Source organism: Oreochromis aureus, linkage group 22, assembly GCF_013358895.1.
Source record: "Oreochromis aureus strain Israel breed Guangdong linkage group 22, ZZ_aureus, whole genome shotgun sequence".
Lineage (NCBI taxonomy): Eukaryota > Metazoa > Chordata > Actinopteri > Cichliformes > Cichlidae > Oreochromis > Oreochromis aureus.
This window is the reverse complement of record NC_052962.1, coordinates 10772124-10842900: the sequence shown is the minus strand read 5'-3', so window position 1 is coordinate 10842900 and position 70777 is coordinate 10772124. Positions and strand designations below refer to the sequence as shown.

Below are 70777 nucleotides of genomic sequence, written 5' to 3'. Positions count from 1 at the left end.
CATGCCCCATACTGTGAGCTTCAAACTGTGATCTTATATATTTATAAATCATCCATTTCTGGTCACACATCTCTAATTTGTGTATTTATCTTATAAAAGATGGAATTAGCCGCTGGATTATGACCCACACGATAGTTAATTCGAGTCTTGAAGCATCAAGATAAATCTTCAAGCCTACTAGCAACTTGTCAATCACACGATAATGTTGTGCTCCACCTCCACTGGAAGTCAGGTGTCAGCGATAGGACTGACGCCAGTCTGGCTGTGTTCTAGTACTGGTAGTTGGAAAATCAAAGAAAAACATGATTTGTTTGGGTACTCAGCAAAGTATAGTCATTATTCATGCAACCCTGGTAATACAAAAACGTCACTACTGCGTGTTCCTGCATACATGCTGGCCAGTGTTCTTGTGTGTGGCTTTTTTAGCACGTTACAAATACACACCAGTGATACTACAGATTACAAATTCTATAGTTTTGCTGCTTATTGTGCACACTGTCTGCAACATGGATTGTGAAATCAGAGGTTATTGGGGCCTCTTGAACTTTCTGAGTTGGAAATCTGATTTAAGGGGACATTACCATGGGAAAATTCGGACTGGAAAGTCGGGATTTCTGAATTCATCTGTGTTTACTCTTGTGGAGTTTTATTTGGAAAGACTTAAAACTAGCAAATAAGACCATAAATCCATCAGAAATGTATTTAATGAGGTCATAGAGCAAGGGAGCTGAACTGGCATTTTACCATAGACTTCTATTCAACTGGACCGCTGTTTGTAAGCCGAGGAGTCGCCCCCTGCTTGCCATCAGAAAGAATGCAGATCCAGGTTTGAAACCAGGAAGTGACGACTTACTTTTACATACAGATTTTATAAAAGGCAGAGAATAACACTGTGGAGTTTTTAGTTGAAACATACTGTAAATATAATTTTACTACTAGTTTATTCCACTGTAGGACATTTTGCTCCAAATAAAATGGTGACATGTGGATTTTGAATCATACTACCGATATGTACAGGTTTAAAGTACTAATTTAAGACGCACATACAGAGAAATTTGGACTTTCTCCTGTTTTGGTAGATGTTCGGCCAAAGTTACTAACCATCAAACATCAGTAATGACAGCATACAGTCATGGCATCAGGTTCACCAATAATGGTGTTTGAAAAGTGTGAAATCCTCATGATTGTTCATCACTATATCATAGAAATATGTTTAAAAAACATTTTAAACATATCAAACAACATAACAAGTAAAAACATAAGTAAAAATTGAAGTTGGAGAAGTGCATGAAAAGTAAACTTTGTCCCACTGCCAAAGATCCTCAGAGTATAAAATACTGCAGTGCAATCACTGATATTACACTCGGTGTGTGTACATTTGTTTTTGCTGTAATGCTACTCCCCCACACTTGTAGACCGATGACTTTTGTAGATCATTTTCCTTTAATTTTCTGTCACTCTTGCAAATGTAGGACTCTGTGAACAGCAAATCTGAGGTCAAACAGTATCTACGAATGCCAAACAAGTTAATAATTCAAACATTTTTGCATCACTGTTGCCACCTCTCCTTTGTTGAACTGTTAGCAAACACACAGAAAAAAAAAGCTTTGTGATGTTTGGAGGCTTCTTCATTTTCCCCGCTGCAAATTACCCAAGAGGAAATGGCCAGTGCGAGTGGATTGTGGGGACTTTATTCGTCTGTTTCCTGCGGTAAGTTATTCCTTTGTCTGGGCCGAGCTAATAGCAGGGAATGGGATTCAAATAGAGTCAAGCTGCCTCCTGAGATCCCTCAATCCACCGTCGCCATAAAAAGAGGTCTGAGGCCAGTCTAAATATTTGGTAGTCTTAGCAGGTTCATGTTAAAAGACACACACACACGCACATGCACGGCGCACACAAACGCACAGGGTGAATGCACAAGCAGGCCGAGGCTGTGAAGTTGAATGGCATAGCTCAAAGCCTTCCTCCCCCTATCCCTCCCTCTTTCTCTCTCGCTCTCTCTCTCTCTCTCTCTCTCTCTCTAAACCGCCAAACCATTCTCCCCCTTTCTCCAGCTCAGAGGAATTCATTAACTGCCTCTCCACAGAGACACTATGGAAATCAGGCAGCTACAAAGGCAGAGAGGGAGAGAGAGAGAGAGAGAAAGAGGGAGAGAAGGGAGGGAGGGGTGGTGGTGGTGGTGATGGTGGTGAATGGGGCTATATTATCCTATTAGATGGTGGATATGTCTCGTTTCCCTCCCCTGTCATGAGAAAAACATTAATTTTAAGTGAGGAAGGGAGGGAGAGAGCGGCAAAGATTGAGAGAGAGAGAGAGAGGAAGAGAGAGGGGGGCGGGGGGGCGGAGGGGTGGATGGTGAGGGTCTTTAACATTGCTCTTTTATCGAGCTGAAATGGAGAGTCCCCTGGCTCCATTTACCTTGGCAATGAGGATAGAGGCGCTCTCCATGAATGCCATTTAAAATGCCATGGAGATTAAGCATCCTCTCTCCCTCTCCCTCTCCCGCTCTCTGTTTCTCACACACACATATGCAGCAGCAGCAGCAGTGGCGGCGGCGGGGCTCGTCATAATATGTGTTTAGGAAAAACAGCTTTGAGATTCATGAGTAAAGCTCTCTAGGTGCCAGCGCTGAGGAGGGAAGAGAGCGGAGAAAGAGAGAGAGAGGACCATCACTTAGCCAGAGTGGGCTTTAAGCACTGTAATTAAATCATTAGACCCCTCTTCCCTCCCCCTCTCCCTCCCCTTCCTCTCTCTCCTCTCTCTCCTCTCTCTCTCTCGGCTCAGCCAAGCTCATCAGGAGCTCAGAGTGTGAAATGATGAATCTGTATTTATAGGGATGGAGTAATTACAGCGCTAACCTCTGAGGGGACCCAGGAGGGCCACAGGGCCACAGAGCAGGGTGCAGGGTGCTCAACCTCATTAGCACTGCCCAAGTGTGCGTGTGTGTGATAGAGTGTGTGACACAGTGTGTGAAAGGAGGTGTGTGTGTTCAAAGAAGCACAGTTGCTGTGTGTTTTGATAGTTAAGCCTGTCAATGAGGACACATCAGCCTGCCTCCTCCCATACGTGAGGGTCCATTTTTATACTTTCTCCCACATAAATATGGTCCCCCCACCACCACCACCACTTTTCATCTCATACCTCAAATAGCAGCTTTAACATTTCTGCGACATCTGCAACTGATACCAAGGGCCTAGCAGAGTACAGTAGTCTATTCTTCTCAGCAAACATCTGTCATTTTCCACTCCACAGCTCCCGTGCGCTCCGTATCTCTGCCATCTCCTATCATCTTCGATCTCTGTCATTACCTCCACTCTCCTTTATCTCCACAGCTCTGAAAAAATATGCTCCACTGACTTCCGTCGATAATCACGGGCATTCCTCGTGGATCTGGCCGACCATATCAATGCCTCCTGGCCCATCTGCTGGACCAGGAATGTCCCGGCATACCCCACGAGTCAGCAATCAAAGCACCGAGAAATGACACCAAAATACGGAGAGATTATTATTATTATTATTATTATTATTATTATTATTATATTATTATTATTGTAGTAGTAGTAATTAATGAATTCATTGTGCAGGACACACATACACTGCGCACACATGCGCGCGCACACACACAGGTTACCTTTTCGGTAGACACAGTGAAGACTGTCGAAATTAAATCACACACATCAATACACACGCACACACACGCAGACGACCTGGGCTAACCAATGCACTAATCGCCTGCCCCGGGCATAGGAGGAGCTTGGTGCTTAAGTAGGCTGCCAATCAGTCACTCAGCTCCACATCCAGAAGCTCCTGCGGCCAGACGTACGCATCAACTCCGCACTCGAAAGTGCCAAACTGCTCCTGAGACACAACTCGGTGGAAGTGAAGGCTGACAGTTTCTTCTTTTTTTAAGTGGGGGTTATCCTGTTTTTTTTTTTTTTTTTTTTAAACAGTCCCGCTTTTTCTCTTCTTTTTGGGGGATTCCTTCTTTCTTTTCTTTTTTTCCTGCATCATCTTTCTTTTTTTCGCACTTGTGACTTTGGGAGAGATTTACTGCACGCGTACTCCGGACATGTCTTTCCCTCAGCTGGGGTATCCCCAGTTCCTCAGTGCCTCCCATGAGGTGTACGGAGGCGATCGGCCGGGCTCTGCCCGGGAAGGAACCACCGAGGGCGGCGTGAGCTCATCAGCGACCGCCGCGGCTGTCGGCTCCATGCTGGGGATGTACGGAAGCCCATGGGCAGCTCATAACTACAGTGCCTTTCTGCCGTACAGCGGAGCCACAGACCTCGCCCTCATTTCCCAGATGGTGAGAGATGATACACTTCAGGTGTTCATAAGAAAATAGTCAGGCTGAGCTTTTCACTGTAATGCGTAAATACAACATGAACCATTTAAATGCGCGGGTCTTTCGTTTTGTTTTTGTTAGTTTTTAAAGAGAATTTGTGTGAATTTTATTGAGAAAAATTAATAATTAATATTTAATTATCTATGTGTTAGAGTTATAAATACTTGGGTGAATTGCAGAGCACTGAATAGCCACATAACACAAATTAACGATCTCTGGGAGCGTGACACTAAACTTCAACTTTAATTTGAGGTCATGGTTTTTGAAAGCTTGAATATAATATTGTTTTGTTTTTTTGTTTTTTCTATAAATGTGGACCTGTCTACTGTGGCAGGCGGCACGTTTTAGCATAAAGGCATTTATCAATATTGAATTAAATAAAAATCAAAACAAAATAATATTGTAGGCCTAGATCATAGAAATTTGCAAGCGACCTAAAAAACACTAGGGATATTTGTTGTGATCTGTGTCTAATTACTGATTTTTTCAAATCTGTATGTTTTTGTTGTTGTTGTTGTTGTTGTTTTGTTTTCTCACGCAAAAAGTTTTTGCTCCAAATTTCTATTTGGATTTTGCTGTTTACATATTTTCTGAACTTGAGGCGCAAATATCTTTGGAGTTGCTCAACAAGTTGCCCCCATTTTTTTTCTCCCAACAACATTCCAGGGCTCACAGTATGAGCTGAAGGACAGCCCGGGGTCCCACCCAGCTTCTCTACCTGTTCACACCGCCCAAGGCTTCTACCCCTACGGCCAGTACCCGTACGGGGACCCGTCAAGGGCCAAAACGGCCACAAGGGAGACCACCAGCACCCTGAAGGCCTGGCTGCAGGAACACCAGAAGAACCCTTACCCCACCAAAGGAGAGAAGATCATGCTTGCTATCATTACGAGAATGACACTCACACAGGTGGGCAACGTGGGATGTTTTCAGAGCTCAATTTGTATAAAATGTTTCAGTTCAGTGGTCTTTCTGGCACCTTAACAGCACACTTTGGTGGGCATCAGCCTCCAGGCCCACTTAAAATAAATCACTAATCATTATTTTAAAGGTTTTATTCTTCATTTTAATGTCCTTCAATAGCACTGCTATTTGTTATGAGAACTCAGTTGGCCCACATGTGACTGTTTTTAATAACACCGCATTACACCTGCAGAGAAAAAAACCCTCAGTTCAGTTTTTTTTTTAATCTGAGCTCGGGAATAATAAATGAAATCAAATGTCTTTTTTAAATGTTTTATAATTCCCCATCTACAGATTTCAAACCGCAGCATCTGAATAATAATGCTTAAAAACGCACTTTTCTTTTACAGGTGTCGACGTGGTTCGCGAACGCCCGCAGACGCCTGAAGAAGGAGAACAAGGTCACCTGGGGCCGCAGCGCCGAGGACCGGGACGGCCGCATCTTCAGCAGCGACAACGAGGACGAGCACGAGCACGGCAAGAACGGCAGCGACGACGAAGATGAAGAGGAGGAGATAGATTTGGAAACCGTCGATATCGAGAGACCCGAGGAGCAGCGCGAAGGGGAGCGTGGCTCGGCGAGGGGGGAGGCCGAGGCGGGCCTGTCCGCCGCCGAGCAGGCCTCAGAGTCGAAGAGCTCGGAGAGCAGCAGGACGCTTTCTGCGGAGGCCCTGAGAGGAGCCGAGGCGGGTGTTTCTCTCGGTAAATCGCCCAGTGTCAAGCTTCCCGCGGAACATTCGCCCGGCAGGCAGGAGTGCCAGAGACCAGCACAGAGCAAACCTAAAATCTGGTCTCTGGCTGAGACCGCCACGGCGCCCGACAGCTCTAACAAATCTTCCCCCGCGGCCCATGCGCACCACGCGGCTTTGGCCTCCACCGGACACCCTGCCTTACTCCCGGGTCACGGAATATACACGTGCCAGATTGGCAAGCTGCACAACTGGGCCAACGCAGCTTTTCTGAATGCCAACTCTCTTTTGAACATGAGGTCGCTCCTGGCAGGGGCGCCGGCCGGACACCTGCCCGTCCACGGCGCAGTGCCGGCTGCGCGTCGTGACGCACGACCGGCAGCGGTCGGCACGGGAACGTCGGGTACAGAAGACGACAGCGATGTAGAGTCATCAGGGAGCTTCAGTCCAAAAAGAGATGGTATGGGCCTGATTTCAACGCCTATCATCATTATTATTATTATTATTATTATTATTATTATTATTATTATTATCATTATTATTATTATTATTATTATTATTATTAAGTGAAGTATTTATAGGACTTGTTCAGTTGAATTACTCAAATGGCGACAACAGCAGCTCTCCTTCCTGCAGGGCAGTTTCACTTTACTTTCAAAGGTAATTTCACGAACACCTTGTCACTCACTGTTTTCTTTCCTTCCGCAGATGAAGAGAGCGACCACAGGCCCGATTCCCTGAAGTCCCCCTTTCAGATGATCACTGACAGGTGATTTCAAATCAATTTTGGCATTATAACACCATCAGCCTCGATTTCTTTTCCACGTGCCCCACGTTAAATGAACCTTACAGCAAGAGGTAAACACTGTTACACCTGACTGGTTCGGGAGGCAGAACTCGGCACATAAATCATACGATTGAGTCCCCACTTTAACGCCTCGTCAGGCAGGAGTCTGATATATTCTGCACCTCTCCCTCCCTCCCAGCCCTCCCAGCCTGCCCCCCCTTCATCCTCCAACAATGAGCTATCGCCACCTATGTCATTTAAATAATCTGCCGCTATTTATTCACGCCCCCCCCCCTTCACCCCCCCCTCTGAATGAAGCTAATGTATGTCAAAGAAAGCCCTGATGGCAACATCATGAATGAAGCAGAGCGTGAAAAGACATAAAACAATTTACCTATAGTGGGGTTTTTAATTTGCATAAATACAGCTTAACACCGTTTGAAGGAAACAAACTCGAAGTGTTAAAAAAGTTGCTTCGTTAGTTTAAACGAAGGATTCTTTTTAAGAGTAAAATTGCCAAATTTGTTTCAGATAATATAATTATAATGTCTAGACTTTATTCACCTCTGAGCAATAGTTTCCTCTTCTTCTCTTTCCTCAGACCTCACCACGGGACAGCAGCACAGCGAGTTCTGACAACAACAATATGAGAAGAGAAAGAAAAAGAGAGGAATAATTTTATTTAATGGAGAACAGTTTAACGAAGGATATTTTTTTGGACTGGGTGGCCTGTTGTAGTATTACTGTTTAGCTTCCACATGAAAAAGAGATGTTTGCGTTTTTTGTTTGTTTGTTTGTTTTTTTAGTCTCTGAATCACTTGTATTTCTCTTTTATGTCCTCTTATGTCCCCCCTCTGTTCCTCTGTTGTGAATGGAAACCTTGGAAAAAAATTGTAAATACAGGATATGAATTTGTCTTTAAAGAATATATTTTTTGGGAACTAAATAAATGTCATTATAGCGCTTTATTACTGAAGAAAATCCCACCACCTGTATTTAATAAGAGAGGACCGATTTCCTGCCAAAGAAATCGAAGAAAAAAGGGCAAAATGCAGATTAAGAAGCACTGTAAACTTACTCAACTAAGCACCCATTATTATTAGTATTATTAGTATTTTTTTAGTGCCTGAATTTAGGATTTTTATAACATAAATTTACAATAAGTAGCCAGTACAATACAGAGAGTGCAATTAATGTATGCAGAGAAATTCCCCTTTAGTAGGTTTTCCTTCAAGAGCTCAAGTGAATTACAGAGTATGTGGTATGTTAAGGGTAATTATATATCTATATTAATATACATATAATACAAATATTGCAGTGAATCTCCAGCTGACCTCGTCGTCCCTGTGTCTAGTTTGTTTCACACGAACCGTGCAGTGTCAGCTCCTTTATTTTTTAAACTACCAGGAAAGTCAGTTTTATTGAAACCTGCACTCTCGCCAACAAAGCTCGAAGACTTATGCCCGCGCCTTGGAAGCCACTGCAAACGCTGCGGAAATTGAAAATTGAAGATTTCCAGGACCTTGTGAACCTGCGCCTGTGCTTTCAGCCCAGGCCTCCTCCCTTTAATGTTGGATTATACCCCTCGGTGCCACCACTGCCGCCTCTGAAATATGGATCAGACGGAGAGGAAAGGCCAGCAAGCCAGTATGGGGGCAGCAGCTCACGGGGGAGGCGAGAGAAGGGGTTGGGGCGGTGGTGGTGGGCTTGTGTGTCACTTTGTGGCATCCTTGACGTTCACAGGCCCAAAGACAGGGGGGTGCATAGAGAGAAAAAGAGAGAGAGAGAGAAGATGGTGGGGGGTCTGAGAGCTGCTAACGGCGACTGTTTTCAAAGCTGTGGTCCGATGCTTGGTTTAGCGGCACAGTTTGGGGCCTCTCAAGGGGCCCAGACAGCTCCAGGTTTATGTGCAGATAAAATTTAGATTGACGTGTTTGTTGAAGTCTTTGCTACAAGTCTTTGAAAGTCTGATATTTAAAATTATTAACACTTACTAGTTAGATGGAAGAAGGGACGTGGACTTAGCGAGGGGCTATTAAAATGTGGCCTGTAAAGTGTATGATGAAGTTTAAGCAGTGAAGTACTGCTGAAGTCTATAGAAGTACAAATTTGGGAGTAAATTTGGTTTTAAAAAATTACATATATGGAAAGGTGGAAAAATCTATATGTGGCAATATGTTAGATAGCTGCTTTCTGCCATCCAGCTGAACATCAACAGTTGATAACAGGACAGCAGCTTGTGCATTAACTTTGATTTCTTTGTTAAACTGTTTTGTGGAATGGAAATGAATCTAAATGGGGTCCAGATTGGGCATCGAGCAAAAATACAGTTAGATGGTAATCTGAATGTAAATCGTGCTCTGGAAGGAGAGGAAAATAAAATCAGAGCCACCAGGTTTGTGAATCTGGAGATTGGCTCAATGCTGCCACCTGACTCTCGGAGAAAGTAGAGCACGGCTGCCCCCACGGTGGTGTCTGCACCACCTCTCAGGTACGATACGCAAACCTTTGCTGCAGGATCGGGTTTTGAAAGCCGAGCAGCTGCTGGAACTGTTGTTTGCAAAGAGCTGACATCCTGACATCCATCCAATCGGAGGCGAAAAGCACAAATTTGCAAATCTGGTCATTTTTTATTTTATTTTGATAAACTGGAAAGGTTTCATCTGAGACATAAAATACATGAAGATACACTTTTTTCTTTTTTTAATTGACTCTTCACTGGACTTAGACACAAAGCAGTGAGGAGTAACCCTAATCCAGGCATCACATACTACTTATTATGAACTCTAGTTTAAAGACCACAAGTACTATAGTTTTTTCATCTTTAGGACCACAATCTGAATAAAGACCAAAAATGCCCATCACCATGGTATATATATGTTTTTCTAAGTCAGACTGTCTAAAAAAACAAGTAAAATACTTTATGATCACATTATAAATTTAAAATCTTATATTTGATCTATTGTGCTCAAACATCACAGTTTGTCTCGTCTAACTTTTATTAGATTATCCTAAAAATTTGATCCACGTTTAAAAAACAATATAGGCACAAGTGATCAAAATCTGAAATTTTACATTAGCCCTTTTTTTTATAATAATTTTTTTACAATTATCATTATATTAATGGTCGAGTTTAGTTCAGTTATTCTGTTGTCTCCGCTGAGAAGCTTTCTCTGGCTGGCTCCCGAGAAATCATCCCCACAAAGAACAACATGAAACAGCACACATAATCCTCCAATAAGAATCACTCAAATTTATATGTATATAAAAAACACACAAAAAACTAAACCTTTCATTTTTAAACTGAAGCAAATTTATGGCCCATAAACGGTCTTAAAGGAGTATGTTAGCCGTTAGCTGACTCAAAATCTCCCTTAAAAAACATCTTTTCTGATTTTGCTTTCCTGTGGACAAAATATAAAGTGCTTATTATCTCAAAGAGATGCTGGCAGGCAAATTTTGCCACTCCTGGAGAAAGCCAGGCCATTTTTTTGAAACCTGTTTTTTAAGGTAAGCTACCAGGCCGCCGAGTGTGGTTTCATAACGATGTTGGAACCTTGCCGTAAATCTGACGTGCGTACGAGGTGTGGGGAAAAAAAGAGGAGCGTCGTGACTGGTGACGCTTTCTCAAAAGTCTGCACGGCGCTCGTCTGTCCCTCTGCTTTCCCACCCACGTACCCAGAGTGTCAGCAAACGAGGGACGGAAAGAGCAAATTTAAGTCTAAAGAAGGCAAATGAGGGAGGGAGAGATGATGCAGCGAGGGTTGTCATTGATGTGAGAGCGGCGTGGAAGGGAGCCAGACACTTGAGGCCATTTTCATTTCCTCTGCCAGCTCTGACAGACTGCCATCAGCACCGCTGAGGAGAATATCAGCCGCTCTTCTCGCTCGCACACCCCTTCACTCTTTCGAACAATATGTTATTCTTTCAGAGTTGGAAATCAGTGAGCTTAGCATGATGGGGCTGAAAATGACATCAAATGGCCTTTTTATATCTGTTACACGGCGTGTCCAAAACATGTTGCGTTATGAAAGGAGTGGAAAAAGCAGTGCAGATCCAAAATATGATTAGGTTTTTCTTTTCTTTTTTTCTTTTTTTTTGTTGTGCCAAAGCAAACTCCATCAGAGTTTAGGGTCCAAATTGTCCTGAAACTTTTCGACTGGTAGAATCCAACAGTTTATAAAAAGAAACACAACACAACACAAGACTCTGTGTGCGGAGTTTTTAGAGTCATATCAACTCCTCAAACTCTCAGTGTGAGCAGAGTCTTTATTGGTGCTTTGGTATTCTGATATAGGCTCTTTGGTGAGTTCTAATCCCCATTAATAAGGCAGATTATGGAAGGGATTTGGCTTTGATTTGCGTGTCCCACTGCTCTTTTCTGTCAGCATCTCACTCTCTCTATATATATCCTCGCGTTTCCTTTCTCTCTGCTCCTCTGTCGTCTTGATGGGATGTTCAGGGATTGAACAATGATCGCCTCCATGTGTCATCCCCCCTCGTAGCCCCCCCGTCATCACTCTTTTGCCATCCTCCTGTGATTATGCCCACATGTATGAGGGCTCCCGGTCGCCTGAATAGATTTGTTAAAGGCCCCCAGTGGATGAGAGAGGTCCAAGCCTCGAAGCCTGGCCCTCGTGTGCAGGTCTATCCCCTTTTCGAGGCACTCGGCATGGGGGTGAAATCCCCACCGGTTGCCCCTTCCTCCTACAGCGGTTACCCCTCTGCTCCTCCGCCACGCAGAGATAATCGGGCTTATGTAAAGACGACGTGCTCTTTTGACAGTCATCAGCTCATCAGTGATCCAATCGAGCCCAAATCCGCCATTGTTCACCCCTCAAAGTGTCTCAAATCCGCTTGTGCAGGAGAGAGGGCCTGCACTCTTTATCCTGCCAATCACTCCTGACATTCCTGCCACAGTTGCCATGGCCTAGGGTCAGAGGTCGTGAAAACAGAGAGCATGAGCTGACTTGCGGAGAATGGCGAAGCGCCGAAGGAGGGACTCTCTGCTCAACGGCCCCATTGGTCATCCAACGCAGGGGGTAAATGTAGACAAGTTAGGACTCTATAGCCCCGCTGAGAGGGCCAGCCGGACAGAAAGGGACATGAGCAGGGGAGGAGAAAGAAAGGGGGGATGATGAGGCAGAGAAAAAGGCCATGGGAAGAAAAAGAGGGCAAGAGAGGTGTGTGGGGGAGAAATGAGAGTTAGGGAGGGTCAGTGTTTGATTGCCAAATAGGCTTTACAGAGCTTGACCTCAAGGGGCTTGGAGAAGAAAAGGACTGACACGCGGTTAAAGTCCCTGGAGAAGTAATAATTAACATGGTAGTTAATATTTGTGGAATTTTTAATGGACTTTCTGCATGTAAAACTCTTTAACACTGGAGCTCAAGACCAAGCTACAGAAAAAACAAAACAAAACGATGTGTGTGTGTGTGTGTGTCTGGATGCTAACTGCTGAGCTGTAATTTGAAATGGAAATGTACCTCCCAATGCAATGAAGCTAATGCATGTCATCGCAGGATAAGCGGGGCACTGGGTTAAATCTGTTGTAATGTTGTCAAAAGAATAATTTTCTGTACCCAGTGTATACGTAAGTGAGCAAATGTTTAGCCTAGACAAGATATCATAGGGAATTTAGACCATTCACTGTTCCTCCGCAGGGATTAGTGGAATTAAGCATTCGCACAAAAGCAAAGTATCAAAACTCATGGGTAATTCAACAAGCTCCACAATACTGAGTTTACAGAGTGCTGCTGCTTAGCCTGCTTTATTGTCGCGTTGCAGCTGCGAGTACCGTACAGACAAACAGCAAACGTCGCCACTGCCTTTAAAAAGCAGACAAATTTAATATACAGGGGGAAAATACACACAACAAATGCTATGAAAGAGTGGGAGTGATAAGTCTTTTCTCTTGTTGTCTGCCCATTCACAGCAATAATCTGAGAGAGGAAGCAGATTAGGAGCGAAGGGGAGGTTTGCGGTAGGGTGTTCGCATCGATGGCTCTTTTCAGCCATTTTGAAACAATGTTTATCCACGGGTTTGTTATAGCGTCAAAACTTAGCTTAGTTTACTGCTGGGAGAGTCCTAAAGGCGGGCTGAGGACTCACTGCGTCTTTGTTCAGCATCCATTGAGGCACGCTGGTGTGTTAGAGAGGGGCGGAGAACCTGCCCGAAATATCAGATCTTGGGGATTTCTGTAATTTGTGCCACCGTTTTCAGAATATCTGGGAAAATGTTGTGGGGACTCCGCGAATGCTTGTTGAGGGTCTATGTGGATATCGCGAACACCATTAACCCATGATTTGACTTTTTGTAGTGAAAAATTACTTTTGTAGCATGGAAACAGCTGGAAAGCTATACTAATCAGTTTTTGTTTATTAAGCCATGAAAGCCTTGTGTACTTGATAAGAGACAGTAAGAAAGTAAAAATTCCAATACAAACAACTTCTGTCTATCACATTCTAGACACAGCATCAATTTAAATGGGTCTAATACTAAACTACAGAAAAAAGGCATCTTTATGAGCTGTAATTACCCAGATAATTGCTTAAAAGGGACCTATTAGTATGGTGGCCCAGACAGATCAAATGCACTCCGACTTAAGAACACACGAGCAAAAATAGAAAAATGCTGGAAAAATACACAAAACACAACTGAAGTTGAATAAAACAGAAGTGTTTTTGGAAATACATCAATGTGACGGAACAGCTGAAGTGACAGAGGCCAAAAGAATCAAAGGTTTGTACTGAGACATGCTCTCTATCACGTTATTGTATCTCTGAAATCACTTTTGTTATGTTTTGTGAGGTTTGGGTATTTTTTTTATTATTTGAGTTGAGTTGAGCATTGAGTACCCCACAGACCAGTTGTACCGCATACTTTTAACCCTGCCTCTAGCTGACAATATGCTCTCTGCAGGTAAATGGGCACTCTGTAGCTACCAATGAACTGACAAGCTGCTACCACAGCTGAACCATAATTTCCTCTTTAGCTGGATTTTGCTAAATGTAACTGATAAGAGCAGTGGTGCACTCACCTGTGTGTGAAATAATTGAAACCTGGAACCCCTCAGTATGGTGGACATTGATTTTTGCTTTCCATGTCAACCAACCTTGAGCTTTTGCCATACTAGTCTACTGTGGCACATTTGCAGACAATGCTAATATGGTTAGCATTTTTATACAATTTTTATACAGTCATTCTTATTCATTTTTCCTAATGGAGCTCTTGGCTTCAAAGAAAAACAAAAACTCATGAAAGCTACTAACAGACTAATTTGTAAAATATTCACCTGGCAAACATTAGCATTAGAGGTGTTATTACCCTGGTAATTACACATGAAAAACCAATGATTTAATATAATCGACTGTGACTTACATCCCTTTCAATAACTACAACACTACACTGCAGCCTCAGCTTATCAACACACTTTATGGCTAATTAAGGTTAGCTGACTAATGCTAGCAGCATTTCACTTTCTGTGAAACAGCTAACCCTCCAAGAAAAGCTACTTTCTGGTTGCTCCCTTGCCACAACCCTAACTGACCTTAAACATAACACAAGAAACATAGCAGGTGCAGTTGGTGCTCGATTTTAGCTTCGTGATATTTTGTGTACAAACTGAATGCAATATATATCAGTCATATTAGGTCATACTGCTTTTAGACAAGTTACCTGTTATACAGTAAAATAAAATGACTGAAGATATTTCCCCCCAAAATTTTCAATACAGCTCGTGACATTAGCAATGTTAGCATTGTTAGCATTGTCACTGTGAACATGTTAGCATGTTTTGCCTCAAACTGCAGCACTGCCAAGCAAACACATAGAAAAGCTTTCCATTACCTCTAAATTGGAGGTATCTATTTTTAAACAACATATTTTTAAAAAATAGCTTAAAAAATACATTTAAATTCATAATAAAACGATATCACGGTATCTGGTAAGATAGAGAAAGACAGGGTGAAGCCCCCCTCCCCCCCTGCTGTCTTTACTTTGTGAATAATGATAGATGGCTCATGGGTCACATATCTTCGCAGATTAATTACACTTGAGATGCATGCACGTGCATGTACATACACTGTATCGTTCTACCACACACACACACAAACAGTTGCAGAGTAATGTGAGTCCTCATTCATTTGCCCAAGTCGTTTAGGGTAATAGAGCTTAATGGAGTGCATTAACCCTGTCCAGCTTGCATTTCCCCTCCTCAGATGTGTGTGTGTGTTCACGCACATGCACAGGGAAAGGGGAAACCTGCCAACTGTTTATCTGCAAGAGACACACACACACACACACTGGGGGAGTACAGATCTGGTTTCCCACTGTCACAGATGCTTACCCGCCTCTCCATTAGAGATGTGATTGGAGTGGACATAGAAAACCAGCAGCCTTGTTCCCATAGGGGCAATCTGAGGAAATTATTGCCCAGCTCCTCTCCGGGGAGTGTCAGCGCTCCAGAAAGAAGCACTTAATCGACTGCTATCACATGCGACTTCTCTGTTGGCTGCATTGCATAGGTTTTTGAGGCATTTGGTGTGGATTTATACTAGTGAAATGCGTTTGATGACACGTGATCAGTCATGGCACACAGTAAGGCTCTCACGGGAGCTGCTGAGCTCTCTAGATGTGGAATGCAGAGATCAGACAGTTAGCAGCATTTCATGGGAAATAGATGATCAGTGGAAATGAAGATTGATGCCATAGTTAATATCTTTTGTCTACCTAAACCCATATTTCTGTTTGATGTGTGGATTAAAACTTAAGATAGTGTCATTTCTGAAGAAGACTTTTTTTTTTTAAATTAATCTTTGCTGTATTAATTGTTTGGCCTCCTGCACTTTGATAGCATGATATGCTTATTGGGCAGAAAAACCCCAAACAAACTGGTGTAAGCTCAGCTAGGGTAGACGCTGCTGGTGGTCAAATTTCTTGGGAGGTCCGTCCATGGATGTAACATGAAATCTGCAACCACACCCAAGTGGACGGCATGCAGACAAGCAGATCTACTGTGTCATCTTTAGTCACTCACACAGTTGTGGCTGACCTCCTCACCCTGGTCAATAACAACTGCAAACCGAGCCTGCTGCACCCTCAGGCTTACACCACCACACACAAGCAAATACACACACACAGGCACCACCAGCTTTGTCATAAGGGTGTAATTCTCTAGACTGCCAGAGGATGGCAGCTGAGGTCTAAGCTGTGGAACTGCAGCAGCCGACACACCAGGGAAAATGTGAAATAGTGAATCTGTTATCATGGTATTCCCCCTCATCTGTGATTCTAAGGTGGGCACATCGGTGCAGACTGATTACTTTGTGATGTTCTGATTCATTCTGAAATTTAGCCTTGGTTATCTTGTTTACCATTGAAATAATAACCAATATCCCAGGTTCTGTGTAGCAGCTCAAAAATACTTCTAATATTTTAATTATTCAAGTTTATCCCACTTTGGTTTGAACCAACCTAAAACACAGCTATGTAAAAAAAAAAAAAAACACACACACATGAAATATCTTTCCTTCAAAAGAAAGAAAGAAAACCGAAATATTTAAACTGAAATATTTGATTTTCGCACAATTTTGATACAGACTCTGAGATCTGTGGTAATACCAAATAATGAGAGAGTAAAGCCTGTCTTTAGAAAATACAAAGCTTTAATTCAGATAATAATGCGGGTCACATAGGTTGAGTAATTGTTTTGAGACCAGTAGAGGGATATAAATGAAGACAAACCAAGGCAGTCCATGAGAGATAATGGACAAATAAATACAGGATCAATGGGCAAGTTAAGGCAGGTTAAAGTGTTTGTTAAAGGCTCTATCGGTCCCTGTGGACTGAGGCTTGTGGAGTTGAATAATGTATGTCCGCTCCCGACGTAATGAAGTGGAAGTGATAGGGAGGAATACGGCTGGCCTCCCAGGGCTCAACGCAAACTGTACACACTCTTAAGAGCTTCCTGTAGCCTAAACCTGTCTCGCTCTCTGCCTGTGTCTGTCCGTGTCTACCTCTTAGACTCTCTCGCTCACACACACACACACACACACACACACACACACACACACACACACACACACACGCTGCACATTGGCTAAGAGGGTTAGCTTGTCTCTGTTCCTCTGTCTTACATCATTGATGAGGAAGGCCAGGGCATTTATAGTATCCCACTCAGAGTTCAGCAGCTCCAGATCTTCCATGAGGCTCTTATTAGACAGGAGCAGAGAAGCAGCACGCAGAGATAGCATGGCTGCTACTCAGTGGTCAGACAGGTTACTTGGTGTTGGCAGCCTTGTTTGTGGATCAGGTCGAGCCTGGCTTGCACTTGTACTTGGTTGGTGCCATCGTGCTTAACAAGAGGCAGCCTCTGTAGACCGTGTCTTGTGGTGGAAAAGAAAGGGCTATTTTCTTTCCTCATGATCCATTTATTGCTTATCCTCTTCTGTCCTCTTCTTCCTCCCTGAACATCCCTGCTTTTTTCTCAAAGAGCAGTAGCATGGACGTGAGGTGGAAACGTTACCTCATGGTACCCTCATTGTCATTTGCCTTGCTGGTTTAACACTGTGAGACAAAGAAGTCTAACATAAAAATGTATTTTATTTTCATTATGTTTTACTTGACTTTACAGTTTCTCAAGTCTTCATTTTTTAAAAGTGGTTCAGATAAAACATTCCATATTTGTAGTTACTTTTACTCAATGATTTTTTTTCCTTTAGCACTTGCCATTGTTAGCTAATTGTAAATAAGCCAAGAAGGAGTGCAGCAAGGTGAAGAAAAAAAAAAGACAGGCAGTGCAAAATCATTAAAAAGGTATGTTTAAGTCATTATCTCTGCTTGCCTTTCTGTAAAAGTCACTGTACGGCACTGGTGTAAAGAAACATTAAATTTTTCTGTCAAACTTGTGAAAAAGGTGTTAAAGAAACAGCCTAACATTCAATGACTTGTTTTTTTTCCTATAATGTTAGCCTATTAACTAAAAACAATTAAACTGGTGAGCTTAGCCTAACAAAAACACTAGAAACTATAAAATGGGGAAACAACTAACCTTGATCTGTCCAGAGACCAGTGGTAAAAATGTGCCTACAAGTAAGTCTCAAACTAACTACTTAGGATGTTTATGTGGCAAATTGTTTATGTGGTCACTTTTACTATTTGCTCACGCAAGCATGACTGACATGTAGATGTACACTATAAAGACTCATATATACCATTTTCATGTAACTTGGAGCTGATTAAAACAATTCGATTGGTTGCTAAAATTATTGTGCATTAACTGTTGATAACACAAAAAGGTAATTACCATTTAAACTGTGAGTGCTGACAGAGGTAGCAGGATTACCTGTGAAGCGTACAGGGCAATATTCTCTCTTCAGATTCTGCCAAATATGGCAAAACTGATCAAACAGCACTTCACAGTCCAAACAGATACCGTGAAAGCAACCCGAGTGTTTCTGAAGGCAAGTCAGCCACCTGATACCAAACTTACAGAGCAGCTTTTCAGTTATTAAATACAAAACGGAAGGCAGAGAGATCCACAAACAACAAATAGTCCACCAGAGCATCTCATGGGAGGAAACACAGCATGTTGTGACGACCATGAGTTCTAGCGTTTAGGCATTCATTGGCTGCAAAGGACCATATATTAAAAATATGGAAAATCAGTAGATTTATACTTAAAATGATTAAAGTCTGCATTTCTGTCACATCTTTGATTTTTGGTAAAAATTTTCAATTATAAAAAGTGTGTGTGGCAGGTGGCAACTGGCACATTTTTGCATGTAATGTCTACACCATGTAACTTTGTTATTGTCATTTCATCGAAGTAAAAGAAACACAAAACTGGTTGGGATCAGTAATTTGTTTGTGATGCAGAAATTCACATGAACAAAGAGAAAATATATATATATTAAAATAATATTTTGAGATAAACACAGAAAATTAATGATGAAAATTGGTGAGACATTTACATGCATTTTCATGACCCTGCAGACAAATTATTTTAGTTTTCACTGTGGTGTAAAAAAAATGGATTAGAGGGATTCTGATTTCATTCTGGGACCTCCAGCACCAACCACTAAGAGCTAAAACCAAGTCGAAGGCTCAAAAAGCATCTACATGTTAAACAGCGATTAAAATTGCATAGATTTCATACTTTAAGGTGGAAAATGTTCAAATGGGACGCGCTGTGATTGAAAGAAGTTGTGATTGTAGTTGTTTGGCCCTCCACTGCAAACACTTTGTGCGGTACTTAGCCCTCCTCCTCTCACATTAACATGCTTCTATCATTAACCCCCACGCCCCACCTACTGCATAATAGCTAGAGCTGGATGCAGGAGGGAGGAAATAAGAATGTTTCTTTTCTTTTTTTTTCCTGCGGAGCATCTTGAATGAATGATTGATGTGAGGGGAACGAGATCAGAAAGACATAATCACGGTCTAACGAACGCAGAGCCTTAAGAAATATATACCGCAGGAATGCTATGAATTTATAAACAGACCATATATTAATATATAAGTAGCTGGTTGAAATAACAGAATCTGTTGTGTCTATCTATGTGCAGTTCATGCTTTATAATCATTATTTGTGGAATACTCTGGTACAAAGCTTTGAAAGTTTAATTCAGGCTCTGCACAGTCTCTTCATTCAAATAAACGTACAAGTTTTTTCCCCGTGTACCATCTCAAACAAACATTAAACACACCCGTGTTCATTGTCAGCGGATAAACAAATTGCCATTTTCCTTGAGTGACGTATGTTTTGTGTGAAGACGTGCAACGCCAGAGCAGGGAGATAACTTCATTTCCGAGCTTTGAGCACAGATGAGGGCGAGACAGTTAGTCCGTGTTCAGTATATGAGCACCTTTCATGGGACAAATGGAATGTCAATCAAGAGCCGGTACACAGATGCTTTCTCCCTTGTGGGGACCGAGATGCTTTCTGGTGATGCAGCTCTGTTGTTCCAGCCTTACTCTGGGTGCACTGGGAATATTTTGTCCTTTTACCCCTCCACATCCCCTCGCTCCATTTCAGATCCCCTGACTATTAACCATTTCTTTAGCTCTCCAAGTTTGCCTCCTCGGGTTTTTCCTCTTCTTCACATCCATTTCTTCATGTTGGATTTTTGCACGGAAAGTTTTTGTTTTTTTAAAACCTCTCCTGTCTCCCAGTGTAAGAGACTGTGGGAAAAGAAACAAAACAGGTGAAAAACTCGAGATCTGCACTAAGGATCTTGACTCCCAGAAAATATGTTCATATACAACCAACACGCACAACAAATATGTTTTGAACGGAATCCAATTTATCTTCTTCTTAGATTTAGGCTGACATTTCTTGCAATCTGTATCTGAATCTGTGACCCTCTTGATGCGACATTTCTCATGGTGATTTGTTAAGATTTAATTTTCAGAATGGTTAGAACAGATCTTCAAAGTAACTCCAAGCAAACCATAAAGCTGCACGTGTACATCCACAAGGAAGTAAAACTGAGACATAAGTTTGTATGAAAGGCTGCTCCTGTTATTGTTGCTATGACCTCTAGACCCAGTTTAAGTAAGGTGAGATATTGAGTAATTTTTTTAGAGAATGTCAATCTCCTAGCTTGAAAATGTCACTATAAATTTTCAGTCTGGCTAAAAGCATTGAATGTGGTTAGAATTAAAAGTCTGTATTTAAAAAGTGGACAGAAGTTCTGGGTCTGAAAACCAGTACAGAGGCGCTTTTGTGCTGTATTCTTTCTTATGGCCAGAAGGGGGCGACACCTGTCACCACAAAATTAATCTATGTAAAACTGACACCTAGCTATCTTACTATGTAGCCTTCATAAACACTTTCCTGACCAGTTTGTGAACTTTAAAGTTGAGTGTTCCGATATGTCAGCAAATATATTTATATTTTGTTGCCTCAGCTTAAGTTGAAGAATTAAAGTGGTCATGCCAAATATTGACTTGTATATACTGAAGCTGTACAAACTCCGTTTTTGCTTTACATACTGTATTTCCATGTATGTTTGCACATTTTTCAATAAATCGCTGATGATGATGACAGTGATGATCCTATATAATCACCATTATATTTTTCTTTTCTTTCAGACACACGAAACAAACTTAATGAACCCTAATATTTGTTATGTGCAGTTATCCATTTACTCACTTACCCCGACTCGGTTCAGGTCAGCTGGTTGTTGTGATTAAGGCGTTCCAAATATGTGTTGCTAACAGGGAAGTTGAAGGGGTCATCTGGTGGCCAGAATATTCAACATCATCACTCCTAACACGGCTGAAGGGTGTTTCTTCCATCTCTTCTTTACGTTTTTAATTTTAATTTATCGGCTGATACAAATGCAGATACCAGTCGATTGGCAAATGTCCAATAATATCTGCTTGCCTATAAATTAGTCAGGCTCTACAATTTTTAAAATAAAACTGTATTTATCAGTTACATAAGAAGATGTTATATGTGAGATTTCTGTAAAGTTCTAAAGTTGCAGAGATGGTTATACTGGTTGCATTTATTAAAGATAGATTCAACATCCAATGTCTGTCCCATACCACTGCATGATCATTTGCAATATTTTATTTTACAGAAACAAAAGAAGAAAACAAAAAACAAAATCACCACTCTTTCTGCCCCTTCTCCTATCTTAAAAATTTGCATACAGTCCCTAATATCTGTCCTTCTTCTTTTCTTTCTTATACATCACAAAAGTTCTATTCTGCCATTCTGCCACAAATGTGTACCCAAATATTTTGGTACAATAAGCCTCTCTGTTATCCTCACAGCCCTTTCACACCTGCCCTTTTCCTCCTCCCCTATGAATGAAAAGTGGGTTGAGAGAAAGAGAGAGGAAGGGGAAAAAACCGTTTCCACTTCGTTGGGGCAGCTTAAGAGTTTGTTATTAAAAACATGACAAGCCATTCAGCCACTAAAGGTGCTTACTCAAGGGAATGCATGGAATGTTTATTCTTTGATTAATTTGCTTGGAGGAGACCTGAAATTCCCCCACTCATGAATATGTGGGTGACAGCGAGATTTCTCCGTGGTGACAAGTTATCTAAACAACAGGGCAAAACGATTATGCTAATATCAGGTTGTAGTCATCAATCATCCCGTGTCAATGTGGTGTCAACGCATCACGTTCCCGATCCCACCCCCTCTGGCCATGCTGTGCTGTGTGCCAGTGTAAATGCGTGCGTGGACGTGTGCAGCTGTGCGCCTGTGTTTATTGAGAGAGGAGAATTGATCACAACTCTCTTTACGCCTGGGGACTCTCGGGAGCATCGCTGCGCAGAGCTGTTCTCTTGGATAAGAGGCGAAAGGAAACTGGGAGGGAATTAATTAGGAGTGAGTTTCTTCATCTTGATATGAACACCGAGCTACAACACACACACACACACACACACACACACACACACACACTCGCGTGGAGTCCGGGCTGACGTCAGACAGACGCGCCTTAAAAGCCAAAGAGCGCATCACGGAGAGATGCGTGGTTTGATCACACACACAAACTGGCGTTGGATTGTAAGAGAGCAGGGACACTTTAAAGAGCAGGAGCAGACTGGTGGATGAGGTGGAACTGCGGGTGAAGCCGAGAAGTTACTTTGAAAGTCCGTCAGCGCTTGTGCGTAAAATGAAAGCGCTGCGTAAATGTCCCCCTGTCCACTTTTGGACGAGATGGTAGATGAAATTCCAATTTTAAAAAAAGAAAATAACTGGAAAGTTGACCGGAAAGTATCTCTGAACTAGTGTCAGGGCAAAATAATTTAAAATATTTTTTTTTTTAAATCTGCGTTTGGCACGGATGCTGCTGGAAGTCGCTCCACGTCTGCACTCCACTTATTTCCTCTTTGGTCACATTTGAACCATGGCTTATTCTCAGCTGGGATACTCCTACTCCACCACGCCACAGGTACGGGTAGTATATTGTTTTGTCTTTGATGTTATTGATGAAGACCTGCGCTAAATTAGGAGGATAAATCGATTTTAACTTGTCAAAAAAAGTCCACCAACAAGTCCACACATGACTGGAGTAAATGTGACAAAATCGGCGTGTCGGTGCTTTGTTTTATTCCAGCTTTTGTTTTGCTTTTGAGAAAAAAACTGAGATTAAACATTTGCTCCTTTGTGAAAGTAAGGAGACATTTAAGCGCCAGTATACGTAACATAGTTTCTATACACACCAGATTCCCTTTCCTTTATGGATATTAATGAGTTCGTTTCATACATTTTTCCTTAGTTTCTGATGACTTCAGGCTCCCTGGCCGGTTGCTTGGAGCCGGGAACCCCCCCGTCCCACCCGGTGCTGCGCTCACCGGGCCACCAGCTCACCCCAGGAGCAGGCATCGGAGTCTACAGCGGCCCTTATCCAAAGAGCCAGAGCTATTACAACACCTGCGCTACGGACGCCACTCTCTATTCCAGAGTGAGTGTCGCACTTCACTTCTAACTCTTTATTTCTCGGCATTCCTTTCAAAGTGTTCACTTCCGGATTTTTTTTTTCTTATTAGTCTTGCCCTTAAGGTAAAAACGTGTAAAGATGGTCTCCTGTGCAGGAACATTCCTGAAAACACATAAATAAATAAAAGTGTGTTTAACCTTGATTAGGCATTCATTTCTTCAATATTTTCAGGGGCCACTAGATCACAAAGAAGGAGCTGCATCTGTGCATGTGGGGACATCTCAGACTCCTGCCTATTATCCTTATGAATACACATTTGGACAATATCCTTATGACAGATATGGGTAAGTAAACAAGAATGCTTTCACTGCTCTTAAATTAAAACATATTTTTAACATGATAACTGTAAAATATCAGTGTCAGCGTTATCATTTACTTCAGAATGATGGGGAAAAACCTGTCTGTAGCATGTTTATGGAGTCAGTGTTATACTATAATAATATTTATTATATTTATAGTATTTTATTGTAATTTACTCAAATTTAATTGGAATTTATAATACCACGTTTTACAAATATCACATTTTCTTTCCCTCTGTTCTTCACTTACTTTTGGTATGAGCTAACTGTTTATTTGATTATCATCATCTGGCTCAGTTATTCCTGCTCAGATGGCGCTTCGCGTCGTAAAAATGCCACCCGAGAGACCACCAGCACCCTGAAGGCTTGGCTGCAGGAGCACCAGAAGAACCCCTACCCCACTAAGGGGGAGAAAATAATGCTTGCCATCATCACCAGAATGACGCTTACGCAAGTGGGTTCTTGTAAAATATTTGATGTTTATTGGGAAACTTTGGTTGTGTCACATGATGTGTCTGATTCTCACCTTTTCCTCATTCCATACAAATAGTACATTTTCCCATATTTTGACCTTCCTTCTCCTCCTTTTATTACTTTAAGTTCGCTTCTGATTTCTCCTTCCTTCCCTCAGGTGTCTACGTGGTTTGCAAATGCACGGAGGAGATTGAAAAAGGAGAACAAGGTGACGTGGTCACCACGGGCTTGTAAAAGCTCAGATGACCGAGGCTGTGAAGACGACAGTGATGAAGTTGAGAAGCCACTTAAAAGTGACAAGGAGCTTCCTGGTACGCAAGTCCTAAATCAGTCTGCCAGCAAAGTTTGCTTTGTTTCATGGTTTCCCGAGCTTTGACTGTTATGCACAGACTCTTTACTGTCGGTGTCATTTGTTTTTCTCAGAGCAACAGTGCGCAGACCTACAGAGTGATCTTGAGGACTTCGACCTGCTGGAGTCCGATGCTTCTGACTGTGATCCGAAGCCACAGTTTCTACCTGAGGACAATGAAGCGAACCCAAACACAGAGCTGCCCCACGTGCATCTCGCACACAACCCAGATACACTGCACAGAAAAGAGAGACTGTCCCCTGACTGCCCCAAACTCACACCGGTCCAACACCAAAGCAGCTCCTTCTATCTTAATGCAGACCTTCGAAGCACAGACGCCAAACCCAAAATCTGGTCCATCGCTCACACTGCTGTGTCTTTGGATGCCAGCTTGCAGTCCGAGTACCCGCCGTGTATGCTGTCATCAACCGGTACTTCCTCGTCACCCGGGTATCCGACCAACATGGCACTCACCAAGACAGAAAGGCAACAGGAATCTCCGGTCGCCACACTCAGAGAATGGGTGGATGGCGTTTTCCACGGCCCTCCTTTCCAACAGCCCAAGCCGGCTGAGGTATGGAAAGGCCTAAACGAAGCTACGATAGAGAGCAGAACACCCGGACAGTCCTTTGAAATTGGGCGGTCTGCTTCAGCTTTGTAGTCCATCGACAAGCCATCGTTGGGAGAGACTGACTTAAACTCGACTTAAAGTGAAAGTCGATATTTTGACTGTGTGACTTGATCAGCTGACCGTTCACTAAAAGCCACGCCCGTTTGCCTGTTGAGGTTTCCGTTTTGTTTTAAGGCAGGACCGCCAGTTCTAGTTCAACAATTGTTTTTGCGGGCTTGAAGACAGTGGGTAAAGATTTCATGCTTAGAGTAAAATGTCAGCATCTTTACCAGCTCACAATCCAGACTGAGCCATGCTAACAAGCTTAAGTGAAAGCAGTGTCATGCCCCGTTGCACTGTTTTTCCTCGTATAGGAAATGGTTTAAAAAAGACACCACACTCTTTATATGCAGAGAATTCCTTTTACTAAAGACCCATGAACACTGCTTCAGGAAATCCGGCAGCCCGGCAGACGCGCTCTGCATAGTCACAGTTGCTAAGCTATGATTGGAAAATTGTTTTTTCTATTGAAGGACTTTAGTGAACGGTCAGTTATCGGTGTATGATCCTAATGTGGCAATTTGATATCCCCAATGCTCTCTTACAAGTTACAAACTGTTGCAAACTCCATCAATGATCAACTGTCACTGCACACTTCCCTGCTCCAAGGCTGTATGATGCACACACATGAAAAAATACAGTGTTGTACACTTGCACTATAGCCTGCACATGCACTGAGTCACAGAAATAAAAGGCGTGTTCCTTAGCATGGCAAAGTTCTCCGACTGTGCCCTTACATTAGCTGCCCGCTGTCTGGAATCAATAGTAGCATCATGTTAGCTGATATAAATCCAGTTCAGGGGAAAAGGAATATACCTCGGCAGTTTTGGATGCGCGTGCGTGTGTGTGTGTGTGTGTGTGTGTGTGTGTGTGTGTGCCACAGACAGGGTATTTGTGTGTGTTTTGAAGGAAAGAAAGGGGGAATGTGAGTGGTATTCAGCCGTGACTAATGGAAACACACAGAGGAGGGTGCTGCTAAATTGTTAAATCGATGCCACTTCCACCTCGGCTCCAGATATAGCTGCAATCAGCGATGCGTCCCTTTTCATTAGGCGGCTTTTGACTTTGTCAACCTGGGACTGCAAGAAAATCCACCACAAGCAAAATGCTTCATAAAAGCTCTTAAGTAATTTTAACTAAGTGTCACGTCTTTATCCCCTCTGGTGATTTCTTTTTCATGCAGGCAATAAATAGAAAAGATTGCTATAATAAACAGAAATCAGGCAGTTATCATTAGCCTAAATAACTTTTTTTTTTTTTTAAGAAAAAATGCGTTTTCATCAACTTTAATTATTAAAGGCACCTCCACAAATTTCACAAATAAAGCACAAGAAACAGTGAAGAGCTGTTGTCTTTTTCCTTCACCCCCCCAACAATCTTTCTGCTCATCCTGTTTTCGATTTAGGAGCAGTGATAAAGTATTTATCAGAACAGAGGAGGGATCTGCCTGGGCTTTGTATGGAATTAACCATTTCAGATTAAATAATTCAGGATGAATTCAACCGAGAATTTCATTCTGTTTCTGCTTCATAAATAAGTAAGATCTAAGATGATAAATAATGACATCTGACTTTTTATTTCTGGAAAGTTTTCTTTCTCCCGCTTGCCAGCGGTTGGGATCTTATTTTGGTAGGCTGCAGATATATCTTTCATATTTTCGCTCAAATTTTTACATTTTTCAATCCAAATTTAATGAACTAGAACAGGTACAATTTTGTTTCTGGCTTAAAAAAATCTTGAGGCAGATTTGACTTCAAAAGAAGAAGTGCTAGTGTTGTGAAGGACGCGGAATGGCAGCCAGATAAGAGGTTGGCTTTGTGCTAAGTGGGGAAAGAGATATAAGGGTATACTTGCACTCTCCCTTAGCTGTTTGAGACAAACCTTCTTCCTCTGGTAGAGAGAACGGGGAGTATGGGGAGAGGAGTATGCATTTTATCAAGTTGTGTTAACGTGACTTAGGTTTGGTTAGGAAAAGGTCCAGCTTGTTATTTTTAATACAGTATTTGTGCCTGTGTTTTTAATATATAATTTCATTAATAATTGCATACTTATTGTGAAATTCAAACAAGCAATAACACATTTATTGTCAACTAAGGGTCAGCAGAAAGAAGCTGTGACCACAGTACATTTAAAACAAGGCTAAAGGTTGGTTACTTACACATTCAACCACTGTGCAACATTAGCATTCACTGGAAGTTCACAGCCACCAAAAACTGAGCACATTACTCATTTCCTATTGTGGTCTAAAATAACTGCTAAGAAAATGATTCATCTATTTTGCTGATAAACACTACACTGTACTCACTAGCTGGTTGCAAGTTTGCCTCACTACAATTTGCTCATTTTTTTTTCTTTTTTGTTACTCAAAGTAGAACCAAAATAGTAGGCTAGAGCTATAATCTTAAAAACCAAAATCAAAGAGCTGGAAAACATTTCAAATAGTCGAGCTCTTGGAAAGTGAACAATCTGTTGGTTATAATTCTCTGTTGATTACATTAGCATAGCCCGAGTACAAAAAAAAAAAAAAGAAGTGAAGCCATCACACTTTGGTTTCTGGACTGCCTTTTTAAAGCCTTTGGTAATTTTGGTGTTACAATCCAGTTTCTTTCATTTTCTAATTTTTCTTTTAATTTAAATACATTTTAAACCACATTTGGATGACAGAGTAGCACTGGAGTGCTAATAGCTAACGCTTGGTTAGCAAGGTACTACAGTAATTCAGTGCTAGCATATTGGATGGCAGTCTGATGTTGGCTAGCAGGAAACAGCTTTCAAACTGAATGAGGAGCTGGAGAGACTGAACAACAAACATAGTGTGTCTTACGATGACTAAATGCTGAAGAAAAAACAACTGTCACTCAGATGCAGTTACAACTGATAAGATATAACTTTAAGCATAAAACAGGTTAGAGCAGGGGTGTCATACTCCAGTCCTCAAGGGCCAACATCGTGTTTGTTTTTGAGATATCCCTGCCTTACCTGCTGCTGATTACCTGCATCAGGTGTGCTTTGCCAATAAGAAGCTACAAGGGCAGGTTAGTTGGAAAACAAGCAGTACAGTGGCCCTCGACACCTGTGGGTTAGAGGACTGAACTGTGTAAATTCATCCCCCATACAATGGCTAGAAAGAACAAATTAGCTATTAGAAAAAGAATTAGCTATAGAGAACAAAGTGTTTTTTGTACATGTAAGCAAAGTTTTAATGTGTATCTGAACATTTTAAAAAAGGAGTCTATGAGGACTGACTACAGACACCATGAAACACTGATGTATCTTCCAAGTTAGGAAAACGAAGCCAATGCAGAAGTGTCTTAAATCTGCATTCTCTCTGATAGCGATGGTCCTACAGAATCTATGGGACAAAACCTTCAGCCAGAAAGTAAACACTTTCCTGCTGAGTTCATGGGCTCACTCCTTTTTGGTCAGATTTAATAAAAATAAAAAAAAAATTACCATTCTGCAAATGGTAAATGGACTGGTACTTACCACCATATAGCACTCACCACTTATAGCACCTTTCTACTCAGCTGAACACTCAGGCTTTCTAGGGCAACTCTCATTCACCCAGTGACAAACATATTCATACGGTGCTTTTATCTATTCCAAAGCACTTTCTAACATTTACTCCCGAAAAATGCATCGGGATCCAAACTAGACTATTCAGGGATTCAGCCAACAACCTTCTGATTAGCGGAAATTATAATTTACAAGTTCCAAGTAAAAATTTTCATCTGGAACGTTCAATGATATGGGATTTCCAGTTTGGAAAGTCGGAGCAGCCTCACCAACCTAAAGTTTACATTCCTAGATGGAGGCAGTGAATGCAAACAGTAGTAAAACTGTTGAACCTTTATTCTGTTGCGGATCTGTGACTTGTGGCACAGGCAGAGCATTGACTTGGCTCTATCCATGGATGTGCTGCAGCAGTCTTTTTAATCCCTCCCAAAACAAGTATTATTGTCTTTTGGTAGTGATGCTTGAATTGTTCTACCTTGGTAAGAAGTAAAAAAGGTTTTTGTGCCCGCTCTGACGTTACCATTGGAGCACACTGACTCAGGAATGATGTCACTCCTGAGTCACCTGAAGAACAATCAGACAACATCTTACTCGTACTATGTTAAAAAAAAAAAAAAAAAAAGGAGGATTATCTGCGATATGAAACTGAAATTTCATTGGCTAACAACTTGTCAATGAGGGAGTGGCTTCACGGTCAGAAAAAGAGAAAAAAGATAAAACACTCAATTTGAGGTTCCAAAAGGAAAGCAAGGTAGCTACATCAGCAAGGTAGCTACATCAGCAAGGTAGCTACATCGATCTTTTACACTGTCTATTGGACTAATTTAAATTTTTAACCCAGTCTTAAGTGGCTTTTCAAGGAACTGCAGTTATTTTTTACACTTCTATGTTAGCTTCATTTAAATAAAAAAGAAAAACAATTCACTCATAGGCCGAGCTAAAGCTAACTAAAGGTTATAAATAAATGCAAAGTTGACATTTAAAAAAATCTCAGCTTGCTTTTAACCAGTGTTCATTTTGTTGAACAATAATTTTAAGTTACAGTTGTCATCAACAACCTATTCTTCTGATAAAAGAAAAGGTTAGTTTGATTATAACTAAATAAAAATTAAGGCACAAGGACAAAAACTATGATGAAGTGTGTTGAAACTTGCAAAAGCGATTAAAAATTAAATGAAGATAATCTGGAGAGATGAGATCCAATGAGAACCAATGAAGTTGTGTAGAAAGGTGGGACTAGTTTGTAAGTGATCCAGTCAGAAATAGGTTTAGACACACACATCTGATCTGCCCCAACTAAACGGTATAACTTTTTTGCGAAACGGTACAACCAGCTCCCTGTTTTGTAAACCGTGTGGAGCAACTCTCACCAGTAAAACCAGATAAATCTTTTACACTTTATATTTTAGTCAAACAAATTAACTCTAGATTTAATCTGCTACAATTTTATGGTAACAAAAAGAATTTAGACATCTAAATTATTACAAAAATGAAATGACATTTTAGTCAGAAGAATGACTGAAGATGAAGACTTCTTTTAACGGTTAAAGTATCAAATCAGACCAAAAGTTCTTTCAAATAAATGCTTTTGGGGAGGATATTGTGTGTAAACCTAACACTGAGTGAAATCACAGTCAAAAATGTTAAAACTAGAAATGCAGCATGAATCTTTTCGTCATGACATTTCTCTTGTATCCCTTTTTTAACAGTCTGTTTTTTTCACGTTTCCCTTTTAACTGCTCCAGCTATGTCGTGTCTCCTCTTACCTCCTTCCCCAACTTATTCCCCCGTCCTCCATATTCCCTCCTCCATCTTCTCCCTCCCTCTGTCCCTCCACTTGTCTCACCTCTCCTCTGTCTGCTGTCGACACAGTCGAACGACTCAACAGCCAGTCTGACACGCAGGCCTGCTCCCTGGGCCATATAATGTGATTAAGACTCAGTGTGTTGCTGCACAGGTCGGGGAATGTTAGACTCACTGTTTACCTGTCTGTCTCACAGCACCGGGAGCTTCTGGGCTCTTTGTGTCTCGAGGGATAGTTGACACAGAGACATGTGCGAAGGGCTTTATTAGTGACCTTGGAAAGTAAGCTGCAAATGTTTTGCATTAACATGTATTGTTTGTTCATATTCTATTTCTTCTTCCCTTCACAATCGGACCCTTTTTTCACAATCACTTTTATTTTTAAAATTTCAGGTGGAATGTCTGCACAGGAAGTATTGACAACTTTAAATTACTCCTCTCTGCACCTCTTGTCTGACACCTATTTCCTTTCAACACTATGTCTCTGTTGCACACTCAAACACACACACGCAGGCATAGATATACACACACTTCTAAGTCGCTTGTGTCTTGTCACACACACTTTGGTTTTCCGGGGCTATCAAAGTGCTGAGTGCAAACTCTCTCCTCCAAAAACTGTCACATGTCGCCAGAGGTGTCTCGCTCCCTGCGGTAACCCTCTGAGCTCCTGGCACAAGAACAAGTCATTATTTCCATGGTAAAGGTCAGACGCTCTGTCACCTGACTCTAAAGTGGAGCTGAGTGGAGTCGCCCCGAGACAATGACCAAAGGTCAGTTTTCTGTTTTGACTCTCATACAGTAGGTGTAGATTTGAGGAGGACAGGCTGCTCCCAGATCTGCCTCTGAGCCCCTTTTGGTCACACTGGCTTCCAGACATGGATGCTCAGATAATTGGCTGCAGGGAGCTCCTTAATGAGCCGCGGGGTCTGTAATGTGACACATCTTCAAGGAGAAATATTTTAATAGGGCAATTACAGCGATGAGGAGGATGTTTTGTGTGGAGTGAGTGATTGTTGTGGAAGGACGCCGTGCTAAGGAATTCTGTGGCATTTAACTCCATTATCTACTGTGAGGCTCGGTGGTGGGGACATTTTCAGTGTGATTACAGTCTCATTTGAGCTTATCTTTGTCTGCATGGTCTGACCCGACACTGTAGGTCATAATATGCTTAAGGGTTATATTTCCAATTACGATCTAATATTATGGAGAAGGAAAATAGGTAAGTGGATGTAGCGTTCAATCCCGTGCTGATTTGACAGTTGGAAACTGCACCCATGAATGAGCCAGTCTGCAAATTGGTTAAATCCACCTTTGCAATCTGGAGTTCCTTGATATATATATATATATATATATATATATATATATGATGCTGAAGAATATTACATTATGCTGGAGCAGCGCATTTAAAGGCACTGAATAATGAAGCAGTGCAGTCAAACCCAGGACTAAAACACTGTGCAATTCACACGCTCAGTTTCATCTGAAGATTTTGCCCCCAGCAATGCCTCCAACCCATCCAACCACCGCCTCTGAACCACTCAGACTTACCAACCGCAAGACCAACCAGTCAGCTCTCTGACACTGACCCGGCTCGCCTGCCTCATTTTAACAGTGCACCTCTCTCCCCTTCAATCATCCACTGTGGTCTTGACTATAGATGAGGTTAACTACAGCGTAAGCCTCACTTCCAGGAGTCACCAGGGCCAATTATATCAGCCTGACAACTCTTCCCAACCTGAGCTCCATGGTGTGGAAAATGCAGTTCCACTGCCTGCATCACTGGGGACAGAACAGGCTAGTGCTGTCTGGAGCCCGAGCCAAGCGCAGGCCAATTTGGCATGCAGAGGTCTATGGAGAATAAGCCTGATGAAATATATATATGATCTTCTTCAAACATGTATTGTTCCGCGCTGCTGTGTCCTATCAGGCTGCCCCTCCACCCCCACCCCAACAGTATCCTGGCAGAGCAAGACCTTACAGCGCGGATCGTCGGGAGCCGATGGAGGAATGTTAAGGTCCTTTTAGTGCTCTTCATTGTAAACAACTGACAAAAGTCCTCTATTTATCATCTCTTTCATGTACTAAAGAAACAATCCTAACTTTGAAGCAGGTAACACTTTGGTGCAACTTACACTACTTGTATTTTCATTGATTTTAATTAGAAGTTTGCATCACCTTTCAATGCATTATATTAGAAAAAAAAATTATTTTGCTGTGTCCAAAGAAGAAAATGTAAAACTTGTCTTATTTCCTGAAAGAAAGCCCTTCAGTCTTTGTCTCCAGCCTCAGAATAAACACCCATGCAGGACTCTGCTGACCTCTGGCTGTCACAGGGTGGAACTGCATCCTATTAACCAAACGTACAGCAGCATCGGTGAATCTACAGTAAGAGCAGCAACTTATTCAGAGCTTCGCCTTCAAATCTACAAGAGAAATAATTAGAAACTGTCTGTACACATTTGACTGTCTACAAAACTTTGTGTAGTGCAGTCTTTGTCTTTATTCCAGGATGCTTAATTACAAAGAATGAACTCTCAGACAAGATATAATTTATTGACCAATATGGTGATTTACACAGAGAAGCAAAGAGGAAAAGTTTCAGTGATGATGCTTCTGCTTGAACTGCAGTCCACAGTAGCCACAAGTTCCCACTTTTGTGTCTTTATCCTGAAGACAAAAAACAAGAGCGTTTACAGTTTGGGAACATTACATTAAATGATCTTAGATCAAAACAACACTCTAAATAAAATATTACAGATTATATGTGCAGAGTCGGGCTATAGTCTCGCCAACTGTTCTACTCCAACCTACATTGTGCTTAATGAAATCATACAGAATTTGCTGAGTTTATCCATTTTAACAATGATGCCACACTGTTGGTAAAAAGTCGGGACATTGAGGAACATAAAAATGATTTATAAAGCAAAAAAAAACAAAAGAAATGATCTTCATATTATTCAAATCCTATTTAACACACTGTACACATTCAGGAAGTGAAGAGCGCAGCTGTTCTAGTTTTGAAATCCTTGCCTCTTTGTGTGACCCCTGCAACAGACTGGCAACCTGTTCAGGGCGTACCCACCGCTCTACCTGTAGCAGCTGGGATAGGATTCAGCCCCCCCCCAACCAGGAAATGGGTAAGTGGAAGAAAGACTCAGAAAGCCATGCTGTTAGAATACATGTACACTTTGTCCTGTTTAAAAGTCTGGATAGCATCGGTAGCTTATTTTTGTTTCCAGAGACGGAGCCATCTTCACTATTAGTTTATGGCCTCGTCCTGTGCCTACAGAAATGGCCAATCAGATAAAAGTCATTGTGAGATAATGGTTTTTGGTTTTTTTAGAATTACGCAACTTTTTAGTCTTTTGTTTGGTCTGTTCCAACTTTGTTCCAAAAAAAAAAAACAAAAGAAAGGGAAAAAAAAAAAAAACCCATAAAAAATGAAATTGATCAATTTCAATTTATTTTCAGATAAAATAATATTTTTCCCCGAGTTTGGATACCATCATCAATCAAATATTACACCAAATATGAAACTGAATTTCATTTACATTTTATACAGCGTCCCAACATTTTGGGAAACGGGGTTTGACAGTCTTTTGGACTCATCACTCGGCCTCAGTGCTAAATAAACTTCATCGTTCCATCTGTCTATTTTCTTTTTCTTATCCACTTCAGGGTTGTGGTTGGGCTGGAGGCTGTCCTAGCTGTCCGAGGGTGACAGGCGGCACAGAGGCATCAAGCAAACTCTACACAGAAAGGAGGATTCAGAACTAGGAGCTTCTTGCTGTGAGGCGATGGTGCCAACCATCATGCTGCCAACTTTATCAGTGCAACAGCACCTTTGTGTTTTCTGAGAACCCTCACTGCACAAAGCTGCTAGGTTTAGGAGATTCATGCTATCCGATGCCTATCCCAGTGATATGAATACCAAGACCTTGAAATAATTTTATCTTAATGGTGTCTGCAGGGTCTTACCAAGTTGATGTAGACTTTGGGGTGTCCCAGCGCTCCTCCGCCCCCATCGCAAGATACCACTCTGGCTTCGATGTCAGACACTGGCTCCTCTGCCACCAGGTTGATGGCAAAGTTCTTATTCACCTTTAAGCAACAATACAAAGCAATTGTGTAAGTACTTTCCAAAATTCGACGAGGAAGTTGCTAGGTGTGGTATGGGGACTCTGCACTGATGTGCATGTTTTTTTGTTGTTGTTGTTTTGTTTTTTTAAAGTATTTTCCAGGTGCTACTTAAAACAGCTTTTCCAAACCTCCTAGTTTTATTTTGGATGCTTACATTAATTTACTTTGCACACAGAAACACAATTATTTCGCAAAAAACAAAAACTGCCAGTCACAATTATTAACCCTCCATGATCTTCTGGCATTGACCTTTGTCTTCAGTGGGATTCAAATCAGGGCTTTGTGCAGGCCAGTCAATAACGTTCACTTTGGTCTTTTGGAGGCAGTTCTTCACCAGGAGCAACATATGTTCTGACTCGTTGTCATGTTGGAAGACAAAGCGACGACCCACATCTGACCTAAGGACGTGCTTCCAGTATGCATTAATCTTTCTCCAAGTTGTCTTTAGCATACTTCAGTCTGATTTAAAGGTGTATCTTCTGAAAAACTGAAGTTTTTTCTTGGTCTGCAACCTCGCAGTCCATTCAGGATTCTAGTGCTCATCTTCTTTGAGACTACAATTCTCAGTTCTTGATTTTGCTAAGTCATTCACACAGTTTTGGTCTTGGATCTGAAAGTCCTAGGCCCTAAACCCAGTTAGCAGGGGTTACACTAAGCTTAGCCAATAAATACACACATTAACAAATTGTCAAGAGCTTATTTCTTACCTCTTTCTGTTTGCCAACAAATCTGGCTCTCCTGTAATCATGCTCATCAAACACCTAGGAGAAAAACAAAAATTACACACAGCAGTTTACAGGCACCCTTTTATTTTGTTTATCTGTGATTTAACATTGTGGTCCTATTATGAGAACTGTTTTAAGAGCGGAACTAAATGAAACATTTATATTTATTGTATTATATTGCATATTGTGTATGCAATATAATCAGTGACCAGCATTCAAATGTCAAACATCTTATAAGCAGAGTAATTTGGAGCTGCTGGCGTCAGTAACACTATGCTAAGGTTAGCTAACAATGATTCATCGGGTAAAATAACAGTAACACAGAGGCAGTTTTCAGTTCACCTGTCCGGTGTGAGTGATGGGCTCGCCGGTATTGGAAACATCTACACTATAACGATGAGCAGGTACAGCAGAAAGCTTCAAAGGCGAAACAAGCAGCTTAACATTTTTACTGAAGGACAGAACTCTGCCCACTGTGGCCGCCATGTTTACAACAACCTGCTTTCCCAGACTGCCTCGCAAAGGACGCTTATACCGTAATTTAATTTCGCCCCGAGTCTTGCTTTTCAGGCTCAAAGAACCTTTACCGGTGGCAAGCCTTCGGCAAGGTGCATTTATTTATTTTGACATATATTATAAAATTTTAAATAGTTCAAATTTAAAAAGACGGAATCGGAGACTGTTAGTATGGAGGAGGGGGTGTGTTCTCCCACAAAACTAGCGAGAGGAAACTGCCTGAAAGGCAAAAATAAGGGCTTCACTATCCTCTCATACACCGGAAGCTGTTGTATGTACTTGAAGCAAGAAAGCAGTGTGGTTCTTGTTGTGGCGATTAACACGTACTTACAGGGGCATAACCCCATGAATTCAACCTTCTAGTGATTTCTGAAAGGTTTGTTTGTGTTGTTTGACTTTGTAATGTTTTCTGCGCAAGACTGTGTGAATGCTTATTTAGCCTAGTGCTAGCAGGTCAGCTCTGACATGCTCGTCTCCTTGGCCGTTACATAGCTATGCTGTGTGGACACCGGGTGGTAATCTTTACATGTACAGAGTTTTCTTGTACAAGGAAGGTAGTAGCCTTTAAATATATCATTTTTTAAAGGCCCATGGAAGAATTTATTAAATTGGTGTGTAGCTGGTTAATGTTTCACGTACTAGGCCTCATGAGTAGTGCTTATTCTGCAATATGTTGCTAACTGTATTAAAAAAAACATGTTAATATAATTACTTTTGTTTGCCCCAGTTTGTTCATCTCCAATAGTATTAGAACGTTTTTCAAGGCGGTGTATTGTGCTTTTTGTTATTTCCTCTCATTTATGTCGGGTTGCAATGGGTGATGCTTGTGTCAAAAAGGCCGAAGTTTCAAATAAAGAAGTCGGCATATGTGCAAGAATTTACTGTGAGCCAAAAAACTCAAATTTCATACTTTTTTTTTCCTACTCTAAACGTTGTATGAGGTCAGTTAGGACAGGTATTCCAAATGTGGTCATCTTAGGCACGCAGCTCCGCCTCCTGTCAAAACTTTAGGTTTGTGAGGGGCAGCCAATTAGAAGAGTGCGGGCTCAAAGGGAGGGGCAAGGGAGCCAAAACGGGATGTTTCATACGGATGAGAAACTAATGACCCACAGGATAGGTCCGCATGAATTAATGTTTTGTGATTTTGTGTGACAGTTTGATTCCCAATGAAATGTCACAAAAACGATGAACAGGTACCAGTCACACCTTCCCAGACTAAGATGACCTCTTTGGATGCCCTGTTTCACCTGACCAAAAGATTTCAATGCACTTATTTTAAACAGATGGTGAATCCACCCAATTAAGAACCTGGAGCTTCAATAACTGTTACATTTTCAATAGTTTTTGCTTGATGAATGGCTAATACTTGCCTAGTGAAAAACTTAACTAATCTTTTCAGCTCTGCATCACAACATGAAGAACTAAAAAATATCTATTTTGGAATTCTCTTTGCAGCTTTTCCGCCATGGCCCCCCTCCTGCTGAAGCATCTGGCTACCTCCCTAGCTAGGCAAGTGGCCCAGATGAGCCAGTGGCGTCTGACCTTCTCTTCACCGGCAGCCTTTGTTCACAGATCTCTCTTTACGCTCAGCGGCGGTTCTCGTGCATTTCTCCCATCATCGGCCAGCGTCAGCTCCATCCAGCTCCCTTCTTCTGGCTTCCCGGCTCGGCGTGAAACCTCTCTGTTGGGACAGTGCCGGCACGTTCCCTGCGTACAGCCCTCTGCGGGAATGAAAACCAAAACTGCCCTGAAGAGGCGCTGCAAGGACTGCTTCTTTGTTATAAGGAGGGGACGTTTGTTTGTGTTCTGCAAGACAAATCCAAGACACAAGCAGAGGCAGGGCTGAAGTGATGTACGAGCGTGGGGGTGACTGCACCCAAGGCGTGGATATTTACGAAAACTGTGCTGAAGTAATAAATTGCTTGGCTGAAAAATACTTTGAAATCTTCTCACCTCTCTTCTGTTCCTCTCTTAACAACAAAAAAGACACATTTTTTACGCATACTGAGCAAAACTCTTGAGCCGCCCTGTGTTTTTGCATATTTTGATTCCAAAGCTAGGTGGGTTTTTTTGGCTTTTTTTGGCTTTTAAAAAGAAAATGTGGTCTTGAGCGATAGTTACCAGGCTTTGTGAAGGTCTTTCAAAAGTTTTTCTTTAGACAGTGGCCTCTTTTTCACTTATTTTCAGTCCAGTTCTTGTACCTGACCATTTTCTGGTACCTATCATTCAACCATTAAAAATGCACAAGTGTTGCTTCTATAGCAGGCAACTTAGCAAAGAAACTGTAAACTGTGTCTTTAGGCACTTTGTTACTGGCAGCCTGTTTCAAAAGAGATAATTACTTCTCACTTTTTTTAGGGTAAGTGACTCAACTAAAGAAATGAGAAGTAATTTTGTCTCAACTTGACTCAATTCATCTTGAGTCTATTAAAAAATGCCAACGATAACAAAGTTTTACAGGAGTAGAATAGTATTTTTGCATCAACAAGGTCTGAAGCAGCGTGGGATCATCCTGATGGAGAACAGAACGAAACGTAGCCAACATCCAAAGAAGAGCTTTAAATGTCCTTCAAGAAGCCTGGAGAACTATTCCTAATGACTAAATAAAGCCATGACAAGAAAGCTGACCTAAAAGAGTTCAGGTTGTGTTGAAGAATAAACATGGTCATACCAAGTATCGATTTTAAAGCTTGCGAGGATTGAACAAACAATGTTATTCCCTTATATACTGTATTTACATTTATTTTTGAACCTATTTCCCATTTTTTTTTCCAAACAAAATATAAATCAATGAGAGTTTGCTCAAGACATTTGCACAGTACTATAGATAGATACATAGATACTCAATGGCCACTTTATTAGGTAGAGTGATTCAGCTGTAGATGGTCAGAAAATCTCATAGCAGCAAGTAGTGATGTAGAGATTGTCAAGATGACCTGGTTGTTGGTCCCAGACGGGTTGGTCAGAGTATTTCAGAAACTGCGGTCCACTAACAATTTCCCTTACTAGGGTTTACAGAGAATGAAAAAAGACCAAATATCCAGTGAGCAGCAGGGTGAAAATGGCTTGCTGATGCCAGAGGTCAACAGAGAGGGTCAGACCCCTAATAGGAGGATAAAACGGTAACACCCAGGTATACAGGAGAGCATTTTTAAATACACAGTAAAGTCTGACCTTGAACTAGATGGGCTACAGCAGCAGAAGCCCACATCAAGTGCCACTCCTCATCTAAGAGCAGGAAACTGAGACTACAATTCACATAGAATCATGAAAATGAGACAACAGAAGATTGGAAAATGTTGCCAGGTCTGATTAGTCTTCATTTCTGCTGCAACATTTGGATAGTGCGGTCAGAATTCAGCATAAACAAAATAAAACCATGGCCCCATCCTGGTTCTGTCTGGCAGTGACGGTGTGAGAGATGTTTTCTTGGACTCTTAAGTATAAATACCACAACCCACCCAGTGCAGTACATTATGTAAAAATCATTAAAAATACAAACAAAATAAAAAAAAACAGGAAGATTTGTGCACTAGGTTTTTCTATGTTCTTTAAAATCAGGACCCAAATATTCTGACCAAAACTTCCACCACCGTCTTGTTTTAAAAAATCTCCAAAACAAAAAAGACAAATCTTTTGAACAAATGAACACTGCACAGCATGCACTGACTGATAACAAGGTATTTTTTTATGAAGACAATTTAAAATGATCATTTATTTTTTAAATGCAATAGAATTAACCAGTTAACACCTACACTGGCATTGAAAACCCATTTATGGTTACACTTACTGACATTTAGCACCCCCCCAAAAGACAAATACAAATGTTTGAGGAGGACTAAAATCCATTACACACATCCCAGCCTTTGCACATAAAATAAAAAACAGTGCAAACCGTACAAACTGCAAGTGTTAAAAATCTCTGCCAAACAATGCTGGTTATTCAGCTGCGAGGGCTCTCCAGAGGTCAGTGTGCAGTGTGTGAGCAACATATAGATATTTCATGTATTTGTTTGGACAAATTTGCAATATTTAAGTCACTTTTTTATTTTTATGGCGGCCAATAACAGGAAGAAGATGGGGACTTTGATTTTTGATCAAAACTGTTTGTGTTGTTTTTATATGAAAAAGTATTTTTTAAAAAAAATCTGTCAGTATGCAAATGTTCATGCCTTTTTTTCTTGCATTTTGAACAATCCTGGTTTATATTATGACCAATCTACTGCAATGTCGCTCCTTTTATGACCTTTATGGTTGCTTCCAGCAGGATAACACACCGTGTCACAAAGCTCAAATCATGTCAAATTGGTTTCTTGAACAGTGAGTTCAATGTATTCAAACAGCTTCCACAGTCACCAGATCTCAACCAACAGAGCACCTTTGGGATGTGGTGGAACTGAAGTTTCTAACAACATCAGACTGAGTTCCATCATTCTTCCACAAGAGGGAGCCAAAGTGTGCATCATGGACGGTCGCTTTTCAAACTCCCAGTCACATTCAAAACTTTGGGCAAATTCTCTGCCACTGTATGTTTACTAAAGGCCAGAAAAGGGGCCATGCAGAGAAACGCTCTGACTGACTGCAACACTCAGTCCCAAAGTGCCGAAGAAACCAAACTGGTTGAAAGATGTTTGGCAACAAACACTGAGTGTACGCTGGCTTTGCTCGAATAGTTTCCTAAAGGTTAATATTTGCTGATGGAGGATCAGGGATTCAGAAAACGTGTGTACATGCACATATATTATTTGAACACTTCTAATTTCGCGAAAGCACAGCAGGAAGGTTTGATCCAGTGTTTGGGACCATCCAATGGCTTTCCACTAAAGCATTTGGTCAAAGAAACACAGATTAAATGATTCCTTTGTTTCTGTGTGAGCTGTGGAAGGTTATCAAATAGGTAAGTCTGAGTTCACCTGGCACACTCAGCTAGTCATTGCTGTGGGCCAGTAAACGAGTCTTAATGCAAAGCTGGAGGGAAAAAAAAAACAGTCAGCCACAGGATACAATGTAAATCAGCCATCTGTGGCTTTGAGGATCAACAGAGTCTGATTACACGGGCATTTGCTGGCATGTAGAAAATAAAAGACAGCAGAAATGGATGGGTGGATCAAATAGAGACGGAGGAAACAGGACTTCAAACGCCTACTGGACTTCATTGAAGGCAAATCACCCGAAGCATCTCAGAGGCACATTCCACAGCTAGTGAGACCGTGCTGTGTGCGAGCATCTGCAAGTGACTATTTCAAACGTCCCTACAGCAGGTTCAGGTTCTTAGAAAAGAATGAGCTCAGATTTCTTTCGCCGCCGTGATTATGATTATCAATTTGCTTTTGATAACTGACCAAATAAATGAATATGCTACAATCTCTTGCACATCACTTCATCTAGATCATACCACTAACTTCTTAGTTCTTTACTGAAGCAACCGCCGCTCGATAATCTGGCTAACATGTTGGTGGTCCTCAAAGAAGCAGTGGCTTTGATTCTCAATACTCTTCTAATCAAAATCATGTTGGTGTATTAGTTTTAGTAGAGATAATGTGCAATATCTGTTTTATACTGGTAAAGAGCCTGTAGTCAACATAATTTATGAACGTGTTATATATGAAAATAAAGAAACTACCTGTTTTGCAAGTATATTTATGACTCTTTGTGTTTGTATCTACGTTATAATCAATCCAGTCCTTTTTGGCAACTTAAAATATCTTTATAGAACTATTACGTCATATTTGTTGCAATTGCTGTCCTCTTAACGAGATCTCACTTGAAAAAGGACGTTGTTTTTTTTAAATGTGAGACTGATTTAAAGGAAAATACTGTTTTCATTCATGCGAGATATGCTTGGCAGATTATAGGCCTCGTTTACAACAGTTTAAATATTTATATATTATTTTTGGCAATCACCGGACATTTTTTGGCGTAACTCAGAGTCTTCTGTTATAGATTGCCGATAATAAGAAGGCAGATTTGTCAAATTTGATTGCCCTGCACTGTCGTTGCTTTCAAAGTAAAAGCTTCAACACGACGGTATACACAACAGGCTCGATTATACGTGTGAGCTTCCAGCTTAAAAGGCTAAAAAAAGCAATGATTTTTTTTCATGTGCGTTAAATAACATGGTGTTCACCTCAGTTCAGTTTTATGGGATTTTTTCTGTTCACTTTTACGTCATTACAATGAGGAGGAATTGCGTTCGTTTTATTTTGAAACCTACAACGGGAACACAAACACAGTCGCTTCTTCCGGTTTCATGTAACTGGCTTGATCTGAAGCATGAGGTGAGCGGCACACCTCTCCACTCAGTCAGCATCATCGGTGTCCGTGACAGAGTGACAGACTGAGGAGGAACACTTCTCCAGCAGAATAAAATCAGCGAAACAGTCACCGGACACACCGAGGCACCATTTTTCGTTTATTATTTGCGGATCAGGTCGTTCACCATGAAGCCTTCAAACAGTCGCCCTTCAGGAGGGGGTAAAAACCCTTTCGTGCACGAGCTCAAATTGACCATGACAGAAAAAATAAAGGTAAGACAGTAAAGATAATAACAAGTTATAAACTGTGTTTGTCTAAGATGATTTTAGATAGATATCTTCCTCCGTCCTCGTACCACAGTGTGCTGGTTATTTAGTGACTTTCCTACACCTAAACTTTACCGACACTTTAATGACGCTGTTTTTTCATGACTCTTTATTCTGTGTTTAGTATTCGGTAATGTTGACTGGAATAAAAACAGACGAGGAAAACACAGAACACGGATAGGGTTTTAATAACCGACATGAGTGTGATAATGCTGTGTGACTGTCTAGGAAAAAAGTTGTTTCCTGGTTAAGGACCGACACTCAGCTTAAATGACGACAAATAGATTAAAAGGACAAAAACCGTGTGGTGACAAATCTAGTTTCGGTGCCCTTTTAAAAAGCAGTTCCATCTTCTTTAAAGTTGTGCCATAGCGGATTTAAAAACATGCTGTGAATTCATTTAGTGTTGACGCAAGAGTAAGAGCTTCCAATAGAAAACGTAGTCCTTTTTTGTCTTTTAAACTTTTGAATGAACTCTATTCTCTCAGAGATAAACAGCAGCACCTGTGCAGTCTTACCCACACAGCAGTAACTGCCATGCAGACCCATTTCCTGCATTGTTGGTGTTATCTGAAGCTTTGTGGTGTCATTGTGGAGTCGGCCACTTTCCTCACATTTTCCCTGATGGGTGTGTAAAGCCAGTCTTGAATCTTAATTGACTGTCTTTTGCATATAGGACATTTGCATTGTTTATTTTTTTAATGTTTTGTTTAATGGCACTCCTGCTGTGGATGGGAAGACCGTGCAAGACCGAAACCCTGTGCACTATCATATTGACCTGATTAGCTGGCACAGTGACACACGGTAATCAGCACAACATACACTTCACTTCTGTTAGGCCACAGTTCTGCATTTCCAGCTGCTTCCTTTCAGTGAGTGCACACACAGTTGGGCTGTGTTTACGCTTGAGTTTTAGCCGACGGCTAAACAAGTTTAATATGTACTCAGATAGTCCTCATTAGGCTGCCGGAGTGGTGAAAGCCTGCACAGCAGTAGGAAAAGCAAAGATGGGAAAAGTATAGTTTAAGCAAGGCGTGTGCTCTAAAGCATGGAAATGTAGAAAAGACTCTTCAGCAGGACAGCTGTGGCTTCATTCCTGCATCAGTTGGCTCGCTGCTGGAGGAGAACAGTATGGATGAAATGATTCCTCATTAATCAAGCGGTTCAGCAGATTTTCTGTCTTAAGTGATTTAGGGTCTGCTGACAGCATGGCAGTGTCCTAAACACAAGTTACTGATCAACTGAAAATCATGTTATCTAGTTAAAGGTATATGTGAAAACATGAAGAGAGCCCCGATCAACCCCCTCAGGTTTTCCTCTCCCATAGCTCCAGGGCCCAGAGGTGTCTGCTTTCATGCTTAACAAAACATACAAGGCTCTGAAAATTGGTTCACTGCCTAACCATTAACAAATCCACCGAGATAAGATGACTGAAAAAAAAAAAAAAAACAGTCCTGCGTGTGTTTATTATCAACCACTTGACATTGGCTTGCTGAAAGCTTTTAACTCCACCGTCCCACCAGCATCGCTCTTATTAGTGCCTGACTGTGTCAGTTTTTTGGTCGGCATGTGCCATATGACCGCAGCAGGTCATCGAAGGTAAACTTGACCATGTGTGTGTCTGTGTCTGGTTCACACCTCCTGCTGCCTGCTTCCAGAGGGACGTTTTTCCACTTGCAGAACCTGTGGACGGTTTGTACGCTCGTGTAAACAAACACACGTTTTGCCTGAAGGAAAACAAACGAAAGCGACAAAACACAACTTCCTCAGTGCTTTTGATTCTAGAGATATGGCTGCAGGGTTGCTTAATGCTTATGAATCTGTTTTTCATAGACAATAGATTGGTGCTGCTCTTCCTGGAATGTCTTTTCTAACTTCCCAGCAAACATGATCACAGCACTGTAAACCAACCAGGTCAGCAAATGAAGCTCATTCCAGTTGAGTCACACATTACTGAATGGCCAACAGCTGCCAGCTCTCAAGCTCACAAACAAAATGCCTGTGACATTAAACAGAGCTGCGATGTCCGGCGAATGGATGGGGATTAATACCAGACACGGCTTTAACAGTGTGTGTGTGTATAAAGTTGTGTTTCTTTTGGCTTTGATCTGCTACCGCCTGGCTTCAGTTCCTGCTGCACGGGCAGCCAAAATATGACAAACGGTAGGACAGGTTAAGTGCTTCCTGGGTACGCATTCACTGCCTCAATGAAAACAATTAGCCAAGAGCAATTACTTTCCTAACGGGTTAAAACTGTAGCGAGCCACAATACGCAGGGGAGTAATGTATCTTGGGAAAATGGTGTGTAAGCTGAAGTATTAAAATATTTTAGTGGATTTTGATCTGTTGTAATCGTCATCAAGTTTACCATTTATATGAGGATTATTTTTTCTGAAATAGGTGGTTTGTTGAACCTCTGAAAATTGAAATACCCATCATGATATCCCAATATCAGTCACTCCTATGGCCTCAATCATAGAGGCCCAGAGGCCGAGCCCTGAGATTGCGTATTCCCCTCAAGTGGTGTCTTGAGGTTTCTGGGTATTGCGTGAAATTGGTCACAAAGAGGGTGCTATACCAAAAACTTGCTTGTGATTGATTTAGGTACTATCAGATTGCTGCGGATGCAACTAGTCTGCATCGAAGACACTGACCGGTCTGCAGATACTTGCTAACAACCACTGGCAGTGAAACTTTTAAAAGTGCAACTTAGGTCACATATGTCAACCAGAAATAAATATTGCAGCTGTGCATCTATAGAGCCAGGGGTCAAGGGACTTTAGGTCAGAAATAATAAAATATTTCAGTCTTGATGGCAGTGGTCTCTACCAGGATGACATTTCCCCGATCTATAGGGCATTTATCCCCAAGGGGCAATCGTTTGTTAATTGCCCCTTGGGGATAAATAAAGTCTTCTGATTCTGATTCTGATAAGAGGTCACAGACTGGTTTAATGAACATGGAAATGACATAAATTATATACTATGGCCTTTGCATTGACCAGATCTTAACCTAATTGAACACCTATAGGAGACTTTAAAATGAATATTGTTCCATCACATCTAGCTAAGCTTCTGCTGCCTGGCCTGACCCCTTTGTGTTTTTGGTCACATTTAAGGCACGTGTCAGATGTTTTGCTTTGTTTCTTTGTGTGTTTAGAAAGTGAAAGTAGTCAGAAGTAAGATGGACTGAGTCACTGCATTCCTTAAATGCCTCCTGAAAGTGTTAATGCAACCATACGCAGGGATGTACACGTATGTGTGTCAAGATTGTAGATTCCTAGAATCTCGTTAGCATTAGGTACAACAGAGCAACCTCATCAGTTACTGTGAAATGACAAAGTGTTAGTGAAATTCAGTGACTGCTTTAATCGGAGTTGTTTATACATTTATTAGTGGGTGAAAGATTAAAATGTTCAATATTGAACAAATTGAGCCATAGACAAATTGTGCGTTAATGTACAATAAGAAAAAAAATCTACATCTGTTGATCTATAGTCACTTTTATTCTGTGTGCTGTAAGTGAGCTCAGCGTTCTTGAAGTGCATTTCTACTGCAAATTTCGAATCTTCAGCCAAGGATCAGGCGTTCTCATAAAACACTGGAAATTGCACCTCTCTGCCCCGCCCCTGCTTATTCTTATGCCACCTCTTGAGAAAATGTCAGCAGATCCTCCCAGATGGACTTGTTAAGCTCTGATGGTGACGCACAAGCTCGGATGGGTGGAGAGATGCGTTCGAGCATCATAAATCACCCCTATTGCTGTTTATTTATTAATGCAGCCCTGAAGAGTGCACCTGGGTTCCTCCAGATAGACAACTACACAGGGAAGAAGAGAAAGATGGGGCAGCAGGGGAGGGGGAGGTTACATATGACTCCCTTGAGGGGTGACAAAAAACACACCAGTGCAAAGTAGGAGGAAAACTATACAAGGAAGAACAGCAAGATAAATGAAGGTGCAGCTGAGCGACTTGGAATGGAGAGTGAGAGACTGATGGGTGGCCTGATGGATGGATACGCGGTAGGAAGGCCCGGAGCTCAATGACAGGTGGAGTGCAATGAATGTGTAGAATGAAAGGATCAAATGGAGGTCATACGAGCAAGACGAAGGAGCTTTTAAATGTTACACAGTTTGAATTTACCCTTGAGGCCGTGACTTTGTGACCCTGTTGGTGCAAACACGCCAAATCTCTGTCATTACACAGTGAGAGAAAAGTCATGACAGGTCAGTCAACTCAATTTATATCCTTATCATCCTGTAGTTTTAACCTGTACAATTCATACCTTCGTATTAATGTAAAATAATTGCGAACTAAACCCAACACACGTGAACTTTTGTTGGCTAAACCCAATGAGAGTCATCCAGTCACTATGGATCACCTTTACTAAACAGAAACACTAACAGAATCCGTTATGGTCATAACATTAGGCAATAAAACTCTCAGATAACTCTCAGATCTGAAGCTTATTTAAGGTAATTCATGAGTAATCCCAGAGATTGTGTAATCGTGAACTCTGGTGAACAGACAGAACTTTTCAGGGGTTTTGTTTTAAAATTCACGAAATGGTAAAAATTGACTGTACTTATATACTTTTCAACTAAGTTTGAGGAACTTTTTATGACAAGCTTCATTGACACACACCCTCTAATGGATGCATCGAAGGGGCAATACCCATGGATATTTTGACATGCAGTTTAGAGGTGCTAGAGTCAAAGCACCAAACTTCTGATTAGCAGATGACCTGCTCTACCGCTGAGCCACAGATTCATAAAGCATATAAAAGTAGAAGAAAACAAATGAAAAAATATATCTTGTTTGGAATAGTTGCCAGGAGAAATCCTCTTCTCCTTAAAAAACAAAACAAAGAAACATGTCAGCACATCTTAGGTTTGTAAAGATTCAACTGGACAAACCACAAGACTTCTGGAACCATGTCCCTTGTACAGATGAGACCAAAGTGGAGCCAAAAAGCACAACGCCACATTTGGTTTAAACCAAAAACAGCATATCAGCACACCTAATACCTCACACCAACTGTGAAGCACAGCGCAGAGGGGTGATTTTTTTAAGACATGATCTAGACACCTTGCCATCATTGAGTCGACCATGAACTCTCCTGTATACCGAATGATTCTTCAGTCTTCACTGCAAGTAGAAGAAGATGGCTTTAGTCAGCATGGCTCAATCGGTTGATTTGTGGACTGCTGTTCTTTAAAGCTTTGATATTAGCAATGTAGCTGTTGGAGTTTTTGTAGGAACAAAGATGATCTGACTGAGAGCCTGAGGATGCCGTGCATACTCATTCAGTAGCAAATTGCGAGTCACGGGCTTGCCACACCCAAAAACACACAAATAATAGGATCTTTTACATACAGTTTGTGGTTTCAAACGGCACCAGCTGTAGAAAGGGCTGTGTGTGAATAAGAGTATATTTTAGGATGATTTGCTGTCAATGTATTGAAACAAACATTTAAAAAAGTTTTTTTTAATTGTTTAGATGCAAACGCAATTAAGCCTATATCCTCCCTTTATTCTTACTTTAGGTAATCGGCATTGATAATGCAAACCGCTGATTTGTGTTAGGCGTTTAAAGCGCCATCAGACAAGCACAGTTAGTGTTAATTATGTGGTTTTGTGTTCTCCTGAAGGCACAGATGGAGTTTTGACACTCTAAAATGTAATAGCATGTTTCTCAGCTGTATAGGAATGTATGCTATGCTAATTATTGTTTTTTGACAGTTGGCTAAAACACAGCAGGATGTTACAGTAAACTGCAGGTTGTTGAAGTGCAGCGGAATAGCAGCAGCAGTGTAACTGTTTGTGTCTCTGTGTGTTTTGTCCCTGCAGATAGGACTCATGTCAGTTACAGTTTTTCCTGTGCGGCTCCTGCTGGTCTCTTTCCTCATGCTGCTGGCGTGGCCCTTCGCCTTCACGGCTTCTCTGGGACGTTCGGAGTTTGCGATTGAGCCGCAGTCGTGGTGGAGGAGGTGGGTTTGTGAATGTTTGTGTGAAAGCACGCATGTGCTACTAAGACTTATGGGATTAGACAGAAATGTGTGAAAATCTCAGCGTCCTGTAAATTGCATTGCATTATAAATTGAGATGCTGACTGTTGCCCACTGTCTGCTCAGTATAACATCAGCATGCTGGTATGGTTTTATACAAATGTTAGTTGTGTGAATAATTAGAATGCAGCACTGTGTCATTTTTACAGGTTCTTCGTTACTGACAAAATATCGAGCCCATTGCTGTACTTAAAACACAGAAAACAACATTACTGAAAAAGACTGTGGAATAAAAATGGTTGCTAAAAACATGAACAGATTTAGCCACTCACTCACCATCTGAAGATAAATATGTTCTATAGCAGGGGTTGGCAACCTTTCTGATGATGAGTGCCATCTTTCCTCAGAAGTCAATGTGCCATATCAAACATTGCATTAGCAAAAAATTTAAAAACGCTCTATATCAACAGTTACACACTATACAGAACAACTTTATCGATCTATAGTTGTTCGCAGATGTTGGCAAATCAGCTATTTTGAAAAAAAACCCAAACACTTTTTATCCATAACAAGAACACCAACAGCAAAGGAACTATACAGCAGAAAATGCAAATGCTATTTATGGTCTCCTCACAACAATGATAAGAAAAAATAAACTGGGCCAATATGGCATGTTTGTTAATACAGGGATACACATGTTAATGTGATCTCTGGTCTGCTCTGAGTGTCCAGCAGTCAGACGGCTACCTGAGGACACTCTTCGTGTGAGAGAAAATCTGCTCACACAGACATGTGGAGCCAAATACTGTCAATAAGGCCTCTGCAATGTTCTTAAGACAGTAAAACTTGTCAGTAGTAGTAGTGATGTCCAGCAGGTGAAAATGCAAGCTCCATGAACACGCACAGCTATGGATTCCAGCTGCGTTCGTAGTTCTGCAAACTCTGACCCCCACAGAGTCAAGCTTTTCAGTTCAATCATCTGCATTTCAATGTCCTTTGTGTTCAGCCAGTTAATGTGAGACAGATCCAGCTGCTCGTTAAAGCTTTCTGGTTTGATCAGAAAACATTGGTCCACACACCTGAAAGTCACAAAAACTCATTGTGAATTCTGTCTCGAGTCTTCGAATGTATCCGTGTATTTCCGTGGTGCTGATGCTGCACTGAGCGGACAGCTCCCTGAGGTATTTGAAGTGTCGGGAAGTGTACATTTCAACATCGCTTGAAAACACTGCCAGCAAGCAACGTCCCTCTGACCGGTAGGCTAAGTGATTTTTAGCCAATTACAAGTTGAATCCGGTAGTTGGGGTTGTTAGCTAAGATTAAGAAGTTGCACAACTAATGTGTCTTTGCGAGCTAATTTGCGATGTGCACCAGTGGCCCGGCCGTAGATATTTCTTTTTTAATGCACCTTCTCAGCCGTGCCATCAGTTAACCCTTCACTTGCCAGCTGTGACACGAGTGCCCAGGGTTGCCGACCCCTGATCTATAGAAAATTGCAGCTGTCTGTGTGTCCTTCGTCAGGTTTATAGACCTGTGTCTAAGAGCGATCATGCGAGCCATGTGGTTTTGCGGAGGTTTCCATTGGATCAAAGTGAAGGGACAACGGGTAGAACCCTCTGAAGCGCCCATCCTCACTGTGGCACCACATTCTTCTTACTTTGATGCCATCCCAGTCACTATGACCATGTGCTCCATAGTCACCAAACTGGAAAGCAGGAGCATCCCAGTCTGGGGCAGTAAGTGCACATTTACTGAAACTCCTATACTAATGTACATCATATGCACAATGTAACAGAATGCATTCAGACAGGTAACTAAATTGATTTAGCTGAGCTCTAGATGCCTCCAGATATTATTATTATTTTAAATTTATTTTTTAGAGTGACAAACACTGTGCATTCTGTTAAGTCAACTCTCCATCAGTTTTCTTTTATTCAGTGTTTTGAAGATTAATCCACATATTGTTGTTATTATTATTATTATTATTATTATTATTATTATTTCTCTTGTTGTGGCTTACTTCCAAAATCCACCTCTTCATCATCCTCTCCCAGCTTTGATCAGCTACATCAGGCCAGTGTTCGTGTTTCGGTCAGACCAAGACTCGAGACGAAAAACTGTCGAGGAAATCAGGCGGAGAGCGTGCTCGGGAGGGAAGTGGCCTCAGGTAAACTACATGCATATACGCATAAGGGCACAGAGATCTAATCTCAGCTGACACCCGGGAATTTAAAGGTGATAAATTAAAAGCGAGAGCAAATTCAAACAAGAAATGAAGAGCGATTTGTGTCTGTTACAGATCATGATATTCCCGGAGGGGACCTGCACCAACAGGTCGGGTCTAATCTTATTCAAGGCTGGTATGTATTCAGTCCACTTCCTGCTTTAGCCTGACTGTAAAGATAGTCTTGTTGTGTGTTTATTCTTACTGATTCTCAATAAAACTGCTCTGCACTCGTCATGCATGCAAACTACTTTGATAAAATCTCATTCATTTCCATCTAGACCCACCATCAAGTCAGAAATTTTCACTCGATGGTAAAAGGTTGATTATTACACTGTAAATGAACCACAGCAGACCCGTCCATGTTTGCTTGCTTTTCAGCATCTACTTTTGTTTCCACAGTTGCTGGTGCTGTAACACTGCAGTGTTAGGCTGCAGCTTTCCAGCCACCAGCCTAACACACACCAACAACAACAACCACATTAAACAGTCACAGACTTTTAAGCCGGTGAAGTCTGATTGCGGATGCCGCTCAGGTGCATCCACCTTCCCTGCAGCGGCACAGCAGACCACGCCCCGCCACATACCCGCATCGCCCGACTGAGGCCGGGGAGCCATCTGGCTAAACCTACCCTCCCCCCAAGCAAGCGGAGAGGGAATCAGCCATGACCGTTGGCGCCCCCGGCCCAGCTACCAGGAGGTGTCCATTAAGGTGGCCACCCACATATCCAGTGGTGCTGGTGACAAGGTGGGTCTGGGGATCGCCTGCATGTCCAGCAGCAGCCAGGAGGCAGGCCTTATAGGCAGCTCGACGGTGGAAGTGAGGCCGGTCCGGACAGCACGCCGACCTCTGGCTTGGCAGGACCCTCGCGCGCCTCGACCTCCATCTCAAGCTTGGCAGGCGCCTCAACCTCCATCCCTGGCTGCGCCGGTCTCTCACACGCCTCGTCCTCCACCTCCGGCTGGGCAGGTGTGTGAGTCGGTGGTGGGCCCAGTGGTTCCTCAGTGGCCCTCCTCCGGGGAGCAGGAACAGGTGCAGGCCCCTGCCTGGTAGCAGCCACTCCCACCTGAGGAGTGGGTATGGGTGCGGAGGCAGGCTGCGTCCTGCCTGGCCTCATCCTGGGGGTCAGGATGGGTGCCAGAACTGTCTGGACCTCCTCCACTCCCTCGCTATCGGGGAATGCCGGTGGAGGTGGCAGTGGTGCTGGCCAGAACCCAATCAGAGCTGCCAGATTTTCAATCCTCTGCCTCCCACGCTCGATCCGGTCCTGGAGTTCTTCCTGCTGGCAGCTTGACACCACCGCCTGCTCCCACTGTGTAGCCGTTAGCTCGGCCACCATTTGGGCCAGCTGCTCCCCTGGCTGGCCCTGCCGCGGTTCCGCCATGCGGCCTCCTGGGTTTCGGCACCACTTTAAATGAACCATGGCAGGCATGGCACCGCAGACCATGCCCCGCCACAGACACCATCTTGCCCTTTTTGCACAATTTCCAAACAACAGACTAACCGACTAGTTGCAAGCAGCGTAGTCCAGTAAACTCAATTTACCTACAGCCGACTTTGAGTGTAAGGCTACGTTCACACTGCAGGTCTTAATGCTCAATTCCGATTTTTTGATCAAATCCGATTTTTTTGTCTGCTTGTTCACACTACACATATAATGCGACATCAAACGCTCTCCAGTGTGAACGCTCAAAGCGGCCCGCATGCGCAAAAGATGTCACACACAACTCGCTCTGTTTAGACCCAGAGCAAACAATATTGTTTGACTGATTGCCCTTAATATAAAGACTTCGGACTTTATGTTTCCAGATTTTTGCTTTAAGTTATTTTTTTTATTTACATAATAATGTAAATAACCTAATAATGATCCTTTTTGCTGTTTTAGAGGAGCGGTGCTTCAAAGGATAGTTGCAGATTTCTGTCAGAATCTGCAGAAAATACAGTAAAAATAAAATGTTCACATTTCTCCAACGTTGTCTTCCCAACAGTTTCACCGGATGGTAGGAAATCGTTCGCGATGTCCTATCGGGCGCTTCTCGGCGCTGATAATTGGCGCCTGTCTTGTGTCAGTGACGTAAAGACGGATTTAATGCGACTTGACCGCTCACACAGCAGTCGCTTTCTAAAACATCGGATACGTATCGGATTCAGTACCACATACTGAAGTGACCCAGATCGGTTTGAAAATATCGGATTTGTGCCGCTCACACTGTCATACCAAGATCGGATATGGGTCGCATAGGGGCGAAAAAATCGGATTTGATGCACTTTCGCCTGCAGTGTGAACGTAGCCTATGTGAGACCGACCGGTGAAACTGCATGATTTAATGTGTAAAATTTCAAAAAAAGTTCAGGTATTTCACTGTGCAGACTATCGTGTAATCACAAAATAGAAAGTTGTCATTAAATCACAGAAAAATTTCTTTTCTTTTTTTTTTTTTTTTAAGTAAACTTTAGTAGATAAAAACAAAAACAAAACACCCCAAATAGTTGCTAAAATCTGATGTTTTTTTGTTTGTTTATTAGTTCATTACTCACGTGTAGTATGGATGGCACTGGGTGGTGGGGGTAAAAATAAAGTTCAAAATCTTTGTGCTCCTTCACATTTTCTAAAGCTGTCTAGTGGACTAGATTGGAGTCTTGGCCGGCCTGATTCTGGCCCCCGCACCTTATGTTTGAAACCCCCTTTTTTCCCCTTTTGCTTGTCTTCTCTGATAAACATTTAAGTGATCAGACTGTTTTGTAAAAGGATGAAACCAATACATGAATAATTTCATGTATCCCTTTAAAACATTTGTGACAATTAGGTTCATTGTTGCCTTTGTTGCCTGAGAACTGTGTTTGGTTATAGTTCTTAGTAGTGGGTGTGTCTGTGTTAATGGAGACACTTGGTCTGTTTGCTTTGTTCAGTATACATTTCATGTAGTGTGCGTGGACTTGTAAACGATTATTTATGAATGAAGGTGACTGCATAGCTGCCAGCTCGAGGTGTAGATGTCTGGTTAAATGAATTTCTCTTTTGACCCAGCGGGTCTGGAGGTTCGGTGACTTGCTTCAGGACACAGAACTGTTGCACTCATCTCTTTATGGTCTTGCTTTTCTGCTCACATCCCGTGTGTGTGTGTGTGTGTGTGTGTGTGTGTGTGTGTGTGTGTGTGTGTGTGTGTGTGTGTGTGGATATGATGCGTGACGTTGTCAGCCATTGTTCCCTGCCTGCTCTGTCTAATCCCCTTCCTTCCAGTCCATAATTCTGCCATTCGCAGTGAGCCCTGTTGGTCACACTCTGTCCTGCTTTCACTCACTGTGTGTGTGTGTGTGTGTCTGGTTAGATCATTGTGCGATGTGTTACCGGTCCTCTCTGGATGTGTCTCCTCTTGTTACATCTCATCACTGGCTCCCAGCTCAACAGATAAACTGTGTGTGTGTGTTAATGTGCTTTAGCCACCTGTGTTTGAATGCACACTGCAGTTATGTCCAGTCCTTTTCTCCTTTCAGTATCTTAATAGAGCCGTTTCTTTCATCATCTGTCTGCCTGTCCTCTTACTATAGTCCCATTATCATTATCATTCAGATGCTGCAGATCTTTCACTCCTCTTCACGTTCTCACAGTCTCATGAGAAACTCGATTAATTATAACTTTATTCATTTTAAATGCAGGTCTCAGCCACTCATCAGTGTTTGTTGGTGGAGACTCTTTGTTGATTTACACTCGAGTTAATATGTCAGCTCTCTGTTTCATCAGCCTTTCTGTCGCTGATATTAAACAACTATTAAAATCCTCCTCGCCCTGCCTCCAGGGCTTGTTATTCAAATACACGCTGAGCTAGGTGATTCATGATGCATGCGTCTGGTTTTCTTTTACTTACTTACTGTAATTTTTTCAGGTTGTTGTGTAGTTAGCTTTATGTGTTTCATTTACAGGGTACAAGGAACTTGTTATATATTTGTTATATCATTTCTAGTTTTTTTTCTAGCAACATTTTCTTGAATCTTGGGAAAAGAAAACCCGGTTTTAAATCTACACCAGCTCATAATTATAGTACAGTTTTGATGATTTGGTGAGTTTCAGCTTGAGCTACATGTTCACTGTTTTGGTGTGGTATAAGCAGCTTCATTCACAGCAGCATCAGGCAGATGTATTCATCAAAACTCTAAAAACCTATTGTATGGTCTGTGGCCAGCATTAAACAGCAGACGCACAAAGTTCGTAAACTGAGCCTGATGCTCATGTGTAATATTTGTAACCCTTTGCAATCCATTCATAAGCTACTGAATAGCTCGAGTAGGTCTTTGTCCAGTGATAAATATTGTATGTAGCTTTTATCAGCTTGCCCATCATCAGCAAGATATAATAGAATTCAATGGAAACGCTCTGTCCCTGTTCCCGATGTTATTTTGAGGTTATGATCTTATCACTCACTAAACCAGTTGATGCAGTCCAACTCTATTCTTTTTCTATTCTCATAAAATCTGTTTGGAAACCCCCTCCCCATCATTTTCCATCAAATACTGCTAATTTCACCGTTTCTTTGACTCTATAAAAACAAATAAATCTGACTTATGACATGCCTGGTTCAAGATAAAGAAGTAGGATTCAAATGAAAAGCTTTGAGCTGGGTTTGGGGACAATCGATCACATTTAGCAAAAATACCAGATTATTGTTCTCTCGTCACCTTCCTCCTCCTCTTGTCTTCCTCAGGTGCTTTCATCCCAGGACTCCCAGTGCAGCCAGTGATACTACGCTACCCAAACAAACTGGTATATACCATAGATCCTGTCCTCTTCCTTTTGATCCTATTCTGTGGCTCCTCCCTGCAGCTTTAGACGTAGGTCACGTCTATAATGACTCCACGTACACTCTATACACACCCATGCTGACACGCCTGTGATGCAATGGGTTCTTTCCTTCGCATTAGTGTGTGTTCCTCTTGTGTTGAATGAGCTCATGTTGTAGTGGGATGATATTTCATCCTTTGTTTCTGTCTCACGCACACACGCATCGTACATACATGCGCATGTACACATGCACACAGAGGTGTCATGTCTCTCTCAGCACGTCTCCCCGCTCTTTCATTAAACATGCAGCTCCTCTTACCTCGTTTTTCTTTTCATTCCCTCGAAAGCCTTTGTCACGGTTTCCCGTGGTGCTCGGTGTACTCACTGCGCTGACGTCTTTGACACTGTGGCACTGCAAGACAGTTAAGTGAGGCAGAGAAGGTGAAAATAAAGGACAGGGTGACTGCTTCTTGCTTTGTTTTTTCTCTGCGCACCACAAGATCTGCTTCCATTCAGTCTCTTTGCATTTGTTAATTTAGTGATGGCCGCCTTCTTCGATGCGAGGTCAAGTCAGGTCATGTTGGGCAGCTCTCACGTTATGAAACTGAGTGTGGAATAGCAGCACGCAGGAAGTGTTGTGCAATGGGGGGGTGGTGTAATTTTTTTTGGACTAAATGTCTTTTTGTTTACAGTTTCCTCTTCTTCTCTCGGTTGGGGGTGAGGGGAGAGTCCACAGCTTTCCTTCCTTCAGGGGAGCGTCGCTATTGGTTGATGCAATTTTGAATTGCAGCCTGCCTTGTGTCTGGCTTTTAAATGTGATAGCCATGACCCTTGCCTTGAACAATATATTAGACTATTTCCATCTTATAAAATATAAAATGAGGCGTTTTGCTTTCACAAAGCAAAGTTGAGGCTTCAAAAGCAATATTCTGCAAACCAACAGGTGGTGTCACTGTGGCTACACCATTTTTTTTTTTTTCTATACAGGCTACAATCTCTGCTCACATGCTGTAATAAGTGTGCCTCACAGTGATTATGGATACATAAAGAGTTTGTGGATTTGTATAAAACTGCTTCGTGAGGTGTTTGGTTCTCTCTCCACAGGATACTATTACATGGACGTGGAAAGGTCCCGGAGCGTGAGTGTTTCTTTCTCTCACACACCTTTACACTCACTGTGGGAATACGCTGGGGATACGTCTGCGAGGCTGTGTGTTCAGGACACTTTTGTTCCATCAGAGAGCAATAAAAAAGTACAGCATGCAAAAAAAAAAAAAAACACACCAAAAAGGGACCAGGTGCCGTTTTTTTAGCCGACGAGAGCAGAGAGGTGCATGTGTAACGGGCTGGTTAAAAGCAAACATCGTCATCGGGTGCGATGGACTCCAGCGACGAATGCAATGCAGTTACTCCCAGCGCATTCCCAGTGTTATATAGAATATACACAAAACAACAACACACAGTCTCTCGTCTCTGTTATTAAAGTTAAAAGCAGTTTATTTCCATCATGGTGTAGATGAAGCTGTTTGTTCTGTCTTTCAGGTTTCACATTTTGTGGCTCACTCTGTGCCAGCCTCATAACTCCATTGAGATTGAGGTGAGCGGTTTCGTATGACAGAAGTCAGCAAACTGACTTATTGCAAAACAGCATTTATTATGTTGCCGAGCAGTATGATCAGTATCGGTTTGACACAACAACAAGACTGAGTTGAACTTTCTCTCTCTTTAGTATTTGCCTGTTTACAGTCCATCGAACGAGGAGAAAGAAAACCCTGCGCTGTTCGCCAGCAACGTCAGAAAGCTCATGGCCAAGTAAGTGTCGGATGATCAACGCACGCCTGCTTTGGATGTTCTTGACTCAAAACTTTCTCTCTGTCCTCGTAGGGCGTTGGACCTGCCGCTCAAAGACCTGTCATTTGATGACATTGAGATCAGCCTATCGCACGGCCCGCTGGGCATATATGATTATAGCAGCCTCCTAGAGTTCAACCAGCTAATATGTCGTTTAGGGTAAGTGGTGGGATACTGGAACGACTGGTTGAACTGCTTGGTTGATGGGTGCTGAGTCAACACTTTGGGAAAAGTGTGTAAACACTGCCACCTATTGGTGGCTGAGCAGAAACAAACACACACACACCCCAAAAACCAAAAGCCAAAACAAAAATCCCAATGAACTTCAATTTACTACAAGTATAATTTTAACTACGTTGAACCGCTTTTTTTTCTTTTCTTCCCCTGGATTTGTTTTACAAAAGGCCAAAGAAACTCCACACTTTGTACTGTCTTTTTTTTTTTTTTTTTAGTGTTGTTTCCAGTATGACTTGCTCATATTTAATCTGGCTTCTTTAAGGTTTTTCTCTGTTTTGCTTTGTCCTAACAGACTGAGAGCAGCAACAACAGACAGGGTGCTTGAAGAGCAGGCCAGGAGAGCCAGGAAGCTGCAGGGAGACAAACTGGGTTTGGAGGACTTTGCCCAGTTCCTCAGCCTCCCTGTTACAGACACACTTAAAGAAGTTCACAGTTTCTTTGATGAGGTAAACATTAAGGAAGCACAAGATATAGCAAAGGGAAATGTATAAACGTGGATTTAATGTTAAGAAAAGTTGATAATTTTTTTTTTTTTTTTAAAGATCCAGCTACACTCAAATAATCACACAAAGTTATAAAATGAGCTTCACAGAAAAATACATAACAATCTGTTCTTTTCTGTCTTTCTGCAAAATATAAAAACGATTAAAATTCTTAAAATTTGTTTCGAAATTCACGAAAGTCACAATAAAATAAAGTTTTCATAGCAGAGAATAAAAAAGGTAAAGTTAATGAATTTTACTTCAGAGTTAATGTGCTTTGCAGGGTGAATTCGATTGATTCCGCCCTTGAAGGGAAGCAGCGAGGCATTTTGAGCAGGACTGACGGGCCACAGAGGAATGTTTAGGATATGAGGAGAATGTTTGGAAGTTTGGAGGCTTTTGGAAGAAATTGCAAAGTTTTCTTCTCCTGCATTCTTGACAGAAACTAGTTGTAGAGTTTTAGATTTTTGTCATTGAATCTGTTTTTAGTGTTGTGACCATTTAAACCGAGCATAGTTTAAAACCAGTTCTGCAAGGACACACAAAAGGTCTTATTCACTGCCTTTAACATTCCATTTTATCGGTAACACAATGCAGGGTTTGTGTGGTTTAACTCTGCCTGTATGTATCCTAAAAAGGTAAAAGATACATTTTTAACCGTGCTTTTCTTTGTGGCATCCCCATACATAAATCTAATAATAAACAGAGGGTTTTACAAGGTGCTCAAAGGAGCGATAATTTTCCAGAAACTCCTTAAAAAAAAGAAAAGTTTATGAGCTGAATCCTTAAATTAAGACTAGATGGTTTTCTCTGTACTGTGTGAACAATCACACAGTTACAGTCTGACATGAATATGGAGGCATGAACATTAGGCACTGTGATGGTCCACAGGCATCAACAAATAGATTTTTTTTCTTGCTAGTTGTGAGCTCAGCAGCTTCATCTGTTTGTAAGAGGCAGCCAACCATAAAGAAGCTAACTTAAAGGAAGGGGATTATTTCACAGGCTCAGTATAAGCTAAATAAGGATTATTTTGAACTATGAGTCATCCAAAGCTTCTCTAGTAGAATTCTTCATGAATAAAAATGTGCAGCTGGAAAAGTGTAATGAGTCCACTTTAAATTTAAATTCATCTTTGTGCATAGACTGAAATTTGTGTGGCTATAAAGTCCTAAATGCAGTCAAATACCATCATAGCCTATTTAAAATAATAGTAATAAAAATAATTTGATACTGATAAAATACTTCAATTGGTTGGGCTTGATAGTTGGCTGGGTAGATTTTGTCTATGCTGACCTCTCAACAAACATCCATCCATCCATTTTCTTTTGCTTATCCGGGGCCGGGTCACGGGGGCAGCAGCCCAAACAAAGAAGCCCAGACCTCCCTCTCTCCAGCCACCTCCTCCAGCTTGTCCAGAGATGGACCAAGGCGTTCCCAGGCCAGTTGCGAGATATAATCTCTCATGTCCTGGGTCTGCCCCGGGGCCTCCTCCTGGTGGGACATGCCCGGAACACGTCGCCCAGGAAGGGCCCAGGAGGGGCCCAGGAGGCACCCCTCTCCCTCCCCCCAGGAGGGAGAGGGGTGCCTCCTGGGCCACTTAGTCCACTCCTGGGATCTAAGCTGCGAGATATAATCTCTCGTGTCCTGAGTCTGCCCCGGGGAATCCTCCTGGTGGGACATGCCCGGAATGCCTCACCCAGGAGGGGCCCAGGAGGCATCCTTGTCAGATGCCCGAACCACCTCAACTGGCTCCTTTCGATGTGGAGGAGCAGCGGCTCTACTTTGAACCCATCACGGATGGCTGAACTTCTCACCTTATCTCAAAGGGAGAGGCCACTCACCCTTCGGAGGAAGCCCATTTCCGCCGCTTGTATTCGCGATCTTGTTCTTTCAGTCTCTACCGACAGCTCGTGACCACAGGTGAGGGTAGGGGCGTAGATCGACCGGTAAATTGAGAGCCTCGCTTATATACTCAGCTCTCTCATCACCACAACAGACCAGTACAGCGTCCGCATCACTGCGGCCGCTGCACCAATCCGTCTGTCGATCTCCCGCTCCCTTCTCCCGTCACTCGTGAACAAGACCCCGAGATACTTAAACTCCTCCACTTGGGGCAAGAGCTCATCCCTGACCCGGAGTGGGCACTCCACCCTTTTCTGGCCGAGGACCATGGCCTCAAAACGAACATGTTATATTTAAATGAAAGTGCTTGGGCTAAAAGTGGTCTATATTTAGTTTGAAACCTTGTCTATATGGGAGCTATGACACCGCCACAAAGTTAAAATCAGGGTTAGTGCTTAGTAGGTAAATATACTAGAGACTTCATATGTACACACAGTCCTCCATTTCAATCGATAACATGATCAGATCAATGAATACTTGTGCTGTAAGCGTGGGGCTTAACCTGCTCCTTTTGTTCACTGAGGTGTTTTTGTTCCCAGCACAGAGATGGACAGATAGATGTCAGACGCTACGTTATCGCTCTGTCTACCGTTCGTCGACCCACAAAGTCAATGGAAACCCTCAAACTGGCCTTTAAGGTAAGAGTTTTTATACTGCTTACTTTGGTTTAACATACACTGACCAACAGCTGAGCAAGTACACCTCGCTAGTATCAGCTTTTACCCTGAGAGCTGCCTTAATTCTATATAGCATAGATTGAACAGGGTGCTGGAAACATTCCACAGACACTTTGGTCCATAGTGACATGATGATGCAGATTTGTGAGCTGAACATCCACAGTGTGACTCTCCTGTTCCACCACATCACAACATGTCCTCTATTGGATTGAGATCTGTTGACTGTGGAGGCCATTTGAGTATGGAGAACTCATTTTCATGTTCAAGAAACCAGTTTGAGATGGTTTGGCTGGAAGGTGGTCTGAAAGTCTCAGATCAGCCTGACTGGCACCAGCAGCCATGCCTCGTTCAGAGTCACTTAAATCACCTTTCTTCCTCATTCTCATGCCGGTTTGAATTCCAGCCGGTCCTCTTGACCGTGTCTACATGCCTAAATGCATGGAGTTGTTGCGCTATGATTAACCTGTGCTCATTAACCAGTTTAACAGGTGTACCTAATAAAGTGGCAGGCGAGTGTAGGTTTCCTAGCATTGTGCTGATGCTTCGTGCCGGGTTCGCAGATGTATGAGAGCGAGGAGAGCGGGGAAATCCTGGAGGAGGAGCTAGCCGGCATCTTGGAAATCATGTTAGGAGTGAAGGAAGTGCAACTTTCAAGTGTGAGCTTAACGCTCGGACCCGACACAGGAAAGATCACTTATGGTAAGACCCTGTTTCTTTTTGTAACATGTTTTAAGCATTTTAACACATTGACAGAGATGTCAAATTATTTATAGGACCATTGTACTAATGAGCCCACGTTAGAGATGATTGACAGCATCTGTCAGCGTGTCCCCCACTTCGTCTGTGCTGTCACCGTCACATTTGATTTCTTCTCGGCTTTACTGAAGAAAGTAAATACCATCTGTTAGACGAGATTTTACATCCACCATCTGCCTTTTCTAGAAACTGTCAAAGCCTCTGTGAGCAATCTTTTCTTGTCCAATAAAAGAACCTTTTTATTTTTACCATAAAACAACCCATCTGCACAAAATAGCCACTTTCAGCCCGATCTCTAATGATCTAGAATGATCAGAGTAATTATGCTAATGCTGCTAAACAAAAGAGCTAATTACATATGCTGTTTAAATGCCACATATTACATGTTATATTTAAGTTTAGTGTGTTGATTAGTAAAAATGTAAAGTTAACATTTGTTTTAATCTCACACTCCATCCCTGCCAGATGATCTTCTTCATTACATCCAGCAGTATCCACACTTTGCTCTGGACTGCCTCCACTTTAAAGACCATCCACAGGATTTCTGCGCGGGCCGATCTCAGAGCTGCAACGGCCAGAGCCGCAGCAAAGACGACTAACTCACAGACTCAGGCCACTTTTTTACCTACTCTATCAGACCCATCAATGCTGTCACAACGGTGCCTTCATGTGCAGGTAGAGAAAGGGCACAACTTTTGTGAAGGGTATAAAGTCCTGATCCAGATAATGTTTTTAATTTTTTCTTTCTTTCTTTGCCTTCCTTTATTTTTAATGCCCACTATAATATTAAGATACATTTTGTGTGCTCCACAAATATTTATATGTATGTATTTATAAAGAACAGATTGAAAAAGGAGGATTTTATGTATCCTTATGTACTGGAAGGTTAGCACTGTTGTTATCTCAGGCTAATGGACACTAGCACAATACCTGCTGTCGTTGCACCTGTATGGTTTCATTTCAAACCAGCATTAAGTGTTGGTAAAGGCAAAAAAAAGTGTTGACACTTTGCATCTCGGCCCATATTTATGTATCTATATTCCCAGATTACTGCCATTAAAGTTTTACGCGTCACCAGCGTATTGCATACATTTGCATAACCATTTGCATTACAATGTCCAGACTGTGTGTTGCTTACTGTACAAGTACCTTTGAGGGTGTTACTGCATCTCACCACACATTCAACAACAAGCTTGTTTGTTTTCCTCAGAGTGTCCGCTTTATACAAAGTCAGAGATAACAGCTGTGGTTTCTGAGCTGTAGCACCGGCATCGTTCTCCTCCTCCTCCTCCTCGTTGGGCCTCACCACCTGGGTTTTGGTGCTGTGTTTAGATTGCAGGGGCCTCTTCAGTGATTCTCTCCCCAGCAAAAATAACATGAAAACTTCCACAATGCATCGGCTCTTGCCCGCTCTCCTGACGGCAGGATTGGACGTGTTCCACTAGTAAATAGCAGGATTAGATGTTACTTTTTCTCTTTTTTCCTCCACAATAAAAAAGTTTTCGGACCACTCTCTGGTTCTAAAACTCCTCTTAGAGTTGTATAAAGGTTCCCCATAAGAGAAAAACTTTATACAAATTAGAGCATGATTGAAAATACTGACAATTCTCAGCTTTAAATTACAACATTTCAGATGATTTTTCATGTGGAGTTTTAGTTATTAGTGAAAATCTGGATGAAATGTCTGCATTTACCCAGACTGACGTTAAAACACTCCCTCAGTGCTTTCACTCCTGATTTTCAAAAGCACGACTAAAGAGGTGCCAGCGTGACAGCTGTCTGATTTCCTGCTCCCAGAGTCTTAATGAATGTGGGCCCAGATGTTAGACTGCTGCCTGCAACTACCTTCATACTTTCGTTTGTGCACGAACCTACAGTTATATGATGAACAAAACCGTTTCTCCACCTCTGCGTTAAACAGTTAGTAAAACACTGGAAAGGATGACGGCTTGGTATTTGGATGAACATATCTTTAAAAACTTGATAAATAACATGTCTTCGCTTTCACACATCTATGCTTTTTTTTGGGTTTGTTTTTCTGCTGGTTTAAAGTTGATCTGTGATGGTCACATTTCATGCCTTATGCCTAGTTTTCGTTATGTTTTTAAAAATCAAAGTAGAAATCAAAGTTTTCTGCTTTTTATTTGACAAATAAAACCTTCTGTTTTGTCATAGTCACTTACTGTGCTTACCCACTAGGGGGAGCTCTGCTTTTATAGTTGTATCTTAAGATGCTTTGAGTTCTCTAAAACTGCCTGACAATGTTTGTATGAATCAATGCAGTGGGTCATGCTTATCTTAAAGCTATCATCAGTGGATTTTGTCCATCTTTATCTGTTGTCATGTTCTCTGTGTTTCTCTTTTGATCATTATTAGCGAGTTAATGAAAAGGCAGTTCTGTACATGCTCAGCCTATTGCTTTCGTAAGACCTCTTCTCATCTCGGTCCACGTGGTGGCACTAGCTCCGTATGCTATGTACACCAGAGAGCTCATGCACCACTGCCCACCTGATGGACAGCAAAAACATTACCTCATCCCTTGCTTTCATTCCTTGAGGTAAAAATAGACAGATTAAGCCTGGGCTTTGATGAGAGAAACCTACAGAGGAGGTGTGGAAGCAGGGAGAGAGGGATAGAAATGGAGGAGAGAAACTAAATGGATCGTTCTGCTCCAAATCCAATTCCTAATAGCTGCAGGGAGGGAGGGTGGGTGGGAGGAGAGAGAAGAAAACAGTCAAAGAAAGCAGAGAGGGAGAGTGGAGATATCACGTCTAACAATTAAGACCTGCCTTCGGGGTCTAAAGAAGAAGCTTTGTTGAGGACATATAAATTGCTCATTGAGCAGCGCCTCACTGCAGACTCCTTCAGATACTCCTGCCTCAAAGGAATCTGCCATGAAAGACAACAGCAGCAGCAGCCGACCACATAGCAGGGCTGCAATCTGTTCATGGTATTTGGGGATCCATCACCAGCCCTCATCCTGGCCAAGCAAAAGTCCCCCCTACAATAAACACAACCCTGGATTTAATCCCAGCGACTAGGGAAACATCACAGTGGATCCACTGGAGATCCCTTGTAGTACCTCTGCTTTGCAGAGCCAAAGAAGCAGCTCACATAACATTTATTTATTTTTGTCGTAGAGACTAAGTGGATGATCGTGATCCTCTGACTCACGTTGTGGATGGCTCTACTGCCAGCTATAATGTTTAGAATCAAAGGTTTATAAGTAAAATAAAAGTCCACAGTTCATCTGGAAAGTATTGACAATGTGAAAAACATTTGCTTGAAATTGTTGCAAATTTATTTAAAAATTAAAAACAAAAATATATCATGAAGCAGGTTAACCTTAAGGATGTCTCTGTACATTCACGCGTTCATCTTTCCCTTGACCTCAACTAGTGTCCCACTACCGAAAAACATCCCCCAGCACGATGCTGCCACCACCATGCTTCACTGTAGGGATGGTATTGGCCAGGTGATGAGCGGTGCGTGGTTTCCTCCAGACGTGACACTTTGCATTCAGGCCAAAGAGCTCAATCATTGTTTAATCAGGTTAGTGAATTTTATTCCTCATGGTCTGAGAGTCCTTCAGGTGCCTTTTGACAAACTCCAGCTGGGCTGTCATGTGCCGTTTTACTGAGGAGTGGCTTCAGTCTGGCCACTCTACCATACAACCCTGATTGTTGGAGAGCTGCAGTAGTGCTTGTCCTTCTGGAAGGTTCTCCTCTCTCCGCTTCAATATTCTCCGCTTGGTCACCTGCTTCAATAAGAAGGTAGACGTTTTGGTGATTCCAAACTTCTTCCATTTATGGATGATGTGCTTTGATACAGTCCTATCTCGGAAGTCTACAGACCAGAGTTCCTTGGACTTCATGGCTTGATGCTCTGACATACATCATCAACTATAGGAGCTGATGTAGACAGGTGGCGTTTCCAAATCATGCCCAATAGACTGATTTACCACAGATGGGCTCCAGTCAAGTTGTAGAAGCAGATGATAGATGATCAGTGGAAAAAAGGATATACCAGAGTTAAATTTTAGTGTCATGGAAAAGGCTGTGAATACTTTTGTACATGTTTTTGTTTTTTTATTTTTAATAAAGTTGATGAATTTCAAGCAAAGTTTTTCCACTTTGTCATTGTGGGATATTGTGTTTAGAACTTTGAAGTGAAAAATGAATGTAATTTTGGAAGGATGCTGTACCTTATGCTGGTGATACGTACAGCTAATGGAGCAAAGATCCACCGAGGTTAAAAAGTCCTCCCACACACACCATGGATGAACTGGGCTCCTGGATAAAGGAAGATGTGTAGATTTGGATTCATTTCTGAAATTTTTTTGAACTTTACCTTTTATTTTATTTTATTTTTTTTATTCCTTGATTTTGTGATGCAAAATGCCCAGTTTTACTCCTATATCCCAGATATTTTTTCATTCTGGGATCTGTATCTGAATAAACAAGCATTTATCCGCTCCTCTATTCAAACCAAACCAATCACAGGCCACAATTTATCCACTTGCATAAAGTGATGGATAAATGTGAGATAAATTAAGTTTCTCTTTACATTTTATCTGAAAGTAATGATGTCAGATTGTCAAGCACAATTTAACATAAAGGCAACCTGAGCGAATACAAAATACAAATTTTAAATCGTATTTGCATTTAAAGAAGCTGCGCAGTTATCCAATACGAGAATCATCAATCAAACCTAGCTGTGCTACCCGCACCTCTGAAAACATCTGCAAACAGTGCCACGTCCAATATCTTGATGTGGTTCAGACGTCGCTGTGATGGAATTTTATCCAATTCTTCTTTCAGAAGTTCTTTACTGCAGCCTCATCAGAGGGTGAACTCCTCGCAGGTACTTCCCCAGCATCTTAACAGGGTTCTGGTCCAGACTTTGAATTTTTTTTTATTCTCTGCCAGTTTCCATTTTTATTTTTCATTCCATTCACAGGTGGACTCACTCATATGCTTGAGGATGATTGTCATGCTGCAGTGGCACTTGAGCTTCAATCGACAGACTGATGGGCTGATGCTTTCCTCTCCAGACCTCTCTCTGTTAGAGAGTGGGATTCCTTCAATTATTGCCTGAACCCTGGAGCGGGAAAAGCATCCCAACAACACTGTGCTGCTGCTTTTTGTGGAATATAACAGGACCCCAATGCCTGATATATATGATTTGGATTTTTTTCTTTGCATTTAACAGATGTTTTACCTTACATGTGTGTTCTGTGCCTCTCAGGACATAAAAATAGTAAAACTGTAACTTTTGCCCTTAATGGTTTGTTAGCCTCCAGTGTCTTTCACACAGTGGAGTTGTGACTGCAAATATTTGAAAAGAGGTTAGATTTTTGTGACTTCCTGCATTCATTCTTAAATCCAGTTATTTTATACGAGTCATAGAAATGGTTATCTCAAAATAGAGACAGAAACCCACTGATCCAACAATCATCTATGAGAATAAACTGTGTGGGTGGGGAGGAAAATCTCCCTTTTGGCAAACCAAGTGCAACGAGGGCAGCCCAGTGCCACCACTGGATGGGATAATGGGAAAAGAGAAGAAGGAAAAAAGTATACAAAGAGCACAAATGAAGCAAAGGGCAGATTATAGAGAGGAAACACAAAGTTAATGACATGCAATAGTGTATAAATACATGGTTAGGGAAAGGGGGGAAAAAGACATTTGCTCATTGCATGATCAGAGGTCCCAGGCCAATGTGAAAGCTGGGAAATGCTTCAGGACATAGCCTGTACATAAAAGATGTGAAATTGCATGTTAATTTTTAAACATCAGTGTTAGCATTTTTTGTTTTGTTTGTTTGTTTTTCTTTTTTTAAAGCCAGAAGTGACGATTGTCAGTAGTTCCAAGCTATGGTCTAATGCTAGCAAGCTTGGTTAGAGGCTTGGATACCTGACATGGATACCTGCTAAATAAGAGTAATGAATTACTGCACTTTCAGCCAATAACACATAATATACATCATATTTCTTAGATACTAAAAGCCATCAACATCTCAAACACCGGTTCAGTTCAGTAACTCTGATTAGCAGATGTCAAGCTTAGGAAATGGCACACCTGGCGTTGAAAGCGATCATGACCCAATTTCTAAGCTTTAACAACATTCAAATGAGTGAGTTAATTAGGGGGAGGAAAAAAATCACCCACTATACAGTGCTTATGAAGGCGGAAACATGTTTTTTTTTTTTGGTATCAAGCTAAAAACCTGCTTTGTAGTGGCATTGAGTTGGCCCTCTTAACCTAGGGGTTCTTTTTTGGTCCAGCTTAAAGTGGCTGTTAGATGAGATGGGGTCTAATCACTCAGCATTTGTACATGAGAGGAAGGTATAGAAAGATTTTATATGTAATTCTGGATTTCAAAGGGAGACGGTGAAGAGAAGCTAATATGGGAGAAACTCCCTGTTAGTGCTCTCAATGCAGTGTTTAGACTCAAGAGCAGGTTTTCATGGAGTAATGAGTTTTCAGCATCACCAGCTTTGCTAACATTACACAGATATAAAGGACAGTCGAGGTACTGTGCGATCAGCCTGGTTCTGCTGGAGTTTTTTTTCCTGTTAAAAGGGAGTTTGTCCTTCCCACTGTCACCAAGTGTTTCCTCTGATATTGTCAACGCGTTAGCGCCGTGCAGCCCCACACACAGGGCAATCCATGCTAACTCGCTAACGGAGATTTGCCACGTTAATGCAGTTGTGGCGTTAACATCATTTTATCAAGATTAACGCTGACAGCACTACTTAGAATATAAGTAGGAGGCGATCGTGGCACAAGAGTTGGCAGTTCGTCTTGTAATTGGAAGGTTGCTGGTTCGAGCCCAGGTTCCGGTCGTTGTATCCTTGGGCAAGACACTTTACCTGTTACCTACTGGTGGTGGTCAGAGGGCCTGGTGGCGCCAGCGTCCGGCAGCCTCGCCTCTGTCAGTGCGTCCCAGGGTGGCTGTGGCTACAATGTAGCTTGCCATCACCTGTGTGTGTGAATAGGTGGATGACTGAATGTAGTGTTGTGCTTTGGGGTCCTTAGGGACCTAAGTAAAGCGCTATACAAATACAGGCCATAAAGCACCTCGAGGCAACGGTCGTTGTGATTTGGAGCTATATAAATGAAACTGAATTAATTGAAATGAAGGGAAAGTTTGGCTGAGGTTCAAAGTACTTTTTAGATTTTCTGTCTTTCTCTCGATTTTTGGACAGTAGACCCTTGAAAATGTAGTTTGGAGAAAAAAAATCAGGAGGCACTTGAATACTTTCCTTATTGAGCAAAAACAATTGGATAAATACAGTTAAACTAAAGTCTCTTACTTGAAATGGCAGCTAAAAGGATTGAGTACATGTTAAATGTACTCGATAAATACTTGATGAGCTGTGGGGGTGCATCAAACAGAATTGTTTGGAGCCACTGATGTGCCACATCTGAAGGCCATTGAAAAATAGTTATCTCTGTCTTAAGGTCCAAGTAGAAGTAGCATAATCTCTGTTGCTGTCAGTCAGTCTTTCCCACTCTCATAATCGAAGCTGCATTTGTAGCTACGTGTTGGCTTTGATTTCACTGTTGAGCTCCTCTTCAGTTGGCATTATTTAAATACCCTGCATTTCAGCTGGGTTTAGTTGTGACCTCATTCTGCTTAACTATTCACTGCTAAAGTGAAATGTGTTTTTTGGGGCAGTGACACATCTGAGCAAACATGTCAGCTGCTTCTGCCACTCAGCTTCGTGTGCTGGTTTCATCATGCTTATCTGCCCACGGAGTTCACTGACAAAAATAATAAATGAAATCATCACCAGTGAAATTGTCTTTCTGCCGAGGCGTCACCAGCTTACAGTTTGGCTCCTCTGCTCAGGAAATAAGTCACAAGTATACAAAGTAAACATAGAGTATGTCACAACTAATTACACAATTGTTTGCCCATTTTCAATTGTTCGCACAGAGTTCAGTCCGTAGCCTTAGCTGGCAGCGACAGAAAGAAACACAATGGCCTGTCAGGGAAAAAAGCATTATAGTGTTGACTCATTTTTAAAAATATTTAAGTTGTTTAAAACTGAGATGAAAGGATTTTTTTTAAAACAAGACTAGTTCCTCTTAATTGTTTCTGAATGTCTGTCTGACCTCCTAACATCCTGGGAAGTTTTGGTTCATGTATAGTTGTCAGTATTGCCTCCCTGACCTGCTGTTTTGAGGTGTACTGCTGCCCACCCTCATAGTTTCTGTTTTAGGGAGTCTCCACAGGTTCTCATAGGTTTAAGGTCAGAGCGTAGTGGCAGCCACACCATGACATTTTTTTTTCTTTTTATTCCCATAGCAACCCATGAGTCAGTGGCTTTCTGTGTAACATGGGATGGTGCTTTGGCCAGAATGGAAATCATTTCCTTCCACATAGCTCATTTCTCAAGAAATGCTCAGTTAGGAACTCCACATACCTTGTAGAGGTCATTTTGAGACCCTTGAGGATCCTAAAGGGACTGACCATCTTGGTCCCCATTATTTCTGCACACATCCCCACTCTGCCCCCCCACCTGACCTTGGTAGAGCACGGTACACTAAGTGGAAACCTCAAGGGCTGAAAATTGAAGCCAGTGCAGAAGAGTCAATAACTGCAGTTCATCTGATGACCATTTGGGGCAGTATAAAAGATGGGCCTCGCCCACTGGTTTCTGAAGACCTACAACACCAAACGTTTGGACGCACCTTCTCATTTAATGGTTTTTCTTTATTTTTACTACTATTTTTACTGAAGACATCAAATATTCATGGACAAGTTCATGGGCAATGACTCACGACTCCCACCCCCTCCGTAACACACTCGACAATGTGAAGAGCAGATTCAGCAACAGATTTCTTCGACCTCACTGTCTGATGGAATTCATCCACTTGGGTCAGATCCACACATGCAGAGCAGGATTAAACACACCTCACTGCACTCTGTTACTTTTATATGCCATGCAATATACTTTTGTCCTTTTATATTTCTGTTTATATTTATACTGATATCTTTATATTTAGCTATATATTTATCTTTATTTATCTATTAATATCTCTGTTTCTACACTTCATTTTGTCTGAGTGCTTGACGTCTATTGTATGTATGCTGCTACGACAACTAAATTTCCTTCTGGGAATAATAAAGTCTCCCTGAATCTCTGAAATGTGTGACGCATGAATAACTCTTGACTCTTAACTTGATAAGTAACTCTAAATATGTGTTGCAAACCCTTGGTCTTCAAGATGTGGTCTGTACGTCAACTGTTCAGAGGAGAATCAGGCCTTTATGGTCAAATAGCTGCTAAGAAACCACAACTAAGGAAAAGAAGCAGAAGAGATTTGTTTGGGTCAAGAAACACATTAGACCAGTGGAAATCTGTGTTTTGGTCTGATGAATCCAACTTTGAGATGTTTAGTTCCACCTGCAGTATCTTTGTGCGACGCAGAAAAGGTGAACGGATGGTCTCTACATGCATGGTTCCCACCATGAAGCATGGAGGAGGAGGTGTGATGGTGTGGGGGTGCTTTGCTGCTGACACTGTTGG

At 41.9% G+C, this 70777-nt stretch overlaps 5 protein-coding genes across 6 annotated transcripts; 4 read left to right on the top strand and 1 right to left on the bottom strand.

Moving 5' to 3' along the window:
• The first annotated feature begins 3817 nt into the window (after positions 1 to 3817).
• irx1b (iroquois homeobox 1b) lies at positions 3818 to 7760 on the top strand. 2 transcript variants are annotated; one of them, XM_031741745.2, is made up of 5 exons: positions 3818 to 4306; positions 5012 to 5254; positions 5659 to 6457; positions 6706 to 6766; positions 7386 to 7760. In XM_031741745.2, exons 1-5 carry the CDS (start codon positions 4070 to 4072, stop codon positions 7432 to 7434), a joined length of 1389 nt encoding a protein of 462 aa, XP_031597605.1. In that variant the 5' UTR covers positions 3818 to 4069; the 3' UTR covers positions 7435 to 7760. The 2 variants fall into 2 exon arrangements, with proteins under 2 accessions (XP_031597605.1, XP_039461866.1); XM_039605932.1 differs by lacking the exon at positions 5012 to 5254.
• A 14892-nt stretch (positions 7761 to 22652) lies between these two features.
• irx4b (iroquois homeobox 4b) lies at positions 22653 to 25754 on the top strand. Its single transcript, XM_031741743.2, has 6 exons — positions 22653 to 22697; positions 23025 to 23210; positions 23418 to 23530; positions 23843 to 23999; positions 24177 to 24330; positions 24443 to 25754. The coding sequence occupies exons 1-6, from the start codon at positions 22653 to 22655 to the stop codon at positions 25027 to 25029; spliced, it is 1242 nt and encodes a 413-aa protein (XP_031597603.1). The 3' UTR covers positions 25030 to 25754.
• Positions 25755 to 32889: 7135 nt separating this feature from the next.
• On the bottom strand, positions 32890 to 35748 carry ndufs6 (NADH:ubiquinone oxidoreductase subunit S6). Its single transcript, XM_031741744.2, has 4 exons — positions 35565 to 35748; positions 35205 to 35258; positions 34336 to 34458; positions 32890 to 33024 (listed from the first exon to the last, which is right to left on the bottom strand). The coding sequence occupies exons 1-4, from the start codon at positions 35706 to 35708 to the stop codon at positions 32956 to 32958; spliced, it is 390 nt and encodes a 129-aa protein (XP_031597604.1). The 5' UTR covers positions 35709 to 35748; the 3' UTR covers positions 32890 to 32955.
• A 1455-nt stretch (positions 35749 to 37203) lies between these two features.
• mrpl36 (mitochondrial ribosomal protein L36) lies at positions 37204 to 37584 on the top strand. Its single transcript, XM_031741742.1, has one exon. It carries the CDS (start codon positions 37204 to 37206, stop codon positions 37582 to 37584), a length of 381 nt encoding a protein of 126 aa, XP_031597602.1.
• A 4401-nt stretch (positions 37585 to 41985) lies between these two features.
• Positions 41986 to 63568, top strand: lpcat1 (lysophosphatidylcholine acyltransferase 1). The gene is made up of 14 exons (XM_031741747.2): positions 41986 to 42265; positions 48168 to 48307; positions 49847 to 50061; positions 50380 to 50492; positions 50625 to 50685; positions 55251 to 55309; positions 56432 to 56466; positions 56870 to 56924; positions 57057 to 57139; positions 57212 to 57337; positions 57708 to 57861; positions 60342 to 60440; positions 61040 to 61178; positions 61701 to 63568. Exons 1-14 carry the CDS (start codon positions 42179 to 42181, stop codon positions 61832 to 61834), a joined length of 1500 nt encoding a protein of 499 aa, XP_031597607.1. The 5' UTR covers positions 41986 to 42178; the 3' UTR covers positions 61835 to 63568.
• The last annotated feature ends 7209 nt before the right edge of the window (positions 63569 to 70777 follow it).

Excerpts from the sequence above, each read along its gene's own strand:
- lpcat1 (XM_031741747.2), top strand. The coding sequence starts at position 42,179 with ATGAAGCCTTCAAACAGTCGCCCTTCAGGAGGGGGTAAAAACCCTTTC. Across the intron at positions 50,493-50,624 it reads CGGGAGGGAAGTGGCCTCAG|ATCATGATATTCCCGGAGGG; the intron begins GTAAACTACATG and ends TGTCTGTTACAG. Across the intron at positions 57,338-57,707 it reads CAGCTAATATGTCGTTTAGG|ACTGAGAGCAGCAACAACAG; the intron begins GTAAGTGGTGGG and ends TTGTCCTAACAG.
- irx1b (XM_031741745.2), top strand. The coding sequence starts at position 4,070 with ATGTCTTTCCCTCAGCTGGGGTATCCCCAGTTCCTCAGTGCCTCCCAT. Across the intron at positions 4,307-5,011 it reads TCGCCCTCATTTCCCAGATG|GGCTCACAGTATGAGCTGAA; the intron begins GTGAGAGATGAT and ends ACAACATTCCAG. Across the intron at positions 6,767-7,385 it reads TTTCAGATGATCACTGACAG|ACCTCACCACGGGACAGCAG; the intron begins GTGATTTCAAAT and ends CTCTTTCCTCAG.
- irx4b (XM_031741743.2), top strand. The coding sequence starts at position 22,653 with ATGGCTTATTCTCAGCTGGGATACTCCTACTCCACCACGCCACAG. Across the intron at positions 23,531-23,842 it reads TATCCTTATGACAGATATGG|TTATTCCTGCTCAGATGGCG; the intron begins GTAAGTAAACAA and ends CATCTGGCTCAG. Across the intron at positions 24,331-24,442 it reads AAGTGACAAGGAGCTTCCTG|AGCAACAGTGCGCAGACCTA; the intron begins GTACGCAAGTCC and ends TGTTTTTCTCAG.
- ndufs6 (XM_031741744.2), bottom strand. The coding sequence starts at position 35,708 with ATGGCGGCCACAGTGGGCAGAGTTCTGTCCTTCAGTAAAAATGTTAAG. Across the intron at positions 34,459-35,204 it reads TTGTTGGCAAACAGAAAGAG|GTGAATAAGAACTTTGCCAT; the intron begins GTAAGAAATAAG and ends TGTTGCTTAAAG. Across the intron at positions 33,025-34,335 it reads CCAAAGTCTACATCAACTTG|GATAAAGACACAAAAGTGGG; the intron begins GTAAGACCCTGC and ends TTTTGTCTTCAG.
- mrpl36 (XM_031741742.1), top strand. The coding sequence starts at position 37,204 with ATGGCCCCCCTCCTGCTGAAGCATCTGGCTACCTCCCTAGCTAGGCAA.